Source organism: Mixophyes fleayi, chromosome 6 (assembly GCF_038048845.1).
Source record: "Mixophyes fleayi isolate aMixFle1 chromosome 6, aMixFle1.hap1, whole genome shotgun sequence".
Classification (NCBI taxonomy): Eukaryota; Metazoa; Chordata; class Amphibia; order Anura; family Limnodynastidae; genus Mixophyes; species Mixophyes fleayi.
In genome coordinates, this window is record NC_134407.1 from 167184193 (window position 1) to 167245140 (window position 60948).

At 40.2% G+C, this 60948-nt stretch overlaps 1 protein-coding gene across 1 annotated transcript; it reads right to left on the reverse strand.

The window, feature by feature from the left end:
- Positions 1 to 55817: 55817 nt before the first annotated feature.
- On the reverse strand, positions 55818 to 58678 carry LOC142094705 (uncharacterized). Its single transcript, XM_075177125.1, has 2 exons — positions 58603 to 58678; positions 55818 to 57043 (listed from the first exon to the last, which is right to left on the reverse strand). Exon 2 carries the CDS (start codon positions 56823 to 56825, stop codon positions 56256 to 56258), a length of 570 nt encoding a protein of 189 aa, XP_075033226.1. The 5' UTR covers positions 56826 to 57043; positions 58603 to 58678; the 3' UTR covers positions 55818 to 56255.
- Positions 58679 to 60948: the final 2270 nt, after the last annotated feature.

A 60948-nucleotide genomic window follows, 5' to 3' on the forward strand; every position in this document is an offset into this window, starting at 1 on the left:
AATCAAGATACTCCCTACAGTCAACGGATAGCACGGGGAGAGTAATAACATTCAAGTATGTCTGTAGGGCAGGTAAGTCATACCGGACCTGTGACCTATATGTATTAGAATAGTATTTATAGAACACCTCAACAATATCAGGCATCAGATACCTCTTTACCCTGTTATGATTGTAAATAACCGATAGATCCGCATCCGCCCTGTCCACCCTTGTCAGATATGCCAAAAAACTACTATTTCTGTCACCCTCAGCATATTGCACATGCTTAGAAAAAAGGAACTTACGTTTGGATTTATCAAAGACATAGTCAACCCACTCCCTCTGGGCCAACTGCCAAGCTCGCCTTGCAAACTCATCTATGTATTGCGCTTCTAATGATTTACATGTTTTCTCTAATTTCTTTTCCTTAAGTCTAGACAACTTTTTGATTTCAGCCACACCAGCGATTAATGTCCTCCTCAAAATAGCCTTAAAAGCACCCCAAACTATCGGTGGCCGTGCTGTCACAGAATTATCCATAAAGAATCCTTCCCATTGCGTCACCAGTGATGCTCCCGTGCCCATCAAGGAGAGCCAAAAGGGGTTCAATTTCCAAAAGGACTGGCCTCTGTTAATAGCAAAATCAATAGACAAACAGAGAGGCGAGTGGTCAGAGATCCCTCTAGCCATATATTCTATCCCACACATCAGAGGCACCAAAGAATGTGACAACAAAGCTAAATCAATTCTTGAGAATGCATTATATGATGTAGAGAAACAGGAGAATTAGACCTCTCCTGGATGCCTCAGGCGCCAGACATCTACCAACCACATCTCATCTACCAAGGTCGACTTAGATTGACCAATTACAACATTTTGCTCTTGCCATCTATCAACAGCTTTATTTATCACATTATTGAATTCCCCTATACTTATAATGGGAACCCCCGGAAACATTGCCATCAATTTGCCACACTTCTTTAACACCTCACTGTTATACGGTGGGGGTATATATACTATTAGGAGAAGCACCGGAACCCAATTAATGACAGATTTCATCAGCACGAACCTCCCCCCTGAGTCCACCTGTATTTTTTCCAGGGAGAAATCAAGACATTTATGCACCAGTACAGAGACCCTTCGAGAGTTAGTTGTGTGTGTAGAGTGGTAAGCCCTACCCACCCATGTTTTTTTTAGGGAGAGTACTCTTTCACCATGTAAATGAGTCTCTAATAAACAAATTATATTAGGATAATTTTTTTTGATTTGACGTAGCACGAGAGAGCGTTTCACAGCATTATTTAGGCCCCACACATTCCAGGAGAGAATTTTCAGTTCCCCATCAGATGCACCAGAGCATATACAAAAGCCATATAACTATGTACTGAGTCCCTCGGATCCCACTGCCCCATGTCCCATAACCCTGCAAAGCATACATCATCAAATATAATTGTAAGCACACATAAACCTTGTTCATATATTTGCGATAACATTAAAACTACCCACAAATTGAGTTAAATAACCTTAACACTAAATCCACACCCCCTCCCTGTATACTCCACCCAACTTAAGTATACCTTAGTCCCTAACTGAGGTTAACTTAAGATACTCAGCAGGCCAGCACTCGACCAAGAGAGGACGCCCGCCAACCAGCAAAGTAGAAAATTATAAAGCAGACCAAAGAAAGGGGAGACAAAGATAAAGAAGCAAAAAATAGTAGGCAAGGAAAGGAAAAGAAAAGAAGGGGCAAACAGACCAAAATCGGCCTTAAAGCCGTGGGCTCTCCAGCCCATTACATCTTATAGTGACCCTAGTAACACACTATTACTTATCCACCTATGTTGATCGTTATTCAAAAATATATACGGGCTGGAGAGCATGTAGCGATACGTGCTACTCCATGCTTGTCCAGGCCACACCCCAAAATACTTTCCTTTTTATCAGTCCACAATTGTATTCAGTGTACCTTACTTTCCAGAGTTTATTCAGTGTTGTACCTTACTTTCTAAAGAGCATTCAATTTATACGGAATTAGGAAGAATCCATGAAGTCCGCGATGTGATAAGGCTTGAAAAGCTGGAGAGGTTTGTTTCCTTTTCACTAGCAGGCCAACCAGCAAAGTAGAAAATTATAAAGACAGACCAAAGAAAGGGGAGACAAAGATAAAGAAGCAAAAAATAGTAGGCAAGGAAAGGAAAAGAAAAGAAGGGGCAAACAGACCAAAATCGGCCTTAAAGCCGTGGGCTCTCCAGCCCATTACATCTTATAGTGACCCTAGTAACACACTATTACTTATCCACCTATGTTGATCGTTATTCAAAAATACAAAAACCAAATGAGAAACAAACATTTTTGTACTTTAGAGAATACATTATGTATAGCAACTTCCGTGCATAGTATAGAATGCAGGTCAGCAACAACTGTCCCAAGGACAAAGGAGAAAGGCAGAGAAAAGTATTCATCAGACATCATGTATCAGCGTCCACCAGCAGCCAGACGATCCAACCAGACAGTAGCCTCTCGGGCATATCGAAGAAGGATGTACTTCAATCATACAAGTGTGTATCCCAAGTTATATTGCTAGCAGTACAGCCAGTTATCTTCACAAAAACCTGGCAGGTTGCAGCCAATTGCACTTACCCTCCACCATACAATTTAGGCAGGGCAGACCTCCTTAGATCTCCAACAACGGTGGCAGCAATAATCAAATAAGTCCAAAGTGCATTTAGGCTATTCCTCAATTGATAAAGGATGTGAGATATATGCCTGCACCGGATGGTTGTACACAGACTGGTATTCGGTACTGCAGATCATAATGATAGAGGTTCACCCCTGCCATTTAACTTTCAACATGTTTCTGCAACAGACAGTTGTACACAGGGTAGTATGCGGCACTGCAAACCACAAAGACAGGATTTCACTTCTAGCACTTAGCTGTCAGCTTGATGTTCCTCAGGACCAGACAATAAGGCGCCCCAGAGCATGAAATGGCGCGAAGAGGGAGAAGACTGACTGCCTCGATTACCCCTTCAGTCTATCGGACCCGGCTGGGGAACCTCCGCTGCAGGTATAGGTAAGTCTGTCCAGATATGACCAGAAGATAATCCACAGACACTCTGCCCACCTGTGACCCTCTGTCATCCCGACTTTGCTGCCTCCACACTCACAGCACCTCGGAAATGGTGTACGCTCTCCCCTGTACAGCAATTCCTGTTGCTGCAGACCCTCTCTGTACAGCCGAACTTCAGAAGCGCTGGAGGTAGATATTCAGGTACTTTAGCCCACTTACAGGAGTTAACAGGGTATACGGGCTGGAGAGCATGTAGCGATACGTGCTACTCCATGTTTGTCCAGGCCACACCCCAAAATACTTTCCTTTTTATCAGTCCACAATTGTATTCAGTGTACCTTACTTTCCAGAGTTTATTCAGTGTTGTACCTTACTTTCTAAAGAGCATTCAATTTATACGGAATTAGGAAGAATCCATGAAGTCCGCGATGTGATAAGGCTTGAAAAGCTGGAGAGGTTTGTTTCCTTTTCACTAGCAGGCACCTGAGGGGTGGTTTCATCAGAGGTTTAATATAAAGGTTTACAAGGGAGTGTCCCATGCCTTAGACCTTCCATGTCTTTGAAGCCCTTTTTGTGCAAAGCAATGATGACTTCACGTGTTTCCTTGCAGATAACCATGGTTAACAGAGGAAGAACAATGATTTCAAGCACAACCCTCCTTTAAAGCTTCCAGTCTGTTATTCTAACTCAATCAGCATGACAGAGTGATCTCCAGCCTTGTTCTCGTCAACACTCTCACCTGTGTTAACAAGAGAATCACTGACCTGATGTTAGCTGGACCTTTTGTGGCAGGCTGAAATGAAGTGGAAATGTTGTTTTTAGCATAAAGTTCATTGGCATGGCAAAGAGGGACTTTGAAATTAATTGCAATTTATCTGGTTACTCTTCATGACATTCTGGATTATATGCAAATTGCCATCATAAAAATTGAGGCAACAGACTTTGTGACAAATAATATTTGTGTCATTCTCAAAACTTTTGGCCATGACTGTGTACTGTCTATTTAACTTTGGACAAAGAGATATGGGATTTATTTTTGTTGTAATTTTTGAATAAAAGCATCAACCCTTGCAAAACTACAACTACTTATTCAAAAGGACAAAAATGTTATCTGTACCCACTTTGCCACCTGATTTCATGCCCAAAATAGTGTTGGGCCAGGCAAAAGACAAGTGGTTTTTATGTAACTGACCACCATTTGTTGATTTCCACTATCAAATGTGTGGCCCAACGGCATTAAACTCTTGCAAAACTACAGCTACTTATTCAAAATGATAAACTGCCCACTTTGCCACCTGATTTCATGCCCTATTCTATGTTAGACCAGGCAAAATACTATTGTGATTTGTAGAAGGGACCTCCTTTAGTGCTAATCAAATGTGAAATCAGTGATTCAAGTTTATTTAATCATTTAAAATAAAGTTCTCTGAATAAGAAGCTGGAGCATGAATAATAAGTGAATAAGACGCTAACTTCAGCCTCGTTAATATGGCTATAATTTTAGACAAACACGCAGCTCTCCCTTCATGAGCACATCAGTGTGAAGCAGGACATTCATACCAAATGACCTTGCAAACCCTGATTAAGCAGGACAGTCACCAAATTTGGGACTGCCCCACAAGATTTAGGACAGTTGGCAAACTGTCCTGCTCTCTCCTACCAGAGCTTGCAGCTATCTCTACCTGCGTCTGTTTGTGTCTCTAGCTCAGTTGCTGCTTGTCTAGATCCTGGAATGTTCGGGCCCTATTTTGAAAAAAACAAGTACATAAAGTTTAGAAAACCCTGGCGTTTTCTAAATCAATAGCACCCACGTTTAATAATTAGGCCTCCTTCATAGCAAGCAGTCCCAACTATTAAATTAAAGAATATTAATAGTATTCACAATTAATAAATAGACTTATTTCCCTTTCGACCATGCCAGTAAATCTCCAGAGTAAGGGATCTAATGGAATAAATGGTGGTAAAACATATTATAAATTGTAGTTGGTAGAGTCCTGACAGGCTGTGTATTTGTCCATGTGGTTCTAGAAAGTAAAACATTAGTTAATACCCATGGCATGATTGTAACATTATAATTTTAAGTGTCTTTTCTTCGGTCTATCAAAATGATCACTTTTACTTTTAATGACTGCTTTCCAGGGGCAGGAAGAGAATGTTCACAATAAAAGCTGCCACACGGGCAAAATAAAAAATCCAGGTCTAAAATCCACATGAAACCACTTCTATCCCCACGTTCTCCTCCTCAGTCCCCTTCTTCATCTTACTCCTTGATTCCCTTAAACACAGTGTCTATTTTCCCTCTTATATCTCATTCCCCACCTACTTAGCATCCTAATTGCTTCCTCAATCCCCATCTCTGTCTTCATCTTCACTTTATTTCCCTCCTTATCAGTGTGGTTTCCCTCCTTGCGTACTCCCTCTGCAACCCACAAAAGGATCTCTCCCACCCCTAGTTTCCATTCAATGCCATTACCAGCTCTCTACAACCATCCCAGCTCTCTTCTGTTTGAGCTGTCAGCTGTGCATTACTGCTGCAACCATGCAACAAGCTTCTCTTCAGCTCCAAGACTGGAAGCTGTGCTGCTATTTACCACACAAATGCAGCTAATTATCCTGCAGTTCTGATTCTTGCTCCTGCTTTTATATTCCTCTTCCTGGCAGCATACCTATTCTGGTGATAATTCCTGCTTGACCCTCCGCTCTCGACCTCGTGCTGCATCTTGCGTGGAGGGTAGAGCAACAAGAGTCGGATCAAGCTCAGCTCCTGCAATGTGTTCAGGGAGTAGTCTCCCGTCTTGACTCCCTGCAGAATTCCCTGGCTGCCATCCAGTGCATAGCCACTACCATCTCCTTGGGAATTTAGACTGTAAGCTCTACTGGGACAGGGACTGATGTGAGTGCGTTCTCTGTACAGCACTGTGCAATAAGTGGCGCCATATAAATAATATGATGATATCCGCCAGGGTACTCCTCCCATCGGCCAGTATGTCGTCCAGTTTTGTACCCTGGCATCGGTATTAAAATGGAATAATGAAGCGCTAGTAGCGACTTTTTGGCAAGGCCTTGTGGACTGCATTAAATATGAGTATTACATGCCTGGCCCACACTTGGGAGTCCCGGGACACTTACCTGCGCCAAGAAGGAGTTCCTCAAGGCGCAGAGCGCCGCGTCCGTCCGATGGCCATTGCATGAGCAGTTCCAATCTCCTTTTAACCCCTTTCCCTCTCTGCTGCTGATGCTTCATTCACCAGCAGAATAATTAAGGCACCTGACCCTGTAGTCAGTTCCCTGTTCTTTGTGTCAGACCCTTGCCATGTTACGTCTTGGGTCCTTAGCTCCTTCTACTTCAGCTCACTATTTCAGTGTCTCCTTGGTTGCTATAAATAAATATACAGGGTGCGTCCAGAAAGGATAAATGTGATTTAATAATTAAAAATGGATAAAAAATACACTGTAAATAATAGTAGATCTCACATGTATAACATCGATGAAATGTAATAACTTATCACCAATATATAACAATATACATATATATGAATAACAATATACAGCTGGAAAAACACAATGCTGAAATGAAATGTCTCTGTAGAATATATTGATTTAGGTGCCTGGCCAGTACACCATAAACCACAATATGTATTTATGAATTCAGAGTACTGAACCTGTATATACAGGTAATATTAAATGGGAAAGGTCTCACCCATATTTAGAATACGTCTGTACCATTAAGGTATGATGTCTCCTATTCCATATTAGAATAATATAGCATTGTCCAGAATATGGAAATAATACGTCACTTGATACAGTGCCTGAAATAATAGCAGTAATCGGTCTCCTCCGAGATCCTCCTCGACATAAGGCACACTGAGGTGTAGATATTCCACTCTGCGGAGTCAATCAGTAGTGAAAGCATGTAATGTTGGATCCCGGCTAATGGATAAATACGTTAACATCCAAAACAATGTGGCCGGATAGGGTAATGGTTCTCTAGCGTCAGAAGTGGTTTGCCAAAAAAACAAGTGTCCCGCTAATTAGCTGTCTCACATTGTATTAACAGCTCGGCATACACGCTTGGAGTGATGGTGCGATCACAATCTTTCTACAGAATGTTCAAAAACTCCTTGGAGATGGTAGCGATGCTTTCTCATAGAAATAAAAATAGAATCCAGTTGAAAGGGAACAGATCTCCTCAATTGCTGTTCAGTGTCACCTCTGCAACTAACATCTTTAGCTTACTGTTCCAATATCTCCTCGGTTGCTGCTCAGTATCACCTCTGCAACTAACACCTTCAGCTCGCTTTTCCAGTGTCTCCTCGGTTGCTGTTCTGTGTCTCCTCTGCAACTAACACCTTCAGCTCGCTGTTCCATTGATTCCTTGGTTGCTGTTTATTGCCACTCATTCACAACTATCAGCTCCTCGTGTTCAATTTGCTGTTCCAGTGATTCCTCAGTTGCTGTTCAGTGCCACTCGTCCACGGCTATCTTCTCCTCAAGTCTATCCCCTTGCTCTGCTGTACTTTACTGCAGAGTTTCATCTGTTCCTCTACTTTTCATACTGGTTTTGCCTAACACTCTCTCTCCGAGGGCCATGACCTGCGGGGCAGAAGCTGCAAAGCCCATACATCCTTGTGGAGGTTCCTGGTGAAGACAACCTGAGCCACTAGACTCCGTGCTTCTGGGTAGAGTAGAGCCAAGATAGACAGATCCAGTGATCCTATATTGCTGCTCTGATTGTGACAATGACCTGGATTCTCTCTGACTTGGATTCTCTCATCTCCTTGTGCATCAGAATTGATCTCTGCTTTAGAGAATGTACTCAGGAAAGGACCTCGACGAGATGCTTCTCTCCTCATCTGGCTCCTCATTTTCAGAATCCAGTCTCTCCCCCGGAGGAGCCAATGCATATTGGTCGCTCTTGCTTGTCTCCTGAGGAATGGGGGATATGTTTTAAACAAAAGCTCTGTCTCTATTGTTGTGATCCTGGGCACCTCTTAAATTCCTGCCCCAAGAGACCAGGAAATGCTCCCTCCTAGTCAGTAAGAGGGAGGCCGTTCTAGGAAATCTCACGTCCACTCCTTGTTCATCCCCTAATTCCGAGTTTTTGATGTCAATCGTGCTGGACTCTCCTACTGGGCCTTATATGACTTCAGCCTTTCTGGATTCAGGATCCGCTAGATACTTTATCTCAGCCGTGCTTGCTTCGCAACTCCATCTGCCCATCCAGACTTTGCCACAGTTGCTTTCACTTACCGCTGTGGATGGTAACCATGTCAGCAATGGTTTCCATACCCCCCTAGTTTGACTGGGGTCGAGGTCAAGTCATTTCTTGGGGATCCCACTGCCACAAGAAGTGTGTTACTCCAATTTATCCTGTGGAATCTCATACCGCTTGCCCCATCATCTTTCCCGAGCCCATTCTACTCGGTGCCTAAGCATCCTTCTGACATGTCTTCAGTAAAACTAAATCCAAGGTTATACCTCCACAACGTCCCTGGGACTGTCCTATAGATTTGATACCTGGCAAACAAATTCCCAGTGGAAGGGTTTATATTCTTTCTCTCCCCGAGACCCAGGCGATGTTTAAATATATTATCGAGAACCTTCAGCACAGGTTCATCAGGAAATCCTCTTCTCCTGCCGGAGCGGGATTCTTCTTTGTGAAGAAGAAAGATGGATCCCTACGTGCCTACATTGACTACCGCCTGTTGAATAAGACAACTATCAAAAACTGTTACCTTTTACCTCTCCCAATTGTTTGACTGGATTAGCGGCTCTTAAATCTTCATCAGACTAGACCTTCATGGGGCCTATAACTTAATCCGTATCCGATAAGGGAATGTATGGAAGAACTTCTTTAGTACCTCGTAATGCTTTTTGGTTGTTGTAATGCCGTAGCAGTTTTTCAACCTTTTGTCAACAAGATTTTTCAGGCTCTCTTGTTCATCTCAGTGGTCATTTACCGCAATGACATTTTGATCTACTCTTAAGACCTACCTTCCCATCCTGTTCATGTCAAAGAGGTACTCACTCTTCTTCCTAGAAAACGGTTGTACTACAAGTTGGAGAAGTGTATTTTCAAGGTCTCTTAATTTCATTTCTTGGCTATCTGGTGTCTGGCTCCGGGTTATAGATGGACCCTGAGTAGGTTGCATCAATCACTAATTGGCCACAGCCACAGGGCATAAAAGCTATCCAAAGGTTCATAGACTTGGCAATTATCATTGGCAGTTTATCAAGGGGTTCTCCACCATCATAGCCTATAGCCCATGGTCAAATAGAGCGTGATAATCAAGATCTTGATTTTCCGAAGAGAAACAACGTAGAAAAACCTCAAGATCTTGATTATCACACTCCGTTGTTTTGAGGATGGTAACCCGAAGAAAATTTTAGATCCAGATCCAAAGCGGGACACAAACTGTACACCCCGGTCGGAAATGGTTTGCTGAGGACATCCATGGAGTCTGAAAATTTCCTTAATGAAAATGAGAGGTAACTGAGAAACACTACTATAATATCCATGAATCTATAGGGTTCTCCCCCTTTTTCACTGTTTTTGGTGCTCACCCCATCCTACCAAACTTGTCTTCCAATCCAGGTTCTTCTATTCCTGCTGTGGATTCTTTGATTTGGAACTTTTCCTGTATCTGCACTCAGACCAAGGCAAGACTTTTGGAATCCTCCAAACTGTACAAACACTTTGCAGATCGACATCGGAAGCTCTTTCCCATTCTCCACATTGGTGGCAAGGTCTGGTTGTCCACCCGAAATCTGAGACACAGAGTCTCATCTATGAAGTTGGCCCCATGCTTCATCGGGCCATTCAGCATTGTTCACATCATTAATCCCGTCACCTACAAGCTCCGTTTACCTTCTTCCCTTAAGATTCATGACACCTTTCATATCTCTGTCTTGAAGTCGTTAGTACTCAATGAATTTTTTCATCTACCTCTTCGTCCTTCTCTCATCCAGACATGTTCAGGAGACGAATATTAGATTAGTCAGATTCTGGACTCTCGCACCTGTTATGGACGTCTTCAATACTTAGTTCATTGGAAGGGATATGGTCCTGAGGAAAGATCATAGGTGAACAAGCAAGAACTTCATGCTCCTCAGCTTTTGGAGAGATTCAATAGACAGCGCATGAAGACCCTTTTGGACAGAAGGAGGGGAGGGAGTACTGTCAGGCGACGTCCCTGCTTTTCCTCCTCCACACAGGGATGGTCACCTACGGGCTGCTCCGACGCGTCTGGATGCTTAGCAACCAGACGCGTCTCTTCTAGTCCCAGCACCCGCCGTTTAGCTCATGCGCGTCCTTTTGCTAGGCAACGGGGCCCTATTATGAAGCTCTGGCGGAATTCTGTGACGCCACGCCACCGGTAATTAGGGCCTATGCCTCCTCTATATAAAGCAAACTGGCACCATTAGGGTGCCAGAGTATTAGGTTCTCTATGCTACAGCGAACAAGGGATTCACCTGTTACAATCGTGTGTCCTATATATCTGGTTAGAAAATCACATTTGGTTTAATTGACATCCTCATATCTTTGCTGTGTTAGAAGAGGGTTAAAATATGTATGAGGTATAAAAAGTGGTTTTAAAAAGGTAATGAAAATTGTGAGAAATTGTCAGTTGTTTTGGTGGTCAGGGCTAGATTTACTAAACTGCGGGTTTGGAAAAGTGGAGATGTTGCCTATAGCAACCAATCAGATTTTAGCTTTCATTTATTTAGTGCAGTCTGCAAAATGACACCTAGAATCTGATTGGTTGCTATAGACAACATCTCCACTTTTTCAAACCCGCAGTTTAGTAAATATACCCCTCAGTCTGCTACCTAGAAGCTGCCCAAATGACAACAATTTCCTGTTTATTTTAAGAAACTGATTTGCATTGTATTTCTGTATGTCAGTGTGTTACCATTATTTTTATTAAAAAAGCACTGACATTTATGTCATGTTACTCCCCATTTAATAACATTCTGTCTTTAAGAAGTCACGTTCCAGATAGACTTGTTTTATTATACTATATTAAGGCAAATAATTGGTACAGTAACCCTTAATAAATTGGGTTGCAGTATGAGATAAGTCAGGGAGTAACTGAACACTTCCTAAAGAGTGTCAGCTTCTGATCAAAATGTGGTAAAACTGGTTGGTTAATAGTGAGAGTGAGACATCATTTTGGGGGATTATAATAATTTTTAGACAAAGCGGGTGCTTAGGTGAGGCTTGTGACATGTTAAAAACACCGATCAGCATTAATTACAGTCACCACACTAATTGGTTAATAGTTCTGCTGAAATAAACCACCAGTTCCTTCCCAGCGGCTGCACCTGCCGATGGGAAGTCAATTTATCTCCTCTGAACAGGTCAGTGAAATTGGTACCAGAGCAAGTGGAAGGCGATCTGCACTGACTCGATTGACAATGATATAATAACAATGTTAACGTGTTACAAATACCAATGAACATTTAATGAAGTGACTGCATGGATCGATTTATGTTTAATAGCACCAGTTTCCTTGCTATGTATAAGAGCCGATCATAGATCTGTAATACAGTTGCACCTGCCACCAGGAAGTAAATCTCTTTTGAATGAACTGCAACATAGGTCAATGAAATCAACGTTCAAGCAGATGGCGCTGCAAAAACAAGAGGGCTCCAACATATCAAGAGTAAAATTTTATTACAAGAAAACAAATTAATCAGTCTAACATAATTTCCTCATATGTGCACTTCAGAAACACTTTCAGCTGTTCCTCAACATACACGGCAGCCAGATTAGCCTAGAAGTCGTGTTCTGCAGTGTGTGGATACCCCATTGCCTTTCAGGAGATGCCTCTGCAAACTATGGATGTTCTTGGGTTTGCAAAGAGGTAGAAAAATTTGAAGCGGTGTACTGTACAAAAGTGAAAATGTCAAAACCATCAAAGTCCAACCTCTTACTACTTTAAAACCAGCTCTTTCATTAAAATGATGTTTTTCTACTCACATATTGCTCAGTTTAACCTAATTTAGGGAGTATCACATGGACAGCTCAGTATCTCTCAGCTGCCTAGGTGATGAGAAATCATCCTTATCACTGCATTTTCATAAATAGGCCCCATAGTTATTTTTATTGTGATTGGGTCTTTTTCTTTTCTACTTTTACTCTCTTCTTTCTCTGTCTTTCTCCTAATTTTTCAAACCAACTCCACTCTCTTTCTTTCCCTCTTTCTCTTTTTATCTCACACCCTTTCCCTTTCTCTCCTTTCCTCCCTTTTGTTTCACATTCTCTTAAAACGGTTCAGTCACTTTCCTTTTCCCCATTTATCCCCCTAAGGGGTCTATTTATGACCCTTCGTTTTTTTGACTTGATACTTATCAATCCTTATCTCCTTGATCAGGATTGAAAAGTAATGGCTATGTATTAAAAAACTTCTCAGGGACAGCAGTGCCGATAACCTGCTGTCCCTGAGAAGTGACTCACCTGATCATCGCAGTCTTTTCTCAATGTTAAAGGCTGCGATGATCTTCTCTTTTTTTTTTCTTTTTTTTGTTAGTGCGCATGCACCGACCGAATAGTTGGTGCATGCGCAGTAACATCCTGGACGGCAAACTGCAAGATGAGTGACAGGGAGGGATCACATGATCCCTCCACACATGCGCTGTCCAGCTCTGCTCTTCAGAACAAAGCTGGACAGCGCGAAAGTTTTCAGATATGTTAATGTACGCCAGCTTCAGATGGCGTACATTAACATGTAAAAAAGAGAAAAGTTTCTCTAGTTAAACTTTGATACATAGCAGTTCTGAGCACTTCCCATAGACTGTTATGGGGAGTGCTCAGAAAAACGATAGGAAATGCAATGCTATTGAAGCGATGCTTCAATAGTACATAGTGATTTCACGGTAAACCCCCGAAAACTGTTGTTTTCGGGGGTTTAACACAGGAAAAATGCTTGGTAAATAGACCCCTAAGCATTTTACTTTACCTCTCAATATGTGTGCATTACTCTGCTTGTAACAATCTGTTTCTCCTATCACATTTCCAGCATCATGGAGACATTGGAGGACATTTAGGAAGACGGATGTAACTCACAGCTACCAAGCAGATGCTTACTGTCACCTTCTAATTGTGCTAGAATAGATCAGAGTCTGATTTCTTGCTGTTCGTTACTGCAACATTTTCCTGTGCACACATTTTTTATGGTCTCCCATTGTATACCGAGCAAAGTGCTCAATTACTGTACTTTCTTGTCTGCCTTAAAAGGACAGTCCACACACATGTTCATTTATATCCCCCAAATTGTCAAATTATTTTTATTAAGTTTATGTGTTGGAGATTTCAGACAACATGTATGGAAAGGATAGTATTATGGACTCCCCAATCCCTTCCCTATACACTATAATAAAACCTAACTGGCAGTTACAACATACTTGCCTAAGAAGTGAAAAGTCATTAAATACCTACAAAATCTGTGGACATGAATCGCTTTTGGGAAGTGCCTCTATGCAAAGACTTTGTGCACTATTAACGAGATTGAAGGTCCCACCAACTATTACTAATTAATAACAACTTTTCCTTTTTTATTCTAAAATACTTTTGGAGTCTCATTCATGCCCTAGTAAGTCATAAGAGGAAGATGACATGGAGACATTCTTCATTTGATGTATCATGCTGTTATTTTTTTTCTATTTTTATTACATTGGAAGAATTGCACCCTTAAAATATGCTTTTCTGTATAAATTATGCCAGGTCGGTGGATAACCACTACAAAAATATTGGCCAATGCCTGATGCCTCGAATGGTGTGTAAAAATCAAGTAATTTTATAAGAGGAAAGTGCGCTGAGGTCTCTCACTAAACAATAAACACCCCCTAAATGCACTTATTTAAATATTTTGTCCAGCAACCACAAATTCCATTTTTGGATATTGAAACAATATGAAGCGCTACCTGCTATCATAAGTAGCAACATTTTGCACCCCACAAAGTTATCTTGCTACTGTAAGCCATGCACGTACCCATATAAAAGGGTGCAATAGCTCAAACTTAGAAAAATTATATTACTACGTGCCATTTGCTCTTAGGGGCAGCATATTCATAGCTTTGGAAATTACTTTTATAGAACCCATTAACAACACACAAATATTTAACAACTCTACCCCAAGTAATAATAGACATTTGTAATGCATCTGAATTAATTGTTCTTTCTTGTAGATGTTTGGTGTTATAAATCTCTTAGCACCTTGAGATATTGACTATGGCAGCCAGGTACTTGGATGTTTGTTAGTAACATTGATTCTATAAACATATTATATGTGTTTTCTAGTATCTGTATGGCAGGTGATCACCACATAAAGTAATAAGGGAAGGCTATTTCAATGCACAGGATGGCTAGTTCCTGAGCACAGCTGAAGGAGTCATTTTCCTGAAGCCACTTATTTGTAAATGGTGATGCTAAGCCTTCTACATTAGCATGACTTCTCCATTCCTTGCAGTTCCTGCTACGAACTGAGGTTCCTCTTTGGCTAGAGCCATGCCAGAATGCCTTCTGGGGCCTGGAAGTGAGAGAAAAATGTGAGAGAATATTAAATAGACAAATATGAATAGAAGTGAAGGGCAAGCTTAGGATGTTAGAGAAGCATACATGAAAAACTACATTGTACCACAAATATACTGTTTGAATGCACGAGTTGCCTCGCACATCATTTATATGTGCAGAGTATCGGGGGAGCTATTCAAATCCAGGACCCGTGATGCTCCTTTTGGCAAAATAAAAAACCCTGAGCTGTGCAATCATGTTTATGCTCTGAGGTCAGGGAGTGGGAAATTCCCTCGGTTATAAATATAACTGTACAGCTGCTAAGAGCTCCTCTGCAGTAAGAGCTCTTAATGGAGATAGTCTTGCAGCATCTATGAGGGTTTTTTTATTTTGCCAGACCGGATTGTTTACAGATGAAAATGCCAATGATCTGGTGCCAACCTTCTGCTTAGGTAAGGAAATAAAAAGGGTCAAGCAGGGCTGTGTGGGGGTATTTTTATTTAAGTTATGATTTTTTTTTTATTTTTTTTTTTTAAATTATGCGTCTGTGTAAGTTTATTTAAATTTTTCTCTGATACACTACTGGCTGGCATTTCTGTGCAGCTACCTGTGGTGTGGCATGGCTGGAATGAGAAGAGACAGTGGAACGTGGATAAGTGAAAATTAACTAGTAATTGTGGAAATCTTAACAGATGCTGACAACCATTACTGTCCCTCATTGATCTTTACTGAACCTCCTTTCTCTTCTGATTCTGGCGAAGGCTTTCTCTTTTATGCCGCATTGCCACTCTTGAGGTTATCTACCAGCTCTGGGAAGTTATGTGCCTGGTATTTTTCTTCAGCATAATGCAAGCTGCTGGACACAGAGCCAGGACACTTATTCCCCATGTTCGCAGAACTTGTTGTAGCAGCTGCTGCCACCGAAGACGCTGTGAAGCTCACCAAGGGGCATATTTAATAAAGCACGATAGTGCTTTTAACGGATAATTAAGGTCCCACAGTGTCCTCCGCAAATTTATTAAGGGGGCATCGCAGCAGATATCATGGATATCTGCTGCTTTGCACTCCTCTTCGTTTTTGGGAGCAGTCACCATTCAACAGAATGGTGACTGCTCCTGGCCGCAATCTAACAAGTCCCAAAAAAACATTTTTTTTGGGAACTTGTCATGTTCTGGCGTACATGAGGAAATCTAATGCTGTCAGCTCTGCTCCGGAGAGCAGAGCTGGACAGCGCATGTGTGGAGGGATCACATGATCCCTCCCTGTCACTCACAGCTCTCTCTCTGCAACTATCGTTGCAGAGACAGAGAGGGGATCTGTGTGGCCATGTCCAGTTCTTGGAACTGGACATGCGCAATTGAAGAGTAAGGAGAAGACCCGAAGACAGCGCTTCCGAAGAGGCAGGTAAGTATGATTTTTTTTTCCACAGAAACAACAGATTATCGGGACTGCTGTTTCTGTACTCCGGTTTTGATAAATTTGAGAAATGAATCAATACTTATCCGTCCGATAAGGATTGATAACCATTTCTCAATTTCAACGTTAAATGATAAATGTGCCCCCAAAGGAGGAGCAGGGATGGTAACAGCATTGACAATTGAACTGAGATGGTATTCCAGTAGAGCTTAGAAACAGCCCTGTACTTGGTGTGATTATACCTTGTAATTTCCCACTGCATTCACACATTTGTAACAGTTTAATATTTGTGACAAAGGTAATTGGGAAAGTAAGGCATAGGGCTGAAATGCAGCCTTCTGTATCTTCAGTCTGCAATTTTGCAACTATAAACCCTATTCTATGTCTTACTGCTTGCTACATACACTCTGTAGCAGAATCTATCACTTATGTACCCTTGCTGCAGATTTTGTGGTGCTGGACATATGTAACCCATTGTCAATACCAGACCCCCACTTCTGCTTTATTTGGAAAATGTCAGTAATTTGAAAACACATCAAGTTAGTAATGCACCAGAGGAGCCAGGTGTGAACTGATGAATCCATAAAACCATCTCCCTAAAGATGCATATTTAACAACTTAAAAAGAAACAGCCTGGCAGATGTGGCTAAGTAATAGGGTAACATATTGATCTGAAATATCCAAAACAGAGTCTGGTGAAGATAAAGGAGATTATGGATTAGGAATCAGACTGAGCTCACCAGAGAGGGTCTTTGAGGATGTTCCTTCCATTGAAAGAGTAAATTACACCAGATTTGTGAAGTGTGAATTTACTGTCAAAGAGGGAGTTCCAATTCCTAATAAGCAGCTCACCCTGGAAAAAAACAAGGTACACAGTTAGTATTTTACATTAGTTTGGTTTAACATTAACACAAAGTTCTTACCTTTAAGTTCACTATAGGGAGTCCCCTGTCAGTTTTCCTTACTATGGAGTGGAGGGATTGGCTGGAGGAGGAGAGAAGGGCTCTGAATGTCCCATAGAGGGACATCTCCTGGGCCTGGCGATGACATTGTAGGTCAGCTCCTCGGATCCCGCTCATATCTCCAGACAGAGGAACATTTAGAGCTATCAGTCGGAGCTGGGAAATCAGTAAAGACATTCATTTCAAAGTGTGAATCCAGAATATAGGTGAACAAAAAAACAGGAAAGTGGAAAATACACCAAAATAGAAAAATTAAAGGAGACCTATTGCCTACACAGCCATTTTGATGGTGGAAACCATTTCTATGAAAATGCAGCTTATCAATTCATAGACGCCGATAATATCCATTCCTCAAGCTACATTAACATAGCTGCCTTCACTGTGTGTTGGTTAACCATGAACTGTTAAACGTCATATTTTTTAAAACAAGGCTGTCCACAGTGAAGCTTCCAGAAGTATTACATAGATCCCAACATTTTTTGAGAACTCTTTAACTTGTGACATATTTTTTAAAAGATATGTAACACTCGCATGTACACTTAACATATGCTGACAAAGCAGCACACTGATTTGTAACACTGCTACACATATAAAAGTACACAGCAGAGAACAGGCTCCATTACCAGGAAGCATTTAGAAGCTACGGACAGACAGAGAAAAATTATATCAGCAGGATTATCTTACTGAGGGAATTCTTGGGCTGATACTGGGCAGCACAGACACAATCTCACCATTATCTTCAGAGTCTTCACCCTGACAGCAGAAGGAAATGACAGAGAAAGGGACTGAAACAAGAACATTGCTAGAGACATGAATGAATACACACAGAATTAAATTCTTGTAGAAATGGTCTGTGTGTGTCTGAGATAGTTGTCAAACTTCTAATGTTTTTATACAATAATGTTTCGATCTCCGAATGTCTCTTATGAGTGGCCATGGAATGTGAACACCTGTAGACAAGTTTATAGTGCCAATGAAATATAAATACATTACTATTAAGATAATGTTCCAAGTTTGCTTGTCTTTCCCTATACACAAGTGTATTACATATATACATATGCAGTGTTGTTAAATCCTTCTTGTTTGTGGGCATGTTAACTTTTTTGAGTAGGAGACTCTATGCTGTTTGTGGGTCCATGAAGCCAATGGACTTTCCTATGTTGGAGACTCTGCTATTTGTGGGCCCATGAACCAAGGGAATCCTCTGTGTAGGTGACTCTATGCTATTTGTGGGCTTCTGAACTAGTGGGACTTCTCTGCTTAGTTAACTCTGTTAAATATGGGTTTCGGAAGTAGTTGGACCTCTCTGTGTAGGACACTGTATACTGTTTGTGGGCCAATGAAGCAGTGGGATTCCTCTGTGTAGGTGACTCTAACCTATTTGTGGGGCTTCCGAAATGGTGGAACTTCTCTGTTTAGGACATTCTTTGCTATTTCTGAAGTGATGGGACCTCCCTGTGTAGGACAATTTAATATATTTGGGGGGGTCCTGAAGTGGTGGAACTTCTCTGTTTATGAAACTCTATGTTATCTATGAGCTCCTGAAGTGGTGGGACCTCTCTGTGCAGGACATTCTATGCTACTTGTGGGAACCTGAAGTGGTGGGACCTCTCTGTGTAGGGGGATCTATAGTATTTGTGGGATTATGAAGTGATGGGTTCTCGCTGTGTAGGAGACTGTATGCTATTTGTGGGATCCTGAATGGTAGGACATATTGGTGTAGAAGATTCTATGCTGTCTGTGAGCCACTGTACAGGTGGTTCTTGTCCAAGTTGTGGTCTTTATTAGACAATTTTGAAGAGTTAATTACACTAAAACTGATACTGAAAATTGACCTCTAATTTAATTAGAGAGGTTGGAGAGGCTACATTTGAGGGCTATAAAGTTTAGGAATAAATTCAGCACATCGATCAATAGAATTACTCAATGGAGGAGAAGACTATGTCGGAATCCTGTGACAGTCTTTAATGACACTGAGACATGGCACATCGAAAAACACTTTCTTGTAGATGCTGTGTGTTTTGTTGATCGGTGCTCTGAATCATCCAGTTTATTATGACCTTTTCCCTCTTAGATATTACTGTCACTAAATGTGAATTGAGTGAGCAGAACATGTAGACTGAGCACTCTCACACATACATTTAACAAGGTTATAAGCACATGAATATGCACATGTTTTAGGTTTTCATCTGCTTTAAATTCTGCTTATTGCTCAGACCTGCTATTCAGTTCAGGTGTCTCTTACTCTGAGTGCTGATTGAAAGGATGCACTTTATAAGTTCTTACCTGTCCTGCACTCATTGCCAGTGATAGTGTTTCATGTTAGCTTCCTTGCTCTTGTATCTGTGTACTGTGTGATTCTGACTTTGCATCAAGCAGTTCCTGGCTCTGAAATTTATTGTCTCCTGGTTCCCGATACCTGGCTTTGCAACTTATAGTCTGCTGGTTTCTGATATCTGACTTTCCATCTGCATGCTATTCATATATTTCTCCATAGTATCCTCAGGCAGGACTGCGGTAATTATCATTGCTCACTCTGCAGGGCATTTGTAGTAATATCCCTGCATTTCCACAGGGACTGTTATATTCCTGCATTGCCACAAAGACTATTATATTCCTGCATTGTCCCCAAGACTGTTATATGCCCGCTTTGCCTCAGAGCCTGTGTTTACACTTGTCTGCTTTTGATTATTGCAATATTCACTGTGTTTTTCGATCAGACTATCATTATATGCGGTGAATTGCAATAAACTCCATATTGTTTTAACTACAACATAACCTCATAATTCCTGTGAATTTCTAACAACATGGGAATGAATCATGCTATATATTTCTACTCACTGTTAATTCATCTGGCACGGAGGGGTCATCAGCTGAGAAAATTGGGGCAGACTCCTCCAGCTAGAAGACAAGTTTAGGTATTTGAGTGGCAAGAAATGTGGGGGATTAAAATGCATAAAGACAACTGGGGTTTAAACTTATTTTTTTTACAAAATACAAATGAGTTACAAACAACAATATTTGGCAAACGAAGTCAAAGCAAGGAGTATGTAGATCTTTTCCAATGTTAATCATAAACAGACTAGGTGGAACATACCATAATTTTACTCCATCCCACATTCGTCCTGAAGAATGCAGTGCTCGGCTCCTTTACATACACCAAGCTGCCCTCCGCCACCTCCTCCCATGCTTGAAACATATAATCTTTGGTCTCAAACACCAGACTCTGCACCTGTAACACAGCAGACCACAATTTCACAGAGTTTTATGGCAGACAATATATTAGTTTACCCAGATTTAGACAGGGGCAGATTTTTTTTTATTGAGGTGGTGGTTTACAAATTATATTAACTGTTAAAAAAATGAATCTATATATTTAACATGTCGTGGCGGTGCCTTTACCGCTGCAGTACTTGTTCTGTTACAGCCATCTCAGGATAGCAGTAAGAAGAAAATGAATTACTTATTTTTGTATTATATGAATACAGCATTTTTTTCAATATTTAAAGATTTTTAAAAATGTTTCTATTTTCTAAATATTTTTTTCTCTATACTCGCTTTTTTTTTAACAAGTGAAATCAAAATCCCAAGTGGGGGCTTTAAGTTTCACTGACAGAACTGGCCAAACAAGCCATGCATGTGCATATCTGCTGAGACTAGCTTGGTGAAGTGGTAAGTTATCACTTACTGTCTAGGTGAGTAACACTGGAGCAGCCCGAGTATCTCTCAGCTGCCAGGGTGATATGTTTTTGATACATTGCTTTCTTGATTGAATTGTTTATTGCCGCAGTAAGTACCAATAGAAATTATACTTATTGCTGCATCTTGATAAATAGTCTCTATCAGTCTCCCTCCCTATCAGCTACACTCCTTGGGGTATATTTACTTAATTGCGGGTTTGAAAAAGTGGAGATGTTGCCTATAACAACCAATCAGATTCTAGCTGTCATTTTGCAGAATGTACTAAATAAATGATAACTAGAATCTGATTGGCTATAGGCAACATCTCCACTTTTTCAAACCCGCAGTTTAGTAAATATACCCCCTTGTCTTACTTGTCTGTCTCACTTTCTCTCCTTGCAGGTCTGTTTCTTCTACCATACCTCCCAACTGTTCAGATTTCAGCGGGACAGTCCTGAATTTAGGGCTCTATCCCGATGTCCCGCCCGAGGGTGGGAGTGTTGGGGAAGGGAGATAGCTAATGGGTAGCCTTGCACTTTACAGCGCTAGGCAGCCCTCTAAAATTGTGTTACTCTAGTTATTCTTCCACCAGTTAATTTGATTCTACTCCACCTCAATGAATAACAAACCAAATAGATTTCAATTGATATTTATAATATTTCAGTTTAATTTTTTTCTTTACTTAAATCACTCAATCTACTCAAAATTAGATACACATCACTCTTTCAAAGCTTTCTTTTGTATATCAAATAAATCCTAAGACAAATTAGCCCCGATTTGCCCAAGTCATGCCCCGATCCGATCAAATCAAGCCATAGCGATCAAATCAAGCCATAGCCCTAGCTGTCCAAATTTTGCCCATTTCAAGTGCGTTACTGCACCTTTCCCAGTAGTCCACAGCCTTTTTGTATACAGGAAATTATGATTGTTCTATGAAAATTGGAACTGTTGGCACCTATAAATATGTTTATTGCTGTTGGGCATGTATGTTGTACACCAGATTAAAAGTCTATTTTATGGCAAGACTCTTTGCCTCTACCTGTGTTACCATGCAACACAGTTTTCACTTTGTATGTATGGTGACAGCGAGTCTGGTATAAGATTACCTTCTGATAATGTTTCTTCTCGACTGGACCAGATTCTGGTGATGACAAAATCTCAGGAGTAAAACGGGTAATAAATATTGAAATCCAAATAATTTTAAGAATGTTATGAACAGAGGGAGAGAAGAGAATTCAGCTAGGAAAATGAACATGTGCAAATTAACATCGGTTTATGAATGAAAACATACATTAACAGATTGCAATAGCTAAAATAATGCACATGCAGAAGTGGCTGTAAAACATACCTGTGTCTCTGTGTTCTTCTTTAGCAACCTGTTTAAAAGAAAGAGTGTATGAGAATTGAAATTTCAAGCAGTCTACCCTGCAGACCAGAGCCGTAACTTAAAATTTTAGCGCTTGGGGCAAGAAGGAAAACTGCCGCCTCCCTAGCCCTCAATTTTAACCTATTGAACCTAAATATTCATAAACTTCTCCCCCTTTCAGCGGTGCACCTTGGGCGGTTGCCTCTCTCTCACAGCCCTAGTTACGGCCCTGGTACAGACTTTATAGTAAAAACAGTCCTAGAGTTGTTAGATGTTTATGTCTTATCCAGGTATCAAAGCTGTATCCCATATAGGATGTCATTAAAACCCTCCACCAATCCTAGCGTTCTGTACTTTTATATCCTTGTGTATGGTCCCAGACGTGCCGGTTTGAATTTGTTACCCAGATACATTTTTCAGTCATACAAGTCCATGTCTGCAGTTCCATCTTACCGTCTCCTTGCAGTGCGGCCGAGAGGGGACAGGGAACACTCTCTGCAGAGAGATACAGACCCCAAGTAAGCACCACTCCCTATTTTAACCCCTTCTTTTCCTTAATGATCTGTAATGCACAACAGAACAATGCTTTACAGTCCCCATAACAGAAAACAGTTTGAAAGGTATTATTCTTCCCGACCAACCAAAACTTACATTGACATATACCACTCCTGGGGGGCCAGGAGGTCCAGGGGGCCCAGGGAGTCCAGGACTTCCAGGAAGACCCTGTGAAAAAAAGGTAAATTTTAAATTCAGTAAAGTAAGAAAGCAGGGGTAGGCAGGGCCCATACAGGAAGGCAGAGGTAGCCAAAACTATACATCATCATCATCATCAACATTTATTTATATAGCGCCAGCAAATTCCGTAGCGCTTTACAATTAGAATACAGTGCTTGGCAAGGTCTATACAGGTATGCAGAGATAGGAAAAGTCTCTACATGAGTTTAGACATATACAAGACCTATACAAAAAAAATGCAGACAAAGACAATGCCTATACAAGAAGGATGAGATAGGCAAGGCCTATACAGAAGTGTGATTCCACTGTTCTTCCATAATATCATAATTTTTCCAGTGAATATAACTCCCCCAGCTCATATCCTTACTAGTTATACTATGTCCCCAGATAATTATCCCACAAATTAATCCTACCTTTAATCACCCATTGATCCCCCTATCTCCTATCACCCAGCCAACGATTCTTCCTTCCATCTCATCTCCCAGCCAGTGATTCTCCCTCCCCATCCTCTTACCCAGACAGTGATTCACAAGGTCCAGCATACACAATGGCTGGTAGGTCTTGTTTGAAATGTCGTGCCACAATAGTTGGCCCAGTGGGCTGGCATATTTGGTTAGTGATTTGGGCAAAGGGGCACATTCTTTTTTTAAAATATTCTTTTTTTTAAACACTGTAAACAAATGTGCTGATGTTGTAACCATCATCATCAACACAAATCTTTACACCAGCCTTACGGATGGTGCAATGGATACGCCTCTTAAGAAGTGTATCTAAGGGGGAGATTTAATTGCTGGTGATGTGGCGCATGGACATTACCGCAATGTCTGGCTGTGCACATTATAGCAGAAATCTCCACTCATTGTTCCTCGCACCTTTATGGAGCTCTACGCGGATGTTCCGAGACACCTTATGCCAAATTGAATCCAACTCATCCAACTCATAATAGGATGAATCTCTAGGGGGCATTCTTTACTTGCGTATGCATAACCTTACTGTATTAAAGTTTCATGTAAGTACCCCCGATCTGCCTCTTCAGACACAAGGGCCCGAAGTGCATTTTTTATCCAGAGACAATGGACTTACATCCAACTCTATATCAGGTCTTATGCCAGTTAAGTGTGTACTATTGATATAAATTGTATTGTACATAACATATATAATATACCATGGACACTTACTATGGACACTGAAATTAATGGCACATACAGATTATTTAGCTTATAACAGTTATATTTCTAAAAACTCTAAATGTATTTAGTGATTCTTCCTACCCAAGACTTCATTGCCTTCCCAGCTGTTCTACCTGCCAGCAGTTCTGCCTTCCCACCTCTGCCCAATCTCTGCCTGCAATTGTACCTTACTAGCTCCTTGTCCTCTGTACATTACTACATTCCCAGTCCACCCTCCCTGCAGTTGTCCCAATTTTATTTTCTATCTGTGATTTTGATCTACTGTTTCTCTCTATCTGCTATATCACAATTCCTTCATTGTCACACCACTTATTCACCACTTTCTTTTCTGCTGACCAGCAACCTTGCAACAAAAATCCCATGCACAGCTATTCATTGTTGTATTCAAGGAGAATTGAAATCATCACAACAATTCTGTAAACAACATTAATATACATAAGCACACAGAGCGCAGAGTTAACTCACAGAATAGACAAGAGATCCATACACGTCAGACCTGCCATTCTAAAACAAGGAAAAATAACATTTGTTACACAATCACCATCATCATCAGCATAATTTATTTATATAGCGCCACCAATTCTGCAGCGCTATACAGAGAATATATGTCATTCACATAAGTCCCTGCCCCATTGGAGCTTACAGTCTAAATTCCCTAACACACACACACAGACAGATACAGACTAGGGTTCATTTTGCTAGCAGACAATTACCCTACTAGCATGATTTTGGAGAGTTGGAGGAAACCGGATCGCCCAGAGGAAACCCACGAAAACACAAATTATTATGTTTTATTTGTAATCATTTTATAAACAAGTGGGAGATATTTAAAAAATATTGCTAGTAAACGTCTAAAAACCAAGAGCTTATACTAATGACATTACCCTACATTAAGGGCCAGTTACATACTGTAGCTGGAGTGAAAGAGTTCAGCAGGTGGTTCTGTGATTTAAGTGTGAGTGTAGCAAAATATAATAAGTACCTTCTATAAAACAAATGTTAGCCCCAATGTCCCTTTACTGTCAGGTGTTATATTATATTAAACATAAATGAGGCTAAAACAATCAGTATATTGGGAAAGAAAATGGAAAAGTTTCCATTATTAGAGGCAGACCAAATACTATAATAGTGAGTTTCATTGTTATATTTTCACCTGTGCAATATCATCATCATCATCATCACCATTTATTTATATAGCGCCACTGATTCCGCAGCCCTGTACAGAGAACTCACTCACATCAGTCCCTGCCCCATTGGAGCTTACAGTCTGAATTCCCTAACATACACACACACACACACACAAACAGACAGACAGACAGACAGAGACAGACTAGGATCAATTTTGATAGCAGCCAATTAACCTACTAGTATGTTTTTGGAGTGTGGGAGGAAACTGGAGCACCCGGAGGAAACCCACCTAAACACGGGGAGAACATACAAACTCTACACAGATAAGCCCATGGTCGGGAATTGAACTCATGACCCCAGCGCTGTGAGGCAGAAGTGCTAACCACTTAGCCACCGTGCTACCCCAAAGTTAATGTGTTGGAAGCATGAAAAATGGGCAAGTGTATGGATCTTAAGCAAAATATGTTAGTCTTTGAGGTCCAGGTTTAAATCCCACTATGCTGGTGCACATAGGACGTACAGGTAGACCATGAACTTGTTCATTGGGGGCATATACCCAAATATGTGCAGACCTTTAAATGTGACAGCTACATACATAGATTGTCTGTTCTTAGTAAATCATGCTTCACATATATAGCTCCCATAAACTATGTATTATTTATCTTGTCCACTGGATATTGCATTATCTTAGCTGGTAATTTAAAATAAATGGATTATCACAGCATAAACAAAAAATTCAATTAATGTTAACAGATCTGCTTTAAAAGTGATCAGGAATTATGAAATTCCTATTTGATCTTACTTACCTCTTGGTACATTGGTGAGAGGTTTGTATCAGACTGAAACCTTGGTCCTGGAGGACCAGGAGGTCCTGGGGTGCCTGGTGGACCTTGAGGCCCCACAGGACCAGGGGGGCCAACATCTTGTATCACGCTTTTTTCATTACAGATACCACAGCCCTTCCACAATAAAAAAAGATGAGTAAGACACATTTATAATTAGTGACACTGATGTTCTATTTTTATAGTGGACTACCTGCAGATAAGAGTATAGGCATAAAGAAAAGGGCATTTATCAAACTCATAACATTTATGAAGTACATTAAGTCATTATATCCATATACTTCAATGCACCTAAACCACACGTGGAATCAATGCAACCAATCAGAGCGACTTCTATACGCTCTGACCAATCAGAGCGAAGCCACTCTGTTTGATTAGTTAGCTGTTTGCGTCGTCCAAGTGTTTTTTTTCTATTCCCATTGGATTAGAATTTGGACAATTGAAAATGGTTCCCCCTTGATTTAGGTAACTAATAAATGGGTAAAAGAGGGTTTTGGGGGGAGCGAATCTTTTAATAAAATATTTTATCCTGTCAAAACCTAGTGCTTATTCTGGGGACCCTATGCTTTATGCTCCCCTGAAATTGCTGCAACAAGCCCAGGCTATGAGTGATGGAACCACTGTTTTTTTGTTTTTGTTTTGTTTTAAAATTTATTTAGTGCAATTCAAGTAACGTTGTAGCCCACCTTTGAGTAAAAGGTTTGCAAAGCTCATCTATAGATTATATCACGTGTGTCTATATACAAACCTCTCCTGGGTCTCCCTTTTCTCCCTGAAATAAAACACACAAGACATTCTAGTCAGTAATAGGCAGCTTTACTGTAAATCAGACAGTCATTAAGGGGTATATTTATTAAACTGCGGGTTTGAAAAAGTGGGGATGTTGCCAATAGCAACCAATCGGATTCTAGCTTTCATTTATTTAGTACTTTCTACAAAATGACAGCTAGAATCTGATTGGTTGCTATAGGCAACATCCTTTTTGTCAGATGTTGCTATGGTATACTGAAGTAAAATTACAAGCACTTCATAAGTGTCAGAGGCTTTTATTGACAATTACATTAAGTTTATGCAAAGAGTCAATATTTTTGAAGACCTCTGCAACTTGCCCTGGCTTGTTGTCACTCAACTTCTGGGCCACATACTGACTGATGGCCGCCCATTCTTGCCTAATCAATGCTTGGAGTTTGTCAGAATTTGTGCGTTTTTGTTTGTCCACCTGCCTCTTGAGGATTGACCACAAGTTTTTAATGGGATTAAGGTCTGAGGAGTTTCCTGGCCATAGACCCAAAAATTCAATGTTTTGATCCCCGAGCCACTTAGTTATCACTTTTGCCTAATGGCAAGGTGCTCCATCATGCTGGCATTGTTCGTCAATAAACTGTTCTCAGATGGTTGGGAGAAGTTGCTCTTGGAGGGTGTTCTGCTACCATTCTTTATTCATTGCTGTGTTCTTAGGCAAAATTGTGAGTGAGCCCACTTCATTGGCTGAGAAGCAACCCCACACATGAATGGTCTCAGGATGCTTTACTGTTGGCATGAAACAGGACTGATGGTAGCACTCTCATTTCTTTCTCCAGACAAGAGTTTTCCAGATGCCCCAAACAATCTGAAAGGGGATTTATCAGAGAAAATGGCTTTACCCCAGTCCTCTGCAGTCCAATCCCTGTACCTTTTGCAGAATATCAGTCTGTCCCTGATGTTTTTCCTGGAGAGAAGTGGCTTCTTTGCTGGCCTTCTTGACACCAGGCCTTCCTCCAAAAGTCTTCATCTCACTGTGTGTGTAGATGCACTCACACCTGCCTACTGCCATTCCTGAGCAAGCTCTGCACTGATGGTGCCCGATCCCGCACTGAATCAACTTTAGTTAACCGTCCAGGCGCTTTTTGGATGTTCTTGGGTGCTCTGAGGCCTTCTTACTAATAATGACTAATAATGTTCACTGTGACTGACTGACTGACTGACTAATAATATTGTATTAGTCAGCCAGTGTAAATATTACACTCTTTTGAAACAAATATGACCTTCTTTCTGTAGTATAATGTGATCATTAATGTCTTATTTCGTAAAGGGAAAAGCAAATAAAAGAAAAATGATCATCCTGACTATAATTATTTTTAAGCAGTACACAATCAGAAATGTACACCAAGAGCCTGGATGTAAGTGTTGTACGGCGCCAATCTCTACCAACTCCCATATACATAAATAAATGTATTCTACAATCGTTGAAATGATCACAGTTTTTCATGTTTGCAAGCTTACATTAGAAAAAACAATTGATAAGGTGATGAAACAATGGGCAGCCTGCAGCCAATTCTATCATCCTAGGTTCATCCTATATCAAATATGCTTCTTTTTTCAGAATCGGACCCAGTTATAATATCCAGGAACAGAGGTACATATTTTATTTTTACAGTTTTTCTATTTTTTCTGATAATATGCTGCAGCACAACACACATGAAGGGTCCTTATTCATTTCCTATGACAGACACAGAACTTTGTGATCCTAGGTTTCAATGTTGCATAAGTGCATAAGATGCAAACACCACAATGAGGTTCTTACCTTTGATCCTGGAGGCCCAAGAACCTGTTCATATTGTACAGGAGGCACATGAGACACATCACCCTTTGTAGACAGTGAGAAGAAAGTGTCAAACATAGTCTATAGTTCCCATTTCTCAGTGAACACAGAATTAACAGTAATCATGCTCCACCCTTTATTTTTTATGGCCATCCCAATTACCATAAAGAGAGTTGTATATATCAATTTGAGACTTATTGGGGTGGGGTTGAGCTGATCAAGTGCATGACCAGGGTGGATCAGTGTAACCAAAAGAGTTCTTATTTTCAATTAGGAATAGTTAAAGATTTGCTTATGCAGTTAGAATATCTACAATGGCTAAGTGACATCCATTACTCTACCAGTATTATATGTATCTAATATATGTAATACGATATCCACAGAACACATACTCACTTTACAACATGTGACTCCAGCATGCCCTGGTAGGCCTTGATCCCCCTTTTCACCAGGTAGTCCTCTAACTCCTGGGAGTCCAAGTTCCCCAGTGTCTCCTTTATCTCCCTGTTGGTTAAAAACAAACCTAAATTAATTCAATATTCAATATATTAAATTGTAAATTCCACTTATGTGTATATGACAAGTCGGACGTATCTTAAGATGAGTCCAGCTAAAAAACACTAGTATTTTTGCACCAGACGTACATCAGACATACAAGTGTGTATAATGAAGCCCCACTATACTGTAGAGATGTGGTAAATGTTACCCTATTTGTACACAATATAATAATGTAATGAAGTGTAGTTTACACAAGAAACTATAGTGCCTTGTCAGTTAATAATAAAAAGTACAGTTTTTAAAATAAAGAAATTGTAATTAAATACAAATACCTTCACACCTGTTTTCCCCTTTATAAAAAAAAATATTCTAGCAGCAGTCCCAATAGAAATGTCAATTAAATAATGCAAATAGATGGCTGTGACTTAATAAAATATAGCTGTAACCCTAATGATTTAAGTACTATCAGCTGGAGGAGTCAATATGCAAGCATTCAGTAGTGACTAGATAGTCATCATCATCACTGTTTATCTTTGCACCATCCCTCCAGTACCTGCAAGAGATATGCTTCCAGGAAGACATATCTGGGAATGCGTCCACAACTAATTATGTTGCAATTATGTGAACATGCCCTTATGTTCTTTGGAACCCAAGGCGAAGTTGGCAAAGTACACTCTCCTCCATTTCTGCAGGAACACAGAAAGAAATAAAAAAAGAAAAGAAAAGAAGGATAGAGAAAAGGAAAATAAGGATAGAAGAAAAATAAAATAAAAATATAAATAAATAAATGAATAAATAAGAAAAGATAAAAATAGAAAGTTAGAGAAATGCAGAAAGAAGAAGAGACAGAGGTGGAGGAGAACGAGAAACCCTTTTCCCACTACGTCTTCTGTCTGGTCAGCTACATTGACAACTATTGAATGCTCATAGTTTACTTTCAAACATCTCCTGGCTATTAGCTATTGGCTGCAGGGTGAGTGTCTCCAGAACCATGAGGGTCTATAAAACGCATAATATCCCTATTTTATTGGGATTTTTCTGAAGATATTATGTTTGAGGGTCCCTTTAAAAGGAGAAAAAGGGGGGCATGGCTTGGATGCCAGACAGCACAGATGCACATATTTGGACTCTACAAGGATTTCCTTTTAATCTACATAAGTCAAAGATCCCCTTTTCCCAAAATGCACCCAGGACCTTGTCAGTGTCCTATAACCAGGAGAACCACAGGTTCTCATTTGGAGGCCAAAACCAGCACCCTAGGCTGTGGCTGAGATCCGGGCATACCCTACTAAGCCCTTCCACCTATTTAAAGTGTATAAGGCCAATCAGAATGCTCCCTAGAAGTGAGCCCCCCAGCAACCTAATAGAGCAATTGCGATCATGAGATCATATAAAGCAGAAGCATCGTTGCTGCTATCTAGCAAACAGCAGGGACGGAAGGGTCAGAGCGAGCTGTGCCCGCAAGGGAAATAGTGTCCTGGGTGCTTAGCAATCATCAAGGATGGAGCTGCAGAGTGAGCTGTCATGAATAGCGTGGCGGCTCATTACGGCTACACTATATGGACAAAAGTATTTGGCCACACCTGTTAATTATTGAATTGAGGTATTTCAATCAGACCCCTTGCCAGAGTTGTATAAAATCAAGCACCTAGCCATGCAGTCTCCATTTGCAAACATTTGTGATACTAAATGGGTCAGTTACTTCAAACATGGTACTGTGATAGGATGCCACCTTTTGCAATAGGATGGTTTGTGAAATATCACCGCTGCTGGATATTCCACGGTCCACTGTAAGTGATATTATTAGAAAGTGGAAGTGTTTAGGAACAACAGCAACTGAGCCACGAAGCGGAAGACCGTGTTAAATAACAGAGTGGGGTCAATAACTGCTAAGACGCATGATGTGGAAAAGTCGCCAATGCTCTGCTGATTCTATAGCCGAAGTTTTCCGAACTTCCACTGGCATTAATGTAAGCACAAAAACTGTGCAGCGAAAGCTTAATGGAATGGGTTTTCATGGCCAAGCAGCTTCATGCAAGCCTCACATCACCATGACCAATGCCATGCGTCGGATGGAGTGGTGTAACACTGAACAGTGGAAACGTGTTCTGTGGAATGACGATTCATGCTTCTCTGCTTGGCAATCAGATGGGCGAGTCTGGGTTTGGCGGATGCCGGGAGAACTTTACCTGCTTGAAGGCATTATACCAACTGTGAAGTTTAGTCGAGGAGGGATAATGGTATGGGGCTGTTTTTCAGGGTTTAGGCTAGGCCCCTTATCTCGAAGGGCAATCGAAGTCATTTTGGACAATGCTATGCTTCCAACTTTGTGGCAACAATTTGGGGAATGCCTTTTTCTATTCCAACATGACTGTGCCCCAGTGCACAAAGCAAGGACTACAAAGACATGGTTTGATGAGTTCCATATGGAAGAACTTGACTGGCCCGCACAGAGCCCTGACTTTAACCTCATCAAACACCTTTCAGATGAACTGGAACGGAGATTGCGAGACAGGCTTTCTCATCCAATATGAGTGCCTGACTTCATAAATGCTCTACAGAATGAATGGGCACAAATTACCACAGAAACCCTTCAGCATCTTGTGGAAAGCCTTCCAAGAAGAGTGGAAGCTGTTATCGCTTCAAAAGGGGGATCAAGTCCATATTAAAGTATGTGTACAATGTCATTACAGTCCCTGTTGGTGTAATGGTCAAGCGTCTGAATACTTTTTTCCATATAGTATATAGGATAAGCCTGCTTAACACACAATTAGTACCATGCTGATCTCATCATCATCTTTGTAGTGAAAAGAGAGGAATTACAGTTATAAGGATTAACCCGTAACATAACTGTGGTGAAAAAAGAATAATCATAAGGGACAGCATTGTAAATACTGTGTATCAAATAAATCTATGTATCATTTGTCTTACTCTGTAACCTAGAGTGGAATTCAGATATCTTTAAAGCAAAGCCCTGCTCTAACGGTTAATGACCTAACTCAATGTGTAAAATGTGAGGCCAGAAATACTGGCCTGTGTTTATTCTGTGGCCCTGCAGACCCAAGAACTTGTTGAAGCTGTATATATAATAATAATATTACAATTTATTGTGTACAGCCCAATTTGCAATATATTACCTATATTAGTGATATTATATATATTGTTTATTTGGGAATTGCTAAAAGATACTATTTAAAGGCTATGGACTATTTGAACTTTAAAATGGCTGAAGAATGTAGATTTGTGTAATGATTCATTGCACACTGCTTTGTAAACTGCTCATGTGACCTTTGTGACGACATCTTTTGTAAACACACCTACCATTGTCAAAATGTTATAAATTAGCCTGTTGTCCATTCATAACTCTTTCTGTCTGCCAGGACCATGAAGGAACAGGTCATATATGAACTGAGCTATCTCTATTGTAACTCTGTACCTTACAATCTAATAATAAGTAAATCTTTTTTTATTGCAAAATCTATACTTGAATGGACAATATTGATTTATTTTGAGAAAGGAATTCAGCAGACTACAAGATAACATTGACACATTTAGCGGGACCTGAACAATTTCAAAGTCCTCATGGGGTGAGCTATGCCCTGGTACTTGAGCGGTTTTTGGCACCTAGAGAGACATCAGGGAACTGTCCTAGCAGGGGGGTCTTACACAATGAGACATGGGCTCTGTGACCACATGATAGCTTGCTACAATTTGTATAGGCAAATATAATTAAATTTCTAAAATACCACTTACAATCAATATAATTAGTGATCAACCACATGGGATGATGAAGGGTAACCCATACATAAAATAAAGCTGTTTGTCACACAAGGAATGAGAGGAAATAAGTATCAGCTTAACTAATCCACTTGACTTATTTCTGTTTGGTATCTGTGGATTGGTAAATTTGTATTGGATTAATTATTGATAAACTTGGGTCTATGTGACACTCCTCAGAAAAGATATGTTACATTTTAGCATTGGGGATTAAAGAGGTATGTAAATTGTGGTTGTAAAACTGTGTCACATGCCCCCCCTGGAGACCAACACCTTTAGGAGGGTAAAGGAGAAAAAGGGTCTTTAAAAGATGAAACCATACACAAGATATTTTGGAACTTTTGCAAAATCAATTAAGATGGATAAACTATCCATCTTCCAAGCCAATTTCCCTTGGTACAGATTATACAACTTGTATGTAAGTTTATACTCTGAAACTTTCTCCTTTTTAATTTATATGTTTTGCTGTATGATATGTCATCTTATATATATTGTTTTTATAATCTGCAAGCATTTTTTTTGTATTTTAAATCTAAAATGTTCTTTCTAAATTGTTCTAAACAAATTCCATGCTTGTTTAGAAGAGGTTGATTACTTGGCTGCGTTAACCCTTGAAATACCAGTGTGGAAAGTGTTTACTCTTTTAGCTCTAAGAGTACACAGTGCGTGCAATTGGGTGATTAAGTCATAGGCTTTCTACGGAACTTATACGTGGATGGTGGCAGTTGAGAGGTATGGAAGTGGGTGCTTGTGATATGTAACCTTAGATATATAACCTTAGGGAAAGGTGAGTGCAAAATTGAATTGCTGGTATCCTGTGTGTCCCCCTACATTAAACTTCCAAGTGTGGTTTGTGACAGGTAAAGATGGTCAGGAGCGGTTTCCTGACAATATAGAGGTGATATATTGTTTGACTGTTTGATTTTTGATAAGTTATCAGATCAGGGACCTGTCAGAGGCTGGTGTCCATGACAATGTTGAATTTGCTTTGCTGAATACAGTAATTTTTACTCTTCTTTGATTAGATTTACATTTGTAATAGCATCTGAGGTGGTTTGCCCACTCCGTCTACTGGCAACTATTAAGAAAACACATTGGGGTATATTTACTAAACTGTGGGTTTGAAAAAGTGGAGATGTTGCCTATAGCAACCAATGATATTCTAGCTGTCATTTTGTAGAATGTACTAAATAAATGACAACTAGAATATGATTGGTTGCTACAGCAACATCTCTACTTTTTTTTTAACCCACAGTTTAGCAAATATACTCCATAGTCTTGCTGGACTATAATTAGATAAGAAGTAAAAACTCTTGGGGAATCCTGATTCAAATACTCCTAAACACTAGTAACAAATATAATGATTGACTTGATAGCTCTGACATTTACATATATCTGAAGTGTGCAACACCAATTTCTGATCTTATATTGACTACTCCCTTGGCCACCAGGATGCTACTGGTCCTGAATCTTCAGAGATAAAGAGCGTCCACCATAAAAACATAGATGATAGCCATTATGAGGGCACTTACAGCAGAGTTTAAGCAGGAGCTATCAGGAATGGTCTCTAGAACTGACACTCTAGAACAGTAGGCGAACTATGCAATTTCTAAGCATTTTCAGGATCTGAGCTAATCGACGTCTGGATGGAAATGGATTTATTAAGAACAAATGGAAGATATGGAAATCAGATCTAGGTGTAATAATGTAGGCATTACAGAACGTCCCAAAAACTGTAGATAGTGATGTGCTTCCAAAATACCTTGAGGCCAGTTTCTCAAGGATCTCCCAGATGCCACGCTGAAAGAGCTACATTTAGATAGGGCTCATAGAGCTCTACATTCAAGGCACCCTCCAATCTTCTTCCTAGAGAAGTGATTGTCTTTTTCCACTACTTTCATCTTAAAGAAAAATTCTTAGCTGCAACAAGGAACTCTTCTGCTATATCATATACTGTTAAGCTCCTTTGACACAAAAGAAGACTCAAAATCTAGCTGTCACTGAGTTAGGGTCAGAGGACCGCCCGTACAGCCGGCTCACGTGATATTACCTCCCGAGAGGAGCGGAGTCTAACGGCGAGGGAGGTGTTCGCCAGGGACTCCCGATGGGAGTTTGGAGTTAGCTGCTCCCAGACAGCAGTTCGCGGCTTTCTTAGGGGGTAATGAGCGAGGCTGTATTGAGAACCAAGATAATAACTGAAGATGCCACGGATGAGAAGTAGCTCAATGACTGAGAGACTAAGAGGCAGTTTTCCAGGGCTACGGTATAGCCAATGCACTGAGAATAAGGAACAGCAGGCAAGTATGCAGGTTATACTGGAGACTAGTAGCAACGGTCTGCGGGTAGATGTGCTGGAAACTCAGAGAACAGGTAGCAATAATCTGCAGAGCGTTACCACAGGTTAGTGGAGTAGACACAGAGGCTGTGATGATTTGCAGATAGATGTGTTGGAGACTCATAGAACAGGTACCAATAATCTGCAGAGTGTTACCACAGGTTAGTGGAGTAGACACAGAGGCTGTGATGGTCTGCGGGTAGATGTGCTGGAGACTCAGAGAACAGGTACCAATAATCTGTAGAGTGTTACCACAGGATAGTGGAGTAGACACAGAGGCTGTGATGATCTGAGGATAGATGTGATGGAGACTAGTGCCACACTATTCTGCACTAACTCCTGCCTATCTGACTCTGAGTTCTGCAATACATCTCACCAGCATTACCTGTTGTGCCTATGGACTTGTGATGCCTATATTAACATTGACTGCATCTTGATATTACCTGTGTGACCAGTGTTCAAACTAAAGACACTCTGTTTGCAGTAAGTACCAATGCTTTTTCTTGCATTCATACTGGGAGCATTAACATCAGGGGCTATTTATTATCCTCAATGGTACACTAAATAAACAATCTCTAATCATAGCCACACTCTATGCACTTAATGTGGGTCAGGTTGCCTTCTTTGTAGATTAGTTTGCTAAGCCCACACAAGACACTGTAGGATGTGTTACATTGGGGTCTTTCATGCCATTTCAGACTTAAAACGTGTCTGCTCAGAGCCCTTCAGTGTTGATCGGTGTACAAATGAAAGAAAATGCCTATTAACTCTTCTATAGGTTGTACCTGGTTCCCTCCTTGCTACATGCAATCTACCCCAGTTCTTCTTAGAATTGCTGTAGAGAATGTGGAGTGGAAGGCAGACTGTCTCACACTTGGCGGCACTGTCTCAAGATTTTGACACTTTGACACAAACTCATTCAAATGATGACAGACATTGTGCCCCCAATGTACCCCTCTTATTCATTGTTACACTGCACCTCTATGGAGACACCCAAACGCACAAGTCCTTAATTGATCAACCACCTAACTCTCATAGTTGTAATTAATAGGGTCTGTCAGGTATATCGTTTTTAATTAATTTCAAGTATCTTTTACGATTGCCCTAACAAATTCCATAACATATCTTCGCACTTGCTCACTTACTATGAACACTCCTCATAATTGATATTGAATATCTACCTTCATCTAAGTTGCATACATTTGATCTTGACTCTGGTTAAGCCATTTGCAATTCCTAGTTTCCCACTATTGACATTCCCATTTACCTTCCCTCTTCACACTCCCGATTGAGATTCCTTACTCAACTTTTGTCAACCTTTGTGTTTTTGCATTTTTCTTAGATAAATGTAGAACCTGATCTTGTATATGATGGTGTCTATGCTGTACTTTATTTTGAATGTAGAAAATGTGTTATTTTTTGGATATTTTTGTTATTCATTTCGAAATCCCCCTCCACTACCCATTTTGTTTCTGTATCCCACCTTTACCCCATAATGTTTGCATTTTTTAAAACCTGCAATAAAATGTATTTAAAAAAATCCATAAAATGTAGAAGTGAAAAATGTATCTGATCTGTAAATAGAGTTTAGTTTCACTTAGTTTAACTAAACCTCTAAAAGAAAAGTAAGTATAAAGCTATACTGCTGCACATAGCAAATCTTATATTGTATTTTCCATATTAGAGATTTGTATGCACCACACAAGGGACTCCTTTCAGCACACTATATTGCCTGATGGTAAACATTACCCTATTATTATATTTTATTTATAAAATTTAAAAGGCGCCACAAATGGTCAGGGTCATTCCACATCAAATCAACACAATTTTAGAAAAAATTCTACCTTACATTCTCTAATTTCAATTACATTTGGTATAATAAATGCTGACATAGGTGTAAAGAAAATCCCCAAATCTTAGGTTGATGTGTACACTAGTTTTGAAGTTATATGCCTTTAAAGCTGCACTTTTTTAACGAAAAATTAGCCTTTAACATTTTTGAAATTGCATTTGTAGATCACCTGATTAAACTAGAGAGTTGGGCAAGGTCTCATTTTAAACCTCTTTTTATATGCTTTTATATGATATATAAAACAGCAGTATTTTTCAATAAAAATGTAAAAATTTTTTGGGGGGATCATGATGGGATCATCTGCTACAAGAGCTTTCACTTTGGACTCTGTTAATATAATGAAAATGAGAACTATCTAGGCCTGTTCATTACTTTTAATTTATCTCCTTAAATAATCCCTTTGATGTATATTATGTACAATGACACAATATGTTAATACTGAAATATTTAAAACATTTCTGATAATTTTATGTTTTTCACATATTTTAAGAAAGCTTACTACATATTACTACCATTTTGGTGCTGCTGCTCTGGATGGATCGAGCTACTTGGCTGAAGGCTTTGTTTTAGTATTTCCATTTCAGAAAGGGTGTACATTCACATTCACCTTACACTGAACACCTACCATAGTAATCCATAAAACATCCGGCTTACTTGGGTATGAAAAAGATGGTGATGGACCAGCTGGATGGAGGAATGTCACTTTCTCTTTATCAATGTTTTCACCTTTCTCCAGAATAAATGCGAGCCACCATTTCTTGTCATAAACTGCAATTACATACCCTCTGATGTCAGCAAGTGGGAGCTGATTCTACATTATCTTGAGAAACTGAACAATGAACCTATTGCTCTTTTCGAAGTGTCCCAAGTTGTTTTCTGCAGCTGGCACAAACTTTTGCAACTTTTGGCATTTCAGAAAATAAATTACACATCCATTCTGAAACAGTTCTTAATCCCTCCTTATTAGAAGTATGATTAGCCATTTTAATTGGTTTGAAACAATGCAACATAAGGTACCTGTCACTTTCCTTCATCTTAATTCACCTTTACTTCTCTAAACCAATTTAAACACCAACCACAGCAAACATGGCTCTTAACCAATTTAAACACCAAACCAGGCTCGGACTGGGCTGCCAGGGAGTCGAGGAAATAATTCCCATGAGACTCTATTGTGGGGTGAGAGGAGCATGTGCTGATTGGAGGAGCCCAACACATGCTCCTCTGACCCATGGAAATCAGCAGCAGCACCATGGGCTGTGCCTTCGCTTCTCTGCCTGGCTAGGTGACTGAGGCTTCTTCTTGTTAGTACAGTGTTGCTCCCAGGCTGCTGTGTACTCCCGCCCAGCACCCCTTCTCCAAGTTGCTGTTCCTCCCTGCTCCCAGCACACATTCTCCCAGTCTGATACTCCACTGTAAACACTCCGCTTTTTCAAATGGTCCAGGGTCAAGTTAGATTTGGATGGGATTAAATTAGTGACCAAGAAGCTTTTCTTCACTAATTAAAGCCCACCCAAACCTAACCTGACCACTTGTAGTGGTCCAGGGAAACCTAAAAGGCTGGCCTATCCAACACAATTGAAGTATCTTTCCACATAGTGCATCTTTCCACTTAAGTTTGCACTTCTGCGCAGAAGTGGGAGCAGGCGCTGTCTGTAAAATCTCATCCCCAAACACACCTAAAGAGGAAAGTGCATTCGTCTAATGAAGTGTACTTGGAAAAATATTGTTTTGTTGATTTTCTCAGATGTGTAGTGCTTCAATATATACAATTTTCATGAATCACTCAAAACGGAAAGCTCTTGTAGCAGATGATCCCATCATGATCCCAAAAGTTTAAACAGTATGAACAGTTTTTGAGATGTTTTTCAAAAATTTAAAAATATGGCTTTCTGAGATGATAAAAATTCAGATTTTGTTAAATTTTTATTTTTTATTGAAACATACTGCTGTGTTATATATCATATGAAAGTCCATAACAAGAGGTTTAAAGTGAGACCTTTCCTGACTCTCTAACTCAATCAGGTGAGCTACAAATGCAATTTAAAAAAACATTAAAAGCAAAATATTTGCTAAAAAAATGCAGCTATAAAGGCATATAACTTCAAAACCAGTGTGCATATCAGCCTAAGATTTGGGGGTTTTCTTTACACCCAAATTTCATTACAATCTGAAACGGTCAGTTTGAAACCCTGTGTTGATTTGATGTGAAATGACCCATCATCATCATCATTTATTTATATAGCACCAGCAGATTCTGTAGCGCTGTACAATTGGGAACAAACAGTAATAAAACAAAACTGGGTAATACATACAGACAGAGAGGTAAGAGGGCCCTGCTAGCAAGCTTACAATCTGTGGTACAATGGTTTGATACACAAGGGTAAGTGCTACATCATTTGAATATTTATCCAGCTAGAATGCAAAGGTTACAAAGTATTTAGTGGGCTGTAGGCTCAGTCACACATCTATGTTGTTGGCTTGCGTTAGCTGTGTAGAGGGTGGTAATAGGGTAACCTAGGGAGATTAAGAGGGTGTATTTTCAGAGAACGCTTGAAGGTTTGAAGACTAGAGGAAAGTCTTACTGTGCGAGGAAGTGAATTCCATAAAATGGGTGCAGTAAACGGCTCCAGTACTGGGCGTCGCGTCTCGCCTCTTTCCTCTGCAGGCGTCCTGGTCGTCACGGCTCCCTCATCCCGGTTGCCTAGGCAGCAATCAGAACGCTTGCTGCTCCCTGCCGCTGTGCCCGGACAGCTGTCAAACAGCTGGGCGCGTGTGCAGGGCTGTATGAACTCAGCCTTCCATAGGCTGATTGGGCCATTGTAATTAACAGCCACCTGGCTGATTGGGGCAGCTGGGCAACCTATGTTTTCATTGGCCCCCAGTACTATTTAAGGCAGTGGGGACTGAGCCTCACTGCTGGTTATAGCAGTATGTTACAGTTTGCTACCTGCTTTTGTGCTGTGTTGGTGAAAACCTTTGGATTACTTTCTGAGTATGACCTCTGCCTGTTACCTGGACTCTGAACCATTGCTAGTTGCCCTGACCTTCTGCCTGTTACCTGGACTCTGAACCATTGCTAGTTGCCCTGACCTTCTGCCTGTTACCTGGACTCTGAACCATTGCTAGTTGCCCTGACCTTCTGCCTGTTACCTGGACTCTGAACCATTGCTAGTTGCCCTGACCTTCTGCCTGTTACCTGGACTCTGAACCATTGCTTGTTGCCCTGACCTTCTTCCTGTTACCGGATTTGCATAGTTGCCTGTGGCCCTGACCCTGTTTGTATCTGATGTCTCGATCTGTGCTCTGTTAGGCCAGTCAGACATTATCACCTCTGTTCCAGTCCGCAGACCTGTGGCCTGTCCCTACTCCGTGTATTACCTCCCACTTCTGAGTGCTGCAGTGTGACCATAAACTTGTACTACACTGAGTATAAGACCCGGGGGCATCCGAGTACCTGTGAGCATAACCAGTCTCTACGGGAAAGGTGGCTGCTATAGGTGAAGACCTCTCCCGCTAGTTCCGCAAGTTTATGATGCACTGCTGGCCAAAACACAGAAATAGAAATGTCAGGCAGGAGGCTTCTGTTGTTGGATAGGAATATTATTAACTCTGTTTTTGAAAGACTGAGTTTAGCTGGTGATAAAACATTAGATAAAATGGCAGAAAGACATTCAGTAACGCAAGACAACACAGATAATGAGAGATCAGGAGAGGATAGATAAATGTGTGGATAGATAAATGTGCATCCGCATAGAGATGATGCTGAAATCCAAAGGAGCTTATTAGTTTTCCAAGAGGTGGTGTAGATAGAGAATAGCAGAGGACCTAGGACTGAGCCTTGTGGTACTCCAACTGATAAAGAAAACAGAGTGAAGATTGTTCCAGAGAAATTAACACTGAAAGAGCAATTAGATAGGTAGGATGAGAATAAGGATAGGACAGTGTCTTGAAGACCTAGGATCTGTAGCGTCTGTTTGAGGAGAGAGCGGTCAACAGTGTCAAATGTAGCAGAGAGATCCAGGAGAATTAGAAAAGAGTAATCACCTTTAGTTTTAGCTGTGATGAAATCATTAACAACCTTGGCTAGCACAGTCTCTGTGGAGTGTTGAGAGCGAAAGCCTGATTGAAGAGGATCCAATAGGTTGTTAGCAGAAAGGAAACATGCGAGTCAAGTGTAGGCAATTCTCTTGAGAAGTTTGGAAGGGCATGGGAGCTGAGAGATGGGGCGGTAATTTGAGAGAGAGTTTGGGTCAGAATTTTGTTTTTTCAGAATAGGAGTAATCATTGGGTGCTTGAATAGTGATGGAAAGATATCATTAGAGAGATAGATTACATATTTTAGTTAGAGGTGGAATGAGCACACAAGACATGGACCTACCATTTTGTGAGGGTATGGGATCAAGATGACAGGAGGTAGAGTAGGAAGATAAGAAGAGAGTAGAAACTTCCTCCTCATTTGTGGGATCAAATTTTACGAGAAAGTTTTTGTAGATTTCGTGTTCCTTTAGTGTGCCACGGTTGACAACGAAGTCTACGCATAGTATGAAGAGTCACTGGAGCCACTTGATCCAGGGCAGTGGCTAGGGTATGATGAAAATAAGGAACTGCCATATCAGGGGAGGAGAATGTAGAAATTGGGGATAGAAGATGTTGGAGAGAGGTGGAAACTGTTGAAAATCGATAGGGTTAATATTCCTGCGGGTATGAGGAGGCTTGGAAGAGTTTGACAGCAGGGAGATTAAAGAACTGAGAGTGAGCGAGTAACTAATAAGGTGATGATCTGAGAGGGGGAAAGGAGTGTTAAGGAAATTAGAAACAGAGCCTAGTCTAGAGAAAACAAGATCAAGACAGTGGCCTTCAAGTGAGGAGGTTAGAGAGCAGTTTTGAAGCAGCATTGGAACATGGATTAGCAATAGGGATGTTGAAATCACCCATGATGATGGTGGGGATGTCAGAAGATTAGAAGTGAGGGAGCCATGCATGAAATTGTTGGTGTGATCCAGGGGGCGATAGATGACAGCGATACCCATAGAGAATGGATTAAAAATCCTAAGAGTATGTACTTCAAAGGATGTGAATGTGAGTGATGGGACATTTGTGCACTGTGGGGAGAGAAGTAGTCCAACCCCACCTCCTTGTCTGCTTTTAGGTCTGGGGGCTGTGGGTGAAATGGAGGCCACTATGTGAAAGGGCTGCAGGTGAGGCAGTATCTGATTGTGTGAGCCATGTTTGTGTTATTGCCATAAGGTTGATGTTGTTTGAGAGGAAGAGATCATGAATGGAGGTAAGTTTGTTACAAACAGAGCATGCATTCCAAAGGACACACTTAAAGGACTTTGGAAGAGAGGGGAGACAGGTGATGCATTTGAGGTTTGCTGGATTTTGGTAGTGTTGAGATATATGTGTGTGGGAGAAGTGTGGGGGGACCTGGATTAGGTGATATATCACCAGCTAATAGAAGCAGGGAGGAAGAAAGGTAGAAAAGATGATTGTAAGATGTGTGTCCTTTTTGTTTCTGGCGACACGGTCAGTCTATTATTATTAGCCTTTATTTATAAGCTGTTATAGCTATTGAATTTAAATAGGACAACAGTTCATGAATGTTAACTAGAGGTAAGTGAAGTAATGACCCATCAACAGCACCCTACATAGGAGGTGAACAGAGTACACATTTAACAGTATTACACAATGCACACAAAGCTATGAATAATACATAATTACCCAATACAAAATGGACCAGTCAAAACAAATTAACAGAGTATAAACAGAGAACATAGAACTGTAGATCCAGTTATTGACAAGACAGTCTCTGAACAAGCACATGGCCCCTTTGCATTCAATGTTATCATGTAATGCACTTTTTAGATCCTTTAAGTGCCTTATAATTTGCCTATTTTTATCTATCACCACAGTGACTTCCCTTTTACACATACTTGTTATTGTAAGCTAAACACAGACCATGTCCAGTGAAGTTCACACGGTAAGGCAACAAGCAGGTTTTTTCTTGTATCTTGCAGTGTCAGCATTGAGTAATACCTAGGCTAATAATTTCTGAGCTGTTGCATGTTTGTAGCTGTATTGGGTAGCATGATAAATGTAATTATTAAAAACCTCTCTTTAATTAGTGCTCAGTTAAAGACACTATAAGTTACTACAAAGTGGAGAGGGATCTTGCCAGCTACATTTATACTACCCAGAAACCCCATGGCTCAGAGCACCGATTGCCTAGGGAACGGTCGTTTATCGTCCGACTGATCCAACACTTCGCTCAAAACAGACTAGTATGTACCCAGCCTTAAACCACTTTAAAAGTTAACTAAACCCAACAAAAGAACTTGTAAAAAACAAACAAATTTCTACAAGCTGGCTACACACTACAGGTTTTTGAACCAATTATCGTGTGAAACACGCCATAATTGGCTGTTAGATCCAATGTCAAATTAGTGTGTAAGCTCCTACAATCATGTTTTATTGTTCCACAGCACATTGTATCGTTTGGTTTGATTTTATAAACGGATTAAAAATATCTATAAATGATGGAACAATGTCGGGCAAATTCTGAACAACCTCCAGTGTGTACCGAGCCTAAGGCTAGGTACACACTGGTCCGCTGACTGCACAACAAACCTCCAATCAGCCCATTTCCGACCGTTTGGTCAGATCAAAATCTACAGCACTATTTGTTAACATGGTGATTTAGCTTCCTCCTTTCACAAAGCAGTCCTCTCTTCTCTTATCTTTAACTGCTTGACATTGTTCTGAGATAAAACATTCACTAAGCAGGAGGAATAAAGGGACATATATCTCTAGATGTAAAACATATATTTACAGGTTTTGGAAACATTTCAATATGATGATGATAATGAAAACAATATATACCTAGTCAATAAAGTACAGCAAGATGTAAAAGTGTGGATTTAAGTAAATGCATAGAGAATAGTATAGGTGGAAATTTAAATATCTTAGGAAGTACATACATTGTATTTTTCAATTGTTTTATGTTTGACTAGAGGACCATGATTATCCTTTAGACAGGGACATATAAATATAAAATAGATCGTCTATTAACCAGTGGTGTAGCTAAAGGTCATAAGGCCACAACGCAAAATCTGTGCCAGCCCCCCTGAATACAGTGTACCCATGTGTCCAGTATTGCTTCCAGTATTGCTTCCTCTTACATCTTGGCGCTGCATCTCGGATATAAGGCCGCAAAGATCAATAAGAGCGCATATAACTAGCTACTAGCATTCCTCATTATTCTTATTGAAGAACTCTGATTGGCTACAGTTACCACACAGAAAGAGACTGTCAGAGTGGTAGTAAAGCGTCATAGTGTAGGTTACAACTTACAAGCGATTCTATTAATCTCTGATTGGGGAAAGCACAACAGCCTGATCACTCTGAGATGCATAATCGGGGAGAGAGTATTTTAATGAAGGGCCCACGCAAAACCAAGAGGTTGCAGCAGAATTTCCTGAGATAGATATTCACTGTAGAGTGCTGTCTAATATGGTGGCACTATATAAATAACTGATAATAAGGGAATAAAAATGTCATGTATTCAATTGTATTTGTTACTACAGCACAGTCTTGAAAGCTGCTCTCTTTAACTAGATACTATTTTTCACCAAGTGCTCCAGCAAAATGCATTCATAATAAGTTGCTATATAGTCATTACTGTTGTTATTGTTTTACCTTTGTTCCAGGTTGTCCTTGAATTCCTGGAGACCCTTGTTCACCTGGATATCCTGGCAAACCCTGCGGCCCATCCATTCCTGGTATACCTGGTGGTCCTGTCGTGCCAGGGCTACCTTCTGGTCCTGGTAGCCCATGAAAACCTTGTGGTCCTTGAGGCCCCTGAGGCCCTACTGATCCCATTAATCCTTCTGGCCCTTGTGAGCCTTCAATGCCGTTATGTCCTGGTGGCCCTGGAAATCCTCTTGGACCTGGGATGCCCTCAGCTCCTTGCTCGCCTCTTGGACCTGAAGATCCTGAGGACCCTGATTGCCCAGGAAGCCCTGGGGGACCAGGTGGACCTTGTGGGCCTTCAGGCCCTTCTACTCCTGAAAGCCCCTGGATACCTGGAAGTCCACGTTGTCCCTCAGGCCCCGGAGGACCTGTGAGTTTTGGAACCTGCAAAAATTATAGTTAAACAATATAACATAATTGCTAAATATGTGGAAAATCTTTGGTCTAAAATAGTAAATGCTAATTTTCTAGTACATCATTCACTAGCTACCAAGTTTAATGTCCTCTCCACTATACCATATGAAGAGCCAATTTCTGACTGCAATTTTAACTGGTGCAGGTATATGGGCACCAGAAATATTTATCTTTAAATTACTATATTTCTAGAATTCATAATCCCGATACACCTTTATTTACTGCAGTCAAAGTTGAAGCAAGAAATGGCTTCACTTCCCAAAAGTGTCCTTTTAATTACATTTATAATATCCATTCATGTTCATCATATTTTGTTACCTTTACCTCATCCAAATCCTTAAAGTTCATGGTTCCAAGATGACCTGGAATTCCTGGTGGGCCTTGTGGGCCTTGCAGGCCAGGTGAGCCGGGTGGTCCAACTGATCCTCTCTCCCCAATCCTTCCTGGGCTGCCTGAAAGTCCTGGTAACCCGGGATCTCCTTTGTCTCCCTGTTAAATACACAAGCTCAACTTATGTTTAAAGTTCTATTGCCTTTTAAGTCTGCCTTAAAAGTGGACCTTCCAATACAGTGGCATTGGGACCAATATGCCAAAAGGAAAAGTAGGAGACAATTTTAAAAAAGGCAAAGTGGAAAGAGTATACGATGGTGCTAACGGAATATTTCTTCTTGCGCCTGCATCACTGACCTTTGGTCCTGGGGGGCCCGGTAATACAGGACAGACACAATTAAAGAGATTTCCCTGAAAAGAGAAGTAAACTTGTTACATTTAATGGTTTAATAGCCATAGATCATCACACAGATCTTTTTGATGGGCCTGCCTGCCAATGAGGCAGCATTATGCACATCAGGTTTGTTCAGATACTTGATATTACTTTTTCTAGACTTGTTTGAGATTCATTAATACCCAACTGCCCCACAGTCGGTTTTATTGTTGGTTTTCCATGTATACTGGATGCCAGCGATCCTATAGAGAGAGTGAAAGACAGAAAAAAATTGAGGATAAAGTACTAAATGCAGAACAAAAGTATGTTAATAAGTAGGAGTGGAAACAGATTAAAAACAGACATGAAACAATAAATAAGTATAAGATATATCTATAGCATGCAGAGTGGGATATTGAAGAAGAATGGGAGAATGAAGGATAAATAAACAATTCAGAAAGAAGAATAGAGAGATCTGGTCTGTTTATTAATAAAGAGCCCGATTTATAGTTGGATACAGAAATACATGCAGAGCCTTGAAAGCAAAAATGCTTCTGCACACTTGTTTCTCTGTTTGTATTTTGAGTTGCATGCACTTTAAAGTCCAGTATAAAGAAGTATCAGGTGGCCATTATTAGTTGAGTGGCAAGAGAAGACTCATCAATTGAGAATGATTCCAGCGGGAATAGTTATAATTTATATGGGGTTTTTTTCCTATTTGGATTATAAAGAAGATTTTCATGTGAATTACTCATGAAGATTTTTTTTCTAAAAGAGAACGGGGACATTTTCAATAAAAAAAACATATTTAACTCCTCTATGTCTCTGTGTTGATTTACTATTTTCTATTTCACCTGCTGTGAAACTACATAGTCCACGAGAACACTGAGAGCCATGAGCATGCTGGTGCTTGTGGTCAACAAGTTTCAGCGTGTACTTACAGCTAATGGGATATGTAGAATGTCAAAACAACAGGAGTCATCCCAGTGATCCAATCTTGTGAATTTACTGTATGTCATCTCTCATTAGCGTTAACCAGCCACGGCTATTAGCGCTGGTGCTGGGTTTTTCCCCCACCTTTTGGGGGTGCCATGTCGATATATTTAAAGATTATTGTTATATGTTTTTTTTTACACTTGTCATCATCAGCGCCATCAGCATGTGTCTATAAAACAGGGCTCGAATATATCTGCAAAAGAGACAACTCCTTTCAGGAGCTTACCTAGAATAGGCTGCATCTCCGGCAGGTGTACCACAGTTGCATGTGCACACCCTTAGTGTACATAAGATGCACTTGCACACTTGTGATCCACCTCTCCAGATGTATGAGTCCTCAAGTGCAACTTACGTTGCACTCAAAATTCAACGTTGATTTACTGCATATATGCAGTATATCAACATGGAATGTTATTCCTAACAGATAAACTGACGTGCAACTCTAAATCAGGCCTTTATTTTCTTTATTATAATAGATTGGTCAAAGACAATTACTGATTGATAGCTATGGGTTATTGCATATTTGCACAACTAGGAAATAACTTTCTCTACAAAATAAAAATACTATTTTTCAATCATTCGTGTGAGTTTTTAGTGGAATACTTTGTCTATTGTTCTCACCAATATCCTTGCGAGTGGTAAAAACTTCCTTCACATAAGTATGGAAACCATCTGAAGGTGGAGAGGGTGATGGCACCAGTAAAATTGATCCTTCCGTACTAGCCTATGTGCAACGAGAAACAATTATTATCATATATCTATTAATGTTTTCCATATATACACACTTATTTATGCTGTATTTATTATTACTGTGATATAGGTTCATGGCATGTTCAAGAGGATGGTATCTAAAATATGATTTTTTCTTTTTCTACATTGCTGGAGATCTATAATCAGATATTTAATATGTTTATACCCATTCCTTCTTTAATATCCCACTTCACATACTATTGATATATCAAATATAGGTGGCACAGTAGTTAGCATTGCTGTCTCACAGTGCTGGGGCCATAGGTTAGATTCTGACCACAGTGCGGTGTTTGCAAGTGCTCCCCATGTTTGCACGGCCAGGTGCCCCAGATTCTTTCCCCAATCCAAAAACATATTGATAGGTTAATTGGCCTCTAACACATTCCAGAGATAATTACCTCTGGGATGTGTTAGTGTGTAGCAGAGAATTTAGGGGTCTTTTTAGTAAGCTGCATGAGACAAAAATCTGGAGAGAATGGCCATAGCAGCTCTTCTTTTAATTTATCAAGGGGTTATAGCAGGAGAAATCAGAGATTTCAGCTTTAACCTTTTTAAAGCTGGTCACTGAAGTCCCCATAGACTTTTATTGGGACTGCGATCTGACAACATCTGAAGATTGCGTTAGCTTACTTTTTAATGGAGTCCATAGGTCCCATCACTATTCGCATGCATGGCCTTAGTGCAATAGCCACACAGGGGTCAGAGCCTCCATTTGCCAGCAGTGTTAGGCTGATGGGGAAGGACTTTCTAGTTAGATTCAGAGGGGTTCGCCAAGGTTTGCCAATGAGCTCTGGCTTGATAAATTCCAGTGGTAGTGCATTTTCTATCGCTGTTATACAAAATGATTCTTACTGTTGCCCACTAGCCACTAATTATAAATAGACCCTTTACACCGTAAGCTCCAAAGGGGCAGGGATGATGTGAATCGGTCCCTGTACAGCCCTGGGCAATATGTAGGCATTATATAAATAAAGGGTAACAATAAATAAATAATAAATTAGAAAAACACTTCTAAACTAAGTGCAAGCATGCATTGTCTCATGCCGTAGTATGTAACTTGTTTGTGCCATGATACCCTCCATATACAGCACTGTTTAATGTAAGCGTTTTATAAATAATAATAATAATAATAATAATAATAATAATGTGTAGCAAACTATAGCAGACAAAAAATCTAGTGCAAGTTATTTCCTGAAAGAAAAACTGTGATTGGTTGCTTTCTGATACTGCATATTTGCACTTAGTTAGTAAATAACATCCATCAGTAACATTTTCTTGGAATTGTTTTGCATTCATGGTTTCCATGTGTTACTATAACTGGGCAAAGGAGTATGTTACTATATCTGTGCAAAGAAGGAGTGGGTTGCTAGCTTATCTGAAGACTTTGCTCCTTCTTTATTTCTGTTAATTGTTCCTGAGATTACTGTGACTACAAAAATGTCTCACTTGGGGCTGGGTTTAGTGACCTGATCTGTAAATTCATAGGGGTCAGGAGGCCTCAGAATAATCTCTTATTTTATACAGTGTCAGCAACCATATCTGGGAGAAAACAACAGAATATATAATTCATACCTGCAGATATAAAAGTATCAGGGTCATTTCAAAGTAAGGAATTTAAGTTTCTAATGTGTGGTGCTGTATAGATGGACATTCATGCACTATGATCCCCATCATCCCATCATGACCTGTTTACTGAACTTGGATACTTCAATACAATTTGGTCTGTAGGTTCAGATTGGGATCTTTCTTAATATTGCTTTACACCACCTTACCTTCCTCTTAGTTTGGACATTAACATAGGGCGTAGTAGTTGTAGATTTTATAGCACGAGTAGTCCCTTTCTTAGGGGTTGGATGTACAGTCTCCTTGTTTACTTCTGGTTCTTGCGGTCTAGCTGAAGATGAAGCAGGATGTTTTTGTTCTGCTTTCTTTTCTTCTTCCTTCACCTCTAGAGGATCTACTATGTCATGGTTTTTCCCTGTAAGGCCCATGGGACCAGTTGTAGGTCGGATAGTCTGCTCCTTGTTTGTAGACAGTTCTGTGAATTGAGTTTTCTTTATCAGCGTAGTAGGATGCTTAGTAGGGATTTGAGTCTCTGCAATGTCATTAGGAAGTTCTCTAGGATGAGAGGTCCCCAGCAGAGGGGGGCTGGTAAGTTTGAAGCTGCTGTCATCCCATTCATCCTCAGCAGAGTCTGCATCTGAGGAAATGTAGAGGTAGCATAAGGATTATCGGGAAGCAGAAGAATCAAACATTTACTTTACAGTTTATAGAAACAACCAGAAGAGTATAATGAAAGAAATGTTTAGGAAGGGACCGATCAAAGCAAAAACTGGTGAATAATAATACTAATATGGATGGTTGATGCTACAAAGTAGAGTCCAATGTTATAAGAGGCTTAGAGATGTGTAAATATTCCTAATGGTGCATATTGTCCTTGGAAGGGATTAAATCTGTCAAAGGGCTGTAATAATGAAGCCATGTCGCAGTCTGAAGAAATTTTTGTCTACTGACCCATTTTTGTTTATCTGAGTTTTTCATGTAGAAGTTCATCCTGCATAAATTGTAACCATTCATTTACTTCCACGAAAGCTTCCTATGGGTCCATGCAGTCACACCCCTCCTAGGGGTAAATGTATCAAGCTGTGATTTTCCAGCGGTTTTGAAAAGTAGAATGTTGCCTATAGCAACCAGTCAGATTCTAGCTATCATTTATTTAGTACAAACTAAAAGCTATAATCTGATTGGTTGCCATAGGCAACATCTCCACTTTTCAACCCGCTAGAAGCTCGCAGCTTGATACATTTACCCCCTAGACTGCATAAGCAGAATGGGCTTTAGTCAAAGCTGGAGGCTGCGGAGGCCAAGCAGTCACAAATGCTGAAACTGCACTCGCAGTCTGGGGGGTAGGGGACAAAAAGTGGCAGCACCAGGGCCGGAGATTACTCTCAGTAGCCAAGACTACATACAAATTTTTAATGCAGATTTCTGCAGAAAAAGAATACAAATGCTAGTATCATACATTTTATAAAACATGCTACCTGAGACTGCTGCCTCTGTTTACCTTGTTATAAATATCCTGTCCCACAAGCATGATGGCTTCTGACAGACTTTCTCAATCATTGTTTTTTTCACCTCTGTGTGATGAAAAATGTTTTCCAAGTGCCTTCTAAAGAATGTCTATTTATTTAAAGTAACCACTCATCTAGGTTTATCCCAAACCAGTCTTTATATGTTTAAATATACCCCTCGAATATGCACGTTTTATTCTTTAGTAAAAATGTAATGTTATTTTGAGTTACATTTAACAGACTACGGTACCACTTTCTGAATTACCCCATGGGTATACTACACATATCATAAACAGCCCAGCTATTGAGGATTCCGGGAAAGCTGGGCTGCCCAGCAACACTTTGCAACGGCCTGGTTGCAAAAATATTTGCAGATTTCTACAGTAGCACTACATGAACTACACAAGGCTATGTTATCGATATGACTAGGCCGGTACCATTGTCCTGACTACTCCTAGAACCTCTTCTTCACTAGCACCACCAATCTCTTGTAAGCAGTGCACATAAAAACATGTATACATGCAGTTTCCATATGAACATGGTCTAATAAACCTGGACAGTTTGAACCATTCTAGGTTTACAGATATGATGCCAATTTTAGACACTGCCTCTTTTTTTAAAAAAAATTCTCAGTAATCTACAGCCTTTCATAGTCCCATTCCATACCTGTATCCTGAACAGTGTGATGTGCAGTTGTGGTTGTCTCCTTTGCTTTGTTCCCACCAAATATCCACCACTGTGTGTTTCCTGGTGATATCAAACCTTCCAGTATGAAGAACAGTAGCAGTACACTCCGACAGCCAGTTCCTGCCATTGCAGGTGAGGGGGTGGTGAGTCTCAGCTGCTCCAAACTGTTCTGTCCTGAACCCTAGAACAGACTTATTCACTAACTGTATACAACATAACTGTGTCAATAACCTTTAGCACCTTCTGTTCTTATCTTTTCATTACTGCAACCAGCATACGCCCTGAGTTCACTCTTCATCAGCCCAGGACATAGAATGGAATCAGTGCCCTTCCCTCAAGAGCTATAAACATACACTGATATATTGACTGAAGCTCATCTCTGTACTGCGGATCCAGAGACTGCAAAACAAGGACCATTATTTTGACAGGTTGCCTTCATATTACATGCATAATTCATAGCATGAAGTCCAGGGGATAAATTTCTTTTGGGTTTGAAAAGTGGAGATGTTGCCTATAGAATCCAATCAGATTCTAGCTATCATTTTGTAAATGATAACTAGAATAAATGATGACTAGAATCTGATTGGTTGCTATAGGCAACATCTCCACTTTTCAAACGTGCCGGAAACTCACAGCTTGATACACTTAACCCCAGATCTATAAAGAAGATATTCAGTCTCCAGAATCTTTTAATTGTCATCTTTCTCAACTACTAGTAAAGGCACTGGCAATTTCTGAGATACTCAAACATAACTATGTAAAGGGGGTATTTTCAAAGACTGTGACGTTGCCTCGCACCTTAAAATGCCCTATGCTCTGTGGTGTCAGAATTTGCTGGCGCTATATAAATAAATGATGATGATAATGATGATGATGGTGTTTTCAAAGACCATGAATTGGACATAGACCTTAAAATGCCCTAGACTCACTTTTCAAGAAGCATTGTTCAGTCTATAAACGAGCCTTAAAGAGATTTCAACTTTGTATACAGGTGCACACTTAGGGAGAGTTTCCAGTTACCAGGAACTCCCCACCCAGGCCAGAGAATGAGGTAGTTGGGAACCCAGGCCTGTGCATTTTTATTAACAAAATAGTTTAAGCATTTTCACACTTTCTAGTGACTCAGGGGCAAATGCAGGATTTCTAAAAGTAGTTGTCCAAATTATTACCATAGTAATGTAGTAGCTTGCACTACATATAGCTCCATTAAGCCCAGGGCCATCTTAACAACATTATGGGCCCCCGGGCAAAGCAGTGCACCGGGGCCCCTTGATATAGATATAGATATATAGAGATAGAGATAGATAGATGTACTTGCTCAGTGACCCTTGAAGATTTTTTTGCAAGTTTTTTTCTTTTGCAGGATTATTTATTCTCATTAAGAGCCGTGTCTATGGGACCCCCTTGCCGTGGGCCCCCTGGGCAGCTGCCCATCGTGCCCAATGGAAAAGATGGCCCTGATTAAGCCATCTTGTTGCTCTTCTCTGTAGAATTAGTACTACAGCTGTGGGTTGAATGGAGGAACCAAGCAAGCTTCAGACCAATGATGGTGGGTTTCCGGGTGACTGGAATCCGCCCTGTTATGTACGTCTAGTCGCTATCCAATAACGATTGTCCACTTCCAGTTATGTGGTTCCAAATCACAATGCGATTTAATAGCAAAAAGCAGCAGAGTAACAATTCAAATAAAATAAGTACAGCCATTACTTACGCAGACGCCCTGGATCCAGAATACAGTCAGTCAGTCCTGAAGTCTTTAGTCAAAGAGACTTTCTGTTGGTCCCAGAACTCCTGCTTATATACAGTCAGTGATACAGAGAAAACAATACAGATGATTTGGCATGTTTCCATAGGTTTAGGTCTTAGGACAGTCCAGTGTAATGCAGGTCATTGGCCAGTTCAAACAATGCCCTCCAAGGGTGGGGGTCAGCTCTCCAGAAGATGCATACTAATCTTCCCGCCGAAAACTAGTTCAAACTGGTCTATTTACATTATACACACAATACCATTCTGATAATTTATTCCCTATAATCCATATCTAGCATACGCAAGTTGTGATCCTTTAGGCGATTGAACCGGGTGTCTGCGGATAAATAGGAGATTAGAATGATACTAGACATAATTTGTTTCCTGTGTCCTGAACCTTAGATCTCACTAAAGTGTATATAACATTATAATATTTAACTATAAACTCTGCTACATTTCATTATAAATAACTATGTGTTGCAACTATGTTTAATATGAACTAATTACAAGTGTATGTGTTCGTGTAAATGTATGTATAAGTGTTCGCACGGGTTCTGGTTACGCTCCTCCACGCCGTAGAGTGATATTCACATAATTTCAGATATAAACAATCAGATTGACAGATATTACTTTGAAATGACCATACCCAATTATTTGACTTTGACACCCCAAATGCATGAATGTGACAGGACCCTCCCCTGGGATCAGCCACTTTACAGCATTTCCCACCTACCTTCACCACTGTGTGCACCAGTACAGCATGTTGCACGTTGGTCACTCACCATTTGACATTCACATCCAATGTGAGTACACAGCAAGAGAGGAACACAGAAGAGTCTGCCTCTGCAACGTATGGAGCCAGATGGGAAAGGGTAAGTGTGGGGTGTGAGGGGACTGTACTGTGTGGGAGCATGAGCTGTTAATTTAATAGTTGGGTGAGGGTGTGAGGTAATTATTATATTGGTGGGGGCTATTTATTGATGGTAGTGTCTATTAAACTTCAATAGTGGAGTCACAGTAGTGCCTATTAATTTAAGGCAGGGTGGTTTAGGGGCTATTAAATGGATGTGGGGCTGAGTCTTGGCTAAAAAGAGGTTTATTAACTGTGAATAATAATTATTTAATGTCAGGGCTGGTGGTTGGAGGGGACAGGCTTATTTATTAAATGTGAATGCCTACTAATTTAATGTCAGGGCTGGTAGCAGTTAGGCCTACAAGGCTGGTTTGGGGAAGGGAAGCCCTGTTCACTCATTACTAGGCTTTCCATAATTCATATTCAACATTCCAGGATCCAGAAAATCAGCAAATGAGCTTAAGATACATGCAGCAGCAGGTAGTAAATACACTTCCTAAAGTAATAGGAGAGAGAAGGACAGTTTGCCAACTGTCCTGATTCTGGTGGGGCAGTCACAACTTTAGGTGACTGTTCCACTCAGGACTCTGTCCCAACTGCAGGTACATTAGGAAGGTATGTCCCTTGCCACACTGCTCTGCTCGTGACAGGAGGGCTATGCTCACCTAACAGTAATGCAAGCAGCATTGACCGTGTATTTGAGGATTGTGGGAAGTGTTAGGAAAGCTGCATAGCATGGTCTAAACTAATAGCTATGTACTTTGCATATTGGCCATGCCCACTCTGGTGGCATGATGTGGAAACCCCACTCCAGAAATCCTGTGTTTGCCCCATGTCCTACTCTCTTTAACTACTGGTACAATAATATAATCCAATATATCTTGTTATTATACTGTCAGGATGAGTTCTTACCATGTCTTCTGCTATAGCTTATTCTTTATGAAATGTGTCTTTAACACCACAGCACAGGCAGGGCCATCTTAACAGCATTATAGGCCCCCCGGGGGGCAAAGCACACAACCACTCACCCAATTATGTACAATTAGTATGTGTACGTTGTTTTTGTTCAAAATATGTATTCGCAACAGCAAGATCGCATGCATAGATAACAGCTGATACTGAGGTGATTAGTCCACCTAAACATTTTTATAAAGAGGGTTTGAAGGTTCTGAATAAATCTCCCGGAATAATATAATGAAAAGTTTGCAAGCCTATGGGGCCCCTATGCAACTGCCCAGCGTGCCCATGTGTTAAGACAGCCCTGAGCACAGGGACACATGCACATAATATCCTGATCCTTTGCATGAGGAAATAGCTGATAGGGGTTTTTTCTCCCACTTCTACTTTTGTATCAGCAGTAGTTAGTGAGAAGTGAGTGGTAGTTCTAATTGATGGACGTTAACATTCAGGGTGTAAAAAATCTCTTATTTTTATACTTTTCAAATTGTCCTTCTATATTTACATAAAGATGCCTATATGCGCTGAAGTTTTGAGAGCCAAAACAATAAAACTAAGTTACCTTGAATTGGGCATACTTTAAAATAAACAACAGCATTTGAAAAACATTTTGATCAGGAAAGTATTTAGTCTGAAAAATGAACATTTATCAGTTAAGTGCCTTCCGACAGCAGATGTTATATATGTGGCTCTGCGGTAAACAGACAGAAACTTTCCCCCAAATTCTGCTTTGTCTGTATTCCCTTTATAGTTGAAATATACTTTTTTCAATTCATTTTTTAGCACACAGAAAAAGAAAGTAGAAGAATGAGAGAGGAAATTGAAATAAAAAGTAAATTTTACCACAATACAACAAAATGCTAGAAAAAATAAGCGATGACAGACATTTACTTTCACACATAGGCAAATAAATTTGATCATACTGTAGCTTTTGCACTGTTTCAAAATAAAACAGCAAACTGCTTATTTAAGAATAGTTATGTTTTAATTGTATACATGTATTTTATTACAAAATAAGAATGAAGTAACACATATGCATAGTATTCAGATTAAATAATTGTCAGGATAAGATTACTGTGGTATACTTAGTATACAGTATTAAATATTCACTCAATATAATCTTCTGTTACCATAGTGAGGTCATGAAGAGTTTTCAGTACTCAGTTTGTAATGTGCATTGAAGTTTTAAAATCTGTCAATAAAAATATAATATGTTATATAAAGCAGATCCAGCAGGGGGAGCCAGGCAACCATCCTGACAGCAGAATCTTTGGATCATGATGCAGAGGTATATGCAAGTGGACAAAACAGTCACAATTTTCTAACAGGGTGATTGTCCCATACGTATGTGGTTCCAAGTTTGTATACTTGGAAGGATGGTTAGAACCGTGTCTTCTCAGGTCAGAATGGTTTGTTCTTTTGAAACTGTTTCACCAAGCCAGTCAGGATTTCAAGCCCCTCCACAAGTCCATCCCCTGTGGCTGCACAGCACCCTTGGACGTGCCACTGGTGTCCATGTATCTTCATCAGCCCCAACTCCTCTGCCAAATCTGCGGAGCTCCTGGCACCTGGAAGATCTTGCTTATTGGCCATAACCAAGAAGGGAACTCCTCTCATTTCATCATTTTCCAAGATAGCAATGAGCTCTGATTTTGCCTTCACAAATCTCTCTGGGTCAGCACTGTCCACCACAAAAACAAGCCCATCTGTATTCATGAAGTAATGTTTCCACAGGGCTCTGATCTTGTCTTGACCTCCTACGTCCCACACAGTAAAGGTCACATTACGGATGGGTTCCACAGTCTCTACATTGAATCCAATGGTGGGTATCGTACAGATTGTCTCATTGAACTTCAGCTTATACAGGACCGTGGTTTTTCCAGCAGCATCTAGACCCAGCATCAGGATCCGAGCCTTGGTACCAGAGAAGTTCATTAGAGCTTGATAGAGGCTGCTCAGGAATACACCCATGGATGCAGTAAATGTTCTTATTCCTTTCTGTAAAAATCTGTTTGCTCTCTGCAGCTGTGCATGGATTTTTAAAACTTCATTTCTATATATACAGGTTTCCTTCACTGGCCAAACCCATGTTACTTAGTAACAAGGGAAGCCTGAAAAAAACTTCCTGGTTGCTTTGTCACTCTGTGCTGTGTTGGAAGATTTCTGCACAACCTGTTGTGACAGCGACACTGGTGAGAGATCACAGGAAGTGACCTCAGAATAAAAACAATACTGCTGTGAGATAGTTGATATAGAAACATATATATTAAGTCATAAATCATTTATTACAACAGCACAAATAAGGGGCATTATACTCAATGTTATTTTTGCTTGCATAAAGTGACATATTAGCAGTCGCCTACAGTGGTAAAACACTGTTCTACTCCTGCAGTTACACAGAAGCAAAGATCTATATTAACCCCTTCACCACTGAGGATTTTCTCACCCCTGTACTGAGCCTATTTTACTTTATGGCCTGGTCACATTATAACATCAATATCAGTAATATTTTATGCAGTACCCCAAATTATAATTTGTTTTATTGAAAAGACTTTGAATTTTCAGAAAATACCATTAATCTGTTTATACATCCTGTCACAACAAAGAATTTCTTAAAAAAATGGCTAAAAAGTATTTTTTAAATTTAAAATTGAAAGAAAGTGAACTAACAGCAAATATATATATTTTTTCTAAACACCGCCAAAAAATACTTTGTGTTTCTTGCTTTAGCATCAATCCATCTTTCCAAAACATCAAAAAGCAGCATTCTACATATAGGTTTTCATAATAAATATCTGCAATTGAAAATGTACGGTCTTGAATGAAATACACAAAAAGTGTGGGAATAATATAGGTAGCCTATATTTAAAAATAGACAATTTAAAGCATCAAATGACGATACCCCTGTGTTTACTGAATACTAAAGCCAGGATAGGGGTGATCTGAGCATTAGAACCCCAACCATCTTACTGGACTTACTAATGGTTTCTGTAGTATAAGATGTTAATGACCGGTGATCACCAGACATTAACAATCATGAGAGCACATCATTGGAAAGAGGGGACTATCCTCTTTCAAATGAGGGGTCAACATAGTTTTTTGGAGCCAGGATGGACATTACAAAACCCCCCTCACTGTGTGCTCATTAACGATTTCTGCAGTCTATGGTACTAATGTCTGGTGATCACATGTGATCATCAGATAATAACTACTAAGGGGCGTATTCAATTGTTGCTCCGGCCGCCGGAAGAACGAGCGCGTTAAAATTATTGCCGTTTATACGGTAATTACTCGCTGAATTTCACCTGCGAGATGAAATTCAGCGAGGTAAACTACCGTATTAACGGTTTTTACGCGCAAGTTTACGGTATAAACGGTAATAGTTTTAACGCGCTCATTTTTTTGCGGTCCGGAGCAACAATTGAATACGCCCCTAAGAGACCACATCATTAGAAAGAGGGGAATGCCCACTTTCAAATGAGGGTGCCTCTGCGTTTATTGCAGCCAGGGTGGGGGAGATCCTTTTAAAGTTGTGGTCAGTGGCAAATTCCCCAGAACTTGCCTTTACCATACAGAAAATACAAAATGCTTATAGAGAATTTTCACTGAAAGTGCTTTGAGGTTTGGCAATTACTCTTTAATTCCGATAGGCTTAATCCACAAACCTATACGTATAATCATTAATGATTTGTGATAACCCTTTGTCCCGGGGATTAACTTGCAAGCTGCTTTTATAAGCAACGCTGACATATGATATTATCTGGCAGACTAGCTACACAAGATAGGAATTTCCTGCTTGCTCTGTCACTTCGTGCCGTGCTGGAGGATTCCTTGAATATTGTTTTATTTACAGTGAACAGGAAGTGACTTCATAAAAAAAACAAAACAGCAGGATTCCGAATACAAAACAAACTTTATTGTAATCTATATTTACACAAAGAATTCCATAATTCTGGCACAGACAATAGAACACATTCTACTAAATTACATACATGATCATCATCACACTGCCATTATATATTAACTATACTCACATTATATCCTTTATTAGAAGAAGAAAGTGGAAGGAATCTATCATCTTCATTTATTTATATAGCAGTACCGTGGCACTGTACAAATAATATTTCACATCATTCACATCGGTCCTTGCCCCATTGGAGCTTACAGTCTCAATTTCCTTAGATACTCACCAAATGGAGGTCACTGGTGTGTTTTCAGGCTGTAGCAGCTGGATAGTTTTAAAATTGAGAGGGACTAAGTCAGACTCATCTAGGCAGTGGTCCTAAAGTAGTAGTAGGTTGGATTTTGATATGAGACCTTACAGTTACTTATAACTGCAGTGTAAATATGGTATATTAATTGAATCCATTGATAAGTTGAGTTACTAAAGTGTAAAATATGAAGTCAAAATGTCTGTTGTGTATGTATTCAGGGACTCTGCACATTCCAGTGTGAGAAGATAGCAGTGTCGCCTGTGGCAGCTTCAAAGAGCTCCTGCTGTGAGCTATATCCTGACACAAGTTAGTTTTTGGACACCGGAATAGACCTTTAGGAACCGCTCAGCAGGTTGTCTGGCTCAAAGAGGCCATATGCTGACTTGGCTATAATTTTATATAGACAAAAGAAGTCAGTTTTAAAATATGCCACAATAAAATTAGTGATCAACCACATATTCCTCAATAGCATGATGAAAGGCAGCTCATATATCAATTTAAGAATTCTTCCCCACAGTGAAGTTAAGGAAATGAGTATAAGCTCTACGAATACACGGTATTTAGGCCTGTTTAGTATCAAAAGATTGACAAATTCATAGGGGATTTATTAATAATAAAATTGGGTCTGTGTGACGTTCCAAGTTAGGTCACATAGTAGAATTGGGTAGTAAATCAAACAACATGCAAATGGTGATTGAAAAAATTATAACAGACCACAACCGCCAGTAGGTGGGAAGGTGTAAAGGTGTCTTTAAAAAGCTGAGACCAGTTACAACAAATTTGCAGTCTTTTGGGAAATTCAATTCACATTGATAAGCTGTCCATGTTCCTAGCCAATTTCCCATGGCACAGATTATACAACTCATGTAAGTTATACTCTGAATGTAACCCTTTTTATTTTAAATTGTTTTGCTTGTGTATGTTATATCAGTTGTTTATTAAATGTTTTTCTTTATATCTGAATGCCCTGTACTTTTGTATATTAAATCTATAATTAAATATGTGGCGTCCTTGATAACGAATCCATTAGCCTGTTAAGAAGAATATATCTCGACCAAGTTAACTCTTTGAATGTCGGTGTGTGATTTGTTGATACATTTGATTAACAAGCTCAGTGTGTACTTGCATTTACATTTGTGTAACAATATGGAGGTGTGAAGATTTAACCCTTTGTTTGCTGGTATGGGTTTTGTTAGCCTGTGGGTAGCTAGAAGCCTTGTGTGCCAGTGTGGGACAGTATATTGCAGGCCCACCTTAACAACATTATGGGCCCCCAGGCAAAGCTGGGGGCCCCATAATATATATATATATATTTATATCTCACTTTTTTTTTATATGTGCTCACTCATCGTTCCCTAAACTTACCTTTCAATCGCCTTGTTCTCCGAATGCGATCCCCTTCTCTTCTTTTTTCTTAGTCCTCGCTCCGTTCTGTGCTCCTCCGTGCTGTGCTCACAGTGAATGAAGTCATCATGCCCGACATTTACTGCGAGCGCAGCATGGAAGAGGGGACCAGGGAGGGAGCAGGATCACCACCTGACCTTGCCACCTGCCCTGAACCGCAACAGGTAAGTTTTTTTTATTGTTTGTTTTTTTTACATAATTTTTTATTTTCATTGAGAGTCCTGCGCTGGGCCCCCGGGCACCTGCCCATCGTGCCCAGTCGGAAAGATGGCCCTGGTATATTGGGGTCCTATTGCCCGTATTCAATAGGTGGTGGCAAACCTGAAGTGTGTAGGGGTGTAAGCGCTTTTTGAAGGGTGATTCAGTAGTTCTATAACCTGTGTGATAGGTAGAGAGAGACTGAGGGATGGAATCAAAAACCTCATACAGCAAACAGCCAAACTCACGGCAGCTGGGAGCAAGTTCGTAACATGAGG

Excerpts from the sequence above, each read along its gene's own strand:
- LOC142094705 (XM_075177125.1), bottom strand. The coding sequence starts at position 56,825 with ATGGGTGTATTCCTGAGCAGCCTCTATCAAGCTCTAATGAACTTCTCT.